At 56.6% G+C, this 69,990-nt stretch overlaps 1 protein-coding gene and 1 long non-coding RNA gene across 2 annotated transcripts; both read right to left on the bottom strand.

Annotated features, from left to right (window-relative positions):
* Positions 1-6,508: 6,508 nt before the first annotated feature.
* On the bottom strand, positions 6,509-51,224 carry LOC128823316 (mucin-2-like). The gene is made up of 12 exons (XM_054005557.1): positions 51,218-51,224; positions 48,945-49,154; positions 32,455-32,511; positions 15,250-17,034; positions 14,405-14,602; positions 11,580-11,695; positions 11,205-11,263; positions 10,456-10,604; positions 9,916-9,984; positions 9,656-9,818; positions 7,856-7,982; positions 6,509-7,329 (listed from the first exon to the last, which is right to left on the bottom strand). The coding sequence occupies exons 1-12, from the start codon at positions 51,222-51,224 to the stop codon at positions 7,279-7,281; spliced, it is 2,991 nt and encodes a 996-aa protein (XP_053861532.1). The 3' UTR covers positions 6,509-7,278.
* A 1,780-nt stretch (positions 51,225-53,004) lies between these two features.
* On the bottom strand, positions 53,005-54,861 carry LOC128823278 (uncharacterized). Its single transcript, XR_008441717.1, has 2 exons — positions 54,422-54,861; positions 53,005-53,646 (listed from the first exon to the last, which is right to left on the bottom strand). It is a non-coding gene; the product is annotated as an uncharacterized LOC128823278 (long non-coding RNA).
* Between the last annotated feature and the right edge of the window lie 15,129 nt (positions 54,862-69,990).

Consider the following 69,990-nt stretch of genomic DNA (forward strand, 5'->3'; position numbering starts at 1 on the left):
CTGCACCCCTCTTCCCGAGATTCACTGCGACTCTCAACCAGCCAGTAAAGCAGAAGGTTTATTTAAGGACAGGAACACAGTCTCAAGCAGAGCGTGTAGGTACGACCAGACCCCCTCAATTAGGTCCCTCTGGGAGGTTCAGGGAGCTTAGACCCCAGCTTGGGGTTCCCTGCGTTGCACCACCCAGCCCAAAACTGAAACCAAACCAAAACTCCTCCTGCTGCTCCTCTCCTTTGTTCAGTCTCCCGGGCAGAAGGTGTTAATTCTCCCCACCCCCGTTCCTGGCTCAGGTTACAGCTCAGGTAGCTTCCTTCAAGGGAAGTCCCCCCTCCTCACTGCAATCCCCCTGCAACATTCCCAGGTCAAATCTGCCCTGCTCCTTGCTCCGTCACATCTCTCCCCTCTTCAAGACTGAACTGAGCGGGGTCACTCTGACCAGTGACCTGGGGAAGTTCAGGGCTCCCTCTCCGGGACAATGCGTCCGCTATCAGGTTGTCACGTCCCTTCACATGGACCACGTCCATGTCATAATCCTGCAGGAGCAGGCTCCACCTCAGGAGCTTGGCGTTGGCTCCTTTCATCTGGTGCAGCCAGGTCAGGGGAGAGTGGTCGGTGTGCACGGTGAAGTGACGCCCAAAGAGATATGGCTCTAGTTTCTTGAGGGCCCACACCATGGCCAGGCATTCCTTCTCGATGGCCGCGTAGTTCTGCTCCCGGGGTAGCAACTTCTTGCTCAGGTACACGATGGGGTGTCTCTCCCCCTTTTCATCCTCCTGCATTAACACTGCCCCCAGTCCTGTGTCTGAGGCGTCGGTGAACACCATAAAGGGCTTGTCAAAGTCTGGGTTTGCCAGAACTGGGCCACTGACCAGAGCCTCCTTCAGCGCCCGGAGAGCCTCCTGGCACTCCTTGGTCCAGACCACTTTGTCTGGCTTCCCCTTCTTGCACAGCTCAGTGATGGGGGCGGCTATGGCGCTAAAGTGGGGCACGAACCTCCGATAGTACCCTGCCATCCCAATAAAGGCTTGGACCTGCTTTTTGGTTTGAGGAGCGGGCCAGTCTCTGATCACCTCCACTTTGGCTGGTTCCGGCTTTAGGCAGCCGCTTCCCACCCGGTGGCCTAGGTAGGATACCTCAGCCATCCCCACCTTGCACTTCTCCGGTTTTACGGTCAGCCCAGCCTTCTGGAGTTGGTCCAGCACTTGTCTAACCTGGGATACGTGGTCCTCCCAGGTCTGGCTAAAGACACAGATGTCATCGATATACGCCACGGCAAAACTCTCCATCCCCCTCAGTAGCTGATCCACCAGGCGTTGGAAGGTGGCCGGCGCTCCCTTGAGGCCGAAGGGCAGGGTCAGGAACTCATAGAGCCCCAGAGGGGTGACAAAGGCCGATTTCAGCCTGGCATCTGCATCCAGCGGCACTTGCCAATAGCCCTTTGTAAGATCCATGGTGGTAAGGTACCGAGCACCTCCCAGCTTGTCTAGGAGCTCGTCCGGCCTGGGCATGGGGTAGGCATCGGCTACAGTGATGGCATTGAGCTTCCGATAGTCCACACAGAACCGGATCGACCCGTCCTTTTTGGGGACCAGCACCACCGGCGAGGCCCAAGGGCTGGAAGACGGCTGGATCACCCCCAAAGCCAGCATGTCATTGACCTCTCTTTCCAGGTCCTGAGCAGTTTTCCCTGTGGCTCGGAAGGGGGAGCATTTTATAGGCGGGTGCGATCCTGTCTGCACCCGGTGGACAGTCAGATTAGTGCGTCCAGGCTGGTTGGAAAACAGCTGTTGGTACAGATGCAGCACCCCTCCGATCTCAGGTCGCTGGGCAGGGGTTAGCCGATCAGAGAGGGGAATTGCTTCCAGGGGGAAGCCAACTCTTGTCCCAGGGAATAGATCTACTAAAGGGTCATCTCCCTGCCCCTCCCAATGTCCGCACACGGCCAACACCATATTCCCCCTGTCATAATATGGCTTCATCATATTCACATGGTACACCCGGTGGTGGTGTGCCCGGTTCGACAGCTCCACCACATAGTTTACCTCGTTTAGTTGCTTGACAACCTTGAAGGGCCCTTCCCAGGCGGCCTGGAGTTTGTTTTTCCTCACGGGGATGAGGACCATCACCTGATCCCCAGTGGCGAAGGCGTGGGCCCGTGCTGTGCGGTCATACCAGACCTTCTGCTTCCTCTGGGCTCTGGCCAGATTCTCCCTGGCCAGGCCCATGAGCTCGGCAAGTCGTTCCCGGAAGGTCAGGACATACTCCACCACCAACTCTCCCTCGGGAGTGGCCTTCCCCTCCCATTCGTCTCTCATCAGGTCCAGGGGCCCCCTTACCCGCCTTCCATATAGCAGTTCGAAAGGCGAAAACCCGGTAGACTCCTGGGGTACCTCCCTGTACGCAAACAGCAGGTGAGGTAAGTACTTGTCCCAGTCCTGCGGGTGCTGATTCATAAATGTTTTCAGCAGCATTTTTAGCGTCCCATTGAACCTCTCCACCAGCCCGTTGGATTGGGGGTGATATGCTGAGGCCCAGTTGTGCCGGACCCCACATCTCTCCCACAAGCACCGGAGTAGGGCCGACATGAAGTTGGACCCTTGGTCCGTCAAGACTTCCTTGGGGAACCCCACTCGGCTGAAAATGGTCAGCAGCGCATCCGCCACAGTGTCTGCTTCGATGGACGATAAGGGCACTGCCTCGGGGTAGCGGGTGGCGAAATCTACCACCACCAGGATGTATTTCTTCCCAGACCGGGTCATCTTGCTGAGAGGTCCCACTATGTCCATGGCCACCTTCTGGAAAGGCTCCTCTATGATGGGCAAAGGTCTCAATGCTGCCTTCCCCTTGTCCCGGGCCTTCCCCACCCTCTGGCAGGGGTCACAGGATCGGCAGTACTGCCGGACGTTGGTGAAGACCCCGGGCCAGTAAAAGTTCTGTAGCAGCCTCTGCCTGGTGCGCCGGATCCCCTGGTGCCCTGCGAGAGGGATGTCATGGGCCAGGTACAGTAGCTTGTGGCGAAACTTCTGGGGAACCACCAGCTGCCTCCTGATCCCCCACGACTCCACTTCCCCTGGGGGAGCCCACTCTCGGTACAGGAACCCCTTCTCCCACAGGAACCTCTCCTTGCATCCTCTCCTCATGGTCTGTACCACACTGAGGTCAGCCAGGCCCCTTAGCTTCCGCAGGGAGGGGTCCTTCTGCAACTCGGCCTGGAACTCGGCGGCTGGGGAAGGAATGGGGACCTGCTCCCTCTCGTCGGCTGGGTCGGAAGCCCCAGCCACCCCGCGGCCTGTCCTTAGGTGTTCCCTCCCCACCCAGGAAGGGTTCGGTGCCTCCGGTGGGACATCCTTCCCAAGGTCAGGGCGTAGTGCCCCTCGCCGGCTCTGGCTACGGGTCACGACTAAGGCGGTCTGGGGGCTGCTTGGCCAGTCCTCTAGGTCCCCCCCCATCAACACCTCAGTGGGCAAATGGTGGTGCACTCCCACGTCCTTGGGGCCCTCCTTGGCCCCCCATTTCAGGTGTACCCTCGCTACGGGAACCTTGAATGGGGTCCCGCCCATCCCGGTCAGGGTCAGGAAGGTGTTGGGCACCACCCGATCTGGGGCCACCACCTCGGGCCGGGCCAGTGTCACCTCTGCGCCCGTGTCCCAGTATCCATAAACTTTCTTCCCATCCACCTCCAGGGGAACAAGGCACTCGCTCCGCAGGGACAGCCCCGCGCCAACCCTGTAAACGGAGAACTTTGAATCCGGAGCATCTGGCCCCCCAGAGAAGCTGGCCTGGGGCCCTTCTCTTTCTTGAGCAGTTGATAAGCTGCCAGCCCCTCTTGCGTGAGAAGCCTGCCCCTCGTCCGTCTGGGCCTCTACCAAGTTAACCCGGTGCGGGTTCGGTCTGCTCAGTCTGTCCTTGAGCTTGGGGCACTGGGCCCGAACGTGGCCTCTTCGGCCGCAGTAATAGCAGCTCATGTCCCGTGGGTCCCCTCGAGCCGGTCGGTTGTCCCTGATGCTGGGCATTCCCCGTGGGAGGGGATTCCCCATATTCCCCTTTTGGGAGGTCCCAGGGTGACTCTCTCTCTGCATCGCGGCGGGCCTGTTCCTTTGGGGCTCCTCCCTGCCACCCCCTGACCGGCTCTTTACAAACTCATCAGCCAGCTGCCCTGCGTGTCGCGGGTTCTCTGGCTTTCTGTCCACCAACCACAGCCTCAGGTCGGATGGGCACCGCTCATACAGTTGCTCCAGTACCAGCAGTTTAATCAGGTCCTCCTTCGTCTGGGCCCCACCAGCCCACTTGCTGGCGTATCTTTCCATGCGGACGGCTAGTTGCAGATATGAGATCTCAGGGGTTTTATCCTGACTCCGGAACCTTTCCCGGTACATCTCAGGAGTCAGCCCAAACTCACGTAGCAGGGCCTTTTTGAATAGTTCGTAGTCCCCTTTCTCTGCCTCTCCCACTTGGCGGTACAATGCCACGGCTTTGGGGTCCAGTAAGGGGGTAAGGACCTGGAGTTTGTCCGCGGGATCAACCCGGTGCAGCTCGCAGGCCGTCTCAAAGGCCTCCAGGAAGTCATCCATGTCCTCCCCCTCCTTGTATGGGGCCATGATGCACTTATGAAAGCTCCGTGCAGTCCTGGGTCCCCCCTCACTCACCGCAGCCGGGGGTTCGCTGCCCCTCAGTCTCGCCAGTTCCAGGTCATGCTGACGCTGTCTCTCATTCTCCTGTCTCTGTCTCTCATTCTCCTCCCGTTCATGCTGATGCTGTCTCTCTTTCTCCTCCCGTTCATGCTGACGCTGTCTCTCTTCATGCTGTCTCTGTTGTTCACGATCCTCCAGCTCTCTCAGTTTTAGCTCTTTCTCCCATTCCAGCCAATTCCGCTCCCCGGATGCCGAACGTCGCCGGGAGGATCCTCTGCTGGCCGGCGAGCTTCGCCGGGGGGATCCCCTGCTGGCCGGGGGGGTCACGGCGCCTTCGGTATTTGCTGGGCTCCTCCCCACCCTTCCCCTAGGCATAGGAAGAAGGGGTCTCGGGAAGCCCTCAGCAGCCGGCTGACCACTCCCAGCTGGGACAGACACTGGTGCCTGCGCTGCATTTGCCAGGCTGCTTCCCTGAGACACAGGGATCAGTTCATTCGCGCGATCTTCCTCCTCCAGCCGGGCAATGAGCTGTTCTTTAGTGAGCCTCCCAATGCGCAGCCGCCTCTGCTTGCACAGCTCCACCAGGTCGCTCTTAAGCCGCTTGGCATACATCTTCCTGCTCGCCACTCACCGGCCTGTGTGCTCACAGCTCCCCACAGTTCCCAGGGGGACCCCTAGTGTGCCAGCCCTTCTCGAGGTCACCGCCTCTCTGCCAGGGTCGAACTGCAGACTCCTCCGCCCTTGGGACCACTCGCTGCGATCCCCCCGGGGGACCCTGTTACTGCAAAAGTCCTTCTCGCTGGTCACACACTCCCAGGGGTAATAACCGTCTCTCTCCCACTCTTCAGCCGGCCTGGTCCCCGTCAATCCCCCTTCGTTTTACTGCTCCCCAGTTACTTACTGCAGGAAGCGCCGTCCACGGGGTGCAGTAGATCTCGCCGCTGCCACCAGTTGTTGCGGAGTGTGGGGGAGTTAGGGCCCTGCACCCCCGGCTTCCTGCGATTCACTGCGACTCTCAACCAGCCAGTAAAGCAGAAGGTTTATTTAAGGACAGGAACACAGTCTCAAGCAGAGCGTGTAGGTACGACCAGACCCCCTCAATTAGGTCCCTCTGGGAGGTTCAGGGAGCTTGGACCCCAGCTTGGGGTTCCCTGCGTTGCACCACCCAGCCCCAACCGAAACTAAACTCCCCACTCCTCCCGCTGCTCCTCTCCTTTGTTCAGTCTCCCGGGCAGAAGGTGTTAATTCTCCCCACCCCCATTCCTGGCTCAGGTTACAGCTCAGGTAGCTTCCTTCAAGGGAAGTCCCCCCTCCTCACTGCAATCCCCCTGCAACATTCCCAGGTCAAATCTGCCCTGCTCCCTGCTCCGTCACACCTGCATGGCTGTTTGTGTGCATGGGGGGGTCTGTGGTTTGTGCGTGTGTGTCACGGGCCCCATGGGGGTGCAGGTGTGTGGTGAATTTCTGTGTGCAGGGGGTGCGTGGCTGCGGGTGGCTGTTAGCCTGTTTGCACCTCTGTATGTCTCACCGGGTTATGTCGCCACGTCTGTTTGTGAGCACGTGGCTCTAGGACAGACAAAGGTGACGTTAGGATTCAGAGGGGCCAGGGTTCTGCTGGCAGGATGTGCTCGCTCGCCGCGCCGGTCTCTCTGCCCCCTTTTCCTCGGGGTCCCATATGAGCCCCCCTGTGGGTCTGACGGCCCATTTAACGTGGGTTCCCTCACCCGCCTCCTGCCTCTGGCCTCCTGCTCCTGTTCCATCGACCCCAAACCTACCTCAGCGCCTGCCATTAACCCCAAACCTACCCCCACCCCCTGCCGTTAGCCCCAAACCTACCTCAGCTCCCGCCGTAACCCCAAACCTACCCCAGTTCCTGTCGCAACCCCAAACCTACCCCCAGCCCGTCATAACCCCAAACCTGCCCCCAGCCCGTCATAACCCCAAACCTACCCCAGTTCCTGTCGCAACCCCAAACCTACCCCCAGCCCATCATAACCCCAAACCTACCCCTGCTCCTGTCACTAACCTGAGCCTGTCCCCTGGTCCCACCCCGTCCTCCCCATTGATGGATGGGGCCATGCCTGGCTATTCACCAAGAGGGTTGGTGGCACATCCCCCTGCTCGGGGTGCCCCGAAACCTCTGCCTGCCCGGAGCTGGGGCAGGACGACGGGGGCTGGATCCCTCGGCGAATCGCCTAGCTCTGTCTGCTCCCCCCCGAAGCTCCGGGGGCGGGGGGGGTCCCTGCACGGCCAGTGTTATGCTCAGTCTGCGTCCCGGGGCCGACAGTCCCAGAGGGCGGGATCCGGCTGAGACGCATCGAGCGCCCACGAAAACCCCCCTCCCCAGAAGTCCCCGCTGTCAGCCCATGTGGTCAGCGGTCGGCGTTCCAGCGGCTTCCTGTCCACTCGTGAAAGCAGTGCGGTGGGGATCTTGGCAGATCCTAGCGGCCCCAGCCAAGACCAGGGTTCCCCGTCGCGCCAGGTGCTGTACAGATCCCAGATAGGACATGTGCCCCCCTCACCATGGTGCTGGGTGACCCAGCCCAGGTTCCAGTCAGCGTCGGTCAGCTGCACGGGGCTCCCCTCCCCCCACGGGGCCGGGCCCGTTGGCTCCCCTGGGGGCCAGGCCAGGGGGGAGGCGGTGACGTCAACGCCCCCAATGGCAGCACAGGCACGCCCTGACCTTTGACCTGTAGGTCTGCAGCCAAAAGTGGGGAAGGGGTGACACAGAGAAGAGTTGTGAGATCTTGCAAGGAAGGAGCATAAACAGAAAAGTGCCCCCCCCACCTCCATGGGGGAGGGGTCAGCCGCAGGGTTCCCCCCCCTACAGCTCCCCAGGGGCCAGCTGCAGGGTCCCCCCCTACTCCTCACCGGGGAGACAGCCGCAGGGTCCCCCCCCACCACCCAGGGGCCAGCCTAAGGGTCCCCCCCCACTCCTCCCGGGGAGACAGCCGCAGGGTCCCCCCCCACAGCTCCCTAGGGGCCAGCTGCAGCGTCCTTCCCACTCCTCACCGGGGGGGGCAGCCACAGGGTCCCGCCCCACAGCGCTCCAGGGGAGCCATTCACAGGGTCCCACCCCTCACTGGGGGGGCAGTCACAGGGTCCCCCCTCCCACAATATCCCAGGGGAGCCAGTCGCAGGCCCCACACACACCTCCCCAGGGTGTCCCCCCCACCTCTCCAGGGGTCCAGCCCCCCCCCCCCGGGCCAGGCGGGGTCTCTCACCAGCAGGAGGGCGCCATTGAGCAGCACGAAGGCCGCGATGACGACGATGCTGACGGTGCCGCCGACCCGGTCAATTTGCACCTCGCAGCTCGCTCCCAAGTACCAGAACCGGCCGCTCACCGGGCAGCTGGGGGGGGGGGGGGGGGAGACGCAGCAAGTGAGAACGGGCCCTGAGCCCCTTCCCCGTCTGCTCCACCCCCTCAATGGGGCTAGAGTCAGGGGTTATGGCTGGGGGGGAGACAGAGACTTCCCTGCCCAAGGGAGAAGAGGGGTGAGGGTTACGGGTTTAAGATTTGGGTTGGGGTCAGGGTTAGGGTTAGGGTTGGGGTTAGGGGTCAGGGCTTAGCGTCAGTCAGTTTTTTTTGTCAGGGGTCAGGGGTTAGGGTCAGGGGTTAGGTAGGCTTGGAACAATTTGAGTTTTCAATCGGTAAAGGGTTAGGGTTAGGGTCAGGGGTCAAGGTTAGGGTCTAGGGTTAGGGTTAGAGGTCAGGGATTAGGATCAGGGTAGCAGGTCAGGGTTAGGGTTAGAGGTCGGTGGTCAGGGCATAGGCAGGCTTGGAACGATTTGAGTTTTAAATCGGCAAAGGATTAGGGTCAGGGATCAAGGTTAGGATCTAGGGTCAGAGGTCAGGGATTAGGATCAGAGTAAGGGTCAGGGGTCGGGGTTAGGGTTAGAGGTCGGGGGTCAGGGCATAGGCAGACTTGGAACGATTTGAGTTTTAAATCGGTAAAGGCCCGTTTCACGGGACGCCCGTGCCATTCCCCTGGCCCCGGTGCAGATGGGTGAAGCCGGCAGGACGCTGGCCGAGGGCTGACACGTTAAGGCTGGGGGCCTTGTGGCTTTTGACCTGCTGTGACGCTGACAGTGGCTGGTTTCTGGTGGTTATAAAAAGCTTCACGCTCTGCCCCTCGGCGCCTATTGTCATTAAAACAGCGGCTGTCTCACCCTGCCATGGTCCAATCCCCCAAAACGTCAGGGATTCGATTCCAAGGCCGGACGGGACCATTGTGATCCTCTCGTCTAAGGATGGCCGAAGGTCCCGATATTAGGGGCTTTGTCTTATATAGGCAACTATGCACCCCACCCCCCGAAAAAATCTGTCCTGAATTTTCACACATGCTGTCGGGTGACCCTAATCTTGTCTGCTCCCCTGTATCACACAGGCCAGAAACCTGCCTCCAGATAATCCCCGCGGCAGATGCGTTAGAAACAGCCAGTCTGGAGTTAAAACTTGCCCATGACAGAGACTCTAGCAGGACCCCGGGGAAAATTGTTCCCGTGGTTAATAAACCTCCCAGTTGGGAATTTGGTGCCTTATTTCTAGCCGGTGTTTGTCTTGCGTCAGCCTCCGGGCTTAGGGTGACCAGACATCCTGATTTTATAGGGACAGTCCTGATATTTGGGGCTTTTTCTTAGATAGGCGCCTAATACCCCCCCACCCCCAGCCCCGATTTTTCACACTTGCTGTCTGGTCACCCCAACCGGGCTGGACCTTTGTCTGCTAGCGACCGTGAGCATGTGAACGGATCCAAACCGAAAAAGAAAACGCTTCAAAATAGACATCGCCAGTTGCTGTCGACCTTGGCCAGGCCTAGGCACGGAGCAAGGGTGGGGGAGGATCCCCTCCGAGAGGGGAATGGGGGCTAGGGCACAGGGCCGGGGGGCGGGGGATACGGGTTGGGGTTATGGACAGGGCCGGGAAGGGGGAGCTCCCTGGCCAGGGTGGGACCCGGGCTGTGTGTCTCATTTCCCCGCTGTACGGGAGGGACCCTCGCCGCGGGGGCGCGGGTGACACTTACCGGCAGTGGGCGCCGGCGCGGGACACCCGGCACTGTCCTGCATTGCAGCCGAGGGCGCCCGGCACCCCCACACTGCACAGGGAGGCGCAGGTGAAGCCGTCGGGCGTCGGGCGGGGGAAGAAGTGGGCGTTGTATCCGGGGGGCAGCGTCTGCCTGCAGAACTCTGGGGAGGGGAGAGGAGGGGCCGGTGAGAGAGCGGTGGGGGAGGAGGCAGTTCTGGGGGTGCGACATCCCACAAGGGAGCAGGGTGAGGGGCTCACCTGCACCGTTGAACTCTGTCGTTGTCCGCCCAGTCACCTTGGTGGAGGAGGGATTGAAACACAGAGCCCCTGGGGACGGAGAGAGACCGAGAGGGACGCCCTGGGTGTCTGGCGGCTGGGGACGTCCCGGGCAGCGAGGGGGCAAACTGCCCCCCTCCCGGCTTTGCTAGAGTGTCCCTCTGCCTGTCCCGCCCCAGATATGTCCCGCTGTCCGTCCATCCACCCATCCGCCCCCGCCATCCTCCTTCCCCCTCTCCATCCCTCTGCCCGTCCCGCCCCAGATACGTCCTGCTGTCTGTCCATCCACCTCTCCCTCCCTCCTCCCCAGATACGTCCCTCTGTCCATCCAACCCCCCTATCCACCCCCCATCCCCTCTACCCCTACCCCCTCCATCCACCCTCCCTCCCCAATCACTGCCACGCTGGTGCAGTCTGAAACGTCCCCGCCCAGGACAGGAAGGGGGTCGAGGCCTGTGTGTGTGTGGGGGGTTCGCTGCCCTGTGTGTCTCCCCCCGCCCCCGCCGGGGGGCAGAGACTCACGCGAGCTGCTGGTGCAGACGACCTGGTCGCGGGCCGCCAGCCTGATCTCTTCTTCCAGCCGCTGGGGCAGGTTCTCCAGCGTGGCCTCGAGCTGGGCGGTGACAGGGACGGCCAGGGCCACCCTGTGGGCCACCACAACGCTGCCCAGCCTGGGGAAGCAAACGCCCGGGGCCCATCAGCCTGCGCCCGCCTCCCCTGCCCCACCCATGGGGACCTGCCAGGAGAGAGTCCTGGGGACCCGGGGGCTGCTCCACTGTGTGGGGTGCCCCCCGTCCCTGGCCCAGGTCAGCCTCCATCATCGCCCCATGTGTGGCTGGGGAGTGGTGCATCCGAGGTAGCAAGGTAGCAGCACACACATGTGCACACAAACGTGCTCACACACACATGTGCATGGACACACACACACACATACACACTTGCATAGACAGGCACACACACGTACACACACATGCACACACACGCACAAGGACACATGTTTGCACACACACACACACGCAAGGACACACCTGCTCACACACGTGCAAAGACACACACACACACACACACACGGATCCCTCCCTTTCTGTGCAAGCAGCCTGCTACGCCCCGCCCCCCCCCCCCGGCCGTTTTCGACATGTCGGTGCTGGCAGGGGGTCGGGTGGGGGATCTTAGCAGGAACATCTGCTACCCACCCGGGGGTGCCAGTGATTGGGGCCCCAGTGATTGGGGCCCATGGGTGGCGCCGGGGGTCCCAGGTTTCTGACACTCACGTGAGCTCCAGGATCTCCAGGTCCTGAAACCCCGGGATCTGGCTATAAACCGGCTTGATCTGGAAGGGAAAGGGGACACACATCACCAGCCGGGGCTGCCCTGGCCCACGTGCACCAAGCTGGGGAGGGGGGAACCCAGGGGCCGGTGGGGCTCCCAGCCACACCACGGATGCTGCCAGTGCCCCCAGCTCGGCCCTCGCCAGCAAACCAACGCTGGGAACCCCCCCCCCCCCCCCCGACTCAGGTCCATTCCTCCCCATTACACAGCTAAGGAAACTGAGGCAGCGCGTGGCTCTGGCCCCAGCCGGAGGCCTCTCACCCTGACACCCCCCTACCAGGTTTTCCTCTCATCCCGGTTTCTCCCCCGGGGCTCACCTGCTGTGTGAAAAAGGCCCCGAACCCTCGCCAGGCCGGGGAGGAGGCGTTGGCCAGGTCAGCAGTGAACTCGCGGTTGATCACCTGCAGCTTCACGTCCATCGTCACATTCACCTCTTGGCGGGGGAGAGACCAGAAACCCCAGTGAGAATCCCCAGGAGCCAGGCACCCACTTTGCGCCCTGCGGGACCAGGACCCCCCACTACAGACGGGATGTGGAGAAATTGGAAAGAGTCCAGCGGAGGGCAACAAAAATGATCAGGGGCTGGGGCACATGACTTATGAGGAGAGGCTGAGGGAACTGGGATTGTTTAGTCTCCAGAAGAGAAGAATGAGGGGGGATTTGATAGCTGCCTTCAACTACCTGAAGGGGGGTTCCAAAGAAGATGGAGCTCGGCTGTTCACAGTGGTGGCAGATGACAGAACAAGGAGCAATGGTCTCAAGTTGCAGTGGGGGAGGTCCAGGTTGGCTATTAGGCTATTAGGCGGTCTAGGTTGGACATTAGGAAAAAGTTCCTAACTGTCAGGGTGGTTAAACACTGGAACAAATTGCCGAGGGAGGTTGTGGAATCTCCATCTCTGGAGATATTTAAGAGTAGGTTAGATAAATGTCTATCAGGGATGGTCTAGACGGTATTTGGTCCTGCCATGCGGGCAGGGGACTGGACTCGATGACCTCTCGAGGTCCCTTCCAGTCCTAGAATCTATGAATCTATTAGGAAACACTGTGTCACTAGGAGGTGGTGAAGCACTGGAATGCGTTACCTAGGGAGGTGGTGGAATCTCCTTCCTTCGAGGTTTTTAAGAACCGGCTTGACAAAGCCCTGGCTGGGATGATTTAGTTGGGAATTGGTCCTGCTTTGAGCAGGGGGTTGGACTAGATACCTCCTGAGGTCCCTTCCAGCCCTGAGATTCTGTGAGTCTATGATGCTGGCTCTGGGCTGCCGGATCCCACAGCGGGACGTGGGTCCATGGAGGTGGGGGTCAGAGAAGAGCCTCAAAGATCTCGATCGAATTAGCTCAACACAGCGCAGGTGAACGGGTGACACGGTCCCGGTCCGGAAGTACCGACAGGGGGAACAAACATTTAACAGCCTCGCCAGTCCAGGTCCAACCCAAGCCAAGGGCTGGGAGTCGAAGCCAGACAAATTCAGACTGGAAATCCGGGGCCAATTCTTTTCCGGATCAGGGGAACGAACCCTCAGAACAGCTTCCCGTGGGTCGGGCTGGCGTCTCTGTCACGGGCGATGGTTAGGTCACAGTGGGAGGCTTTTCTGATCGCTCGGCTCTGGGAATTTCTCTGGGGCTGGGCACTATGGGGTGGAACTGGAGCCTCCAGGGTCCTGCCCACAGCAGTAAGTGGGTGACTGGGGGGCTCCAGCCTGGACTAGACGGAGCAGCAGGGCCCTGGAGTGACTTGAAATATCACTAACATTTCACAGCCACCTGAAGTCTTTCTTGTCTGACATTCTTGGGTGTTTTTTTTTTTCTGATTTGTTTAGGTTTTTGGTTCAAAAATTGGAATTTCTGGAGACAAAAGTGTTTTGATTTTGGAAAATCCAAACTGGCCCTATTGGAAAATGTTTTCCCGCCGTGTGATAAAAAAAATAATCAAACCAACCATCGACACTGGCACTGGGAGTGTGTGTGTAGGGTGACCAGATGTCCTGATTTTATAGGGACAGTCCCGATTTTTGGGTCTTTTTCTTATATAGGCTCCTATTACCCCCACCCCCGTCCCGATTTTTCACATTTGCTGTCTGGTCACCCTACGTGTGTGTATGTGGGGGGGGGGGGGGGGGCGCGGGGGAGACACCTGAATATGAAACACAAACACAACATCCGGCAACTTAGTGGAAAATGGGGAATTTTGGGAGGGGGAATCAAAATGTTCCTGTGAATTATTTTTGTTTCCATAAAAAAAGCCCTTTTCGGTGCCAAATAAAACTTTGGTTTTATGAAGGAGCCAGTGGGGGCCCTGAATGGGGGGTGTCCCAACTATTATAAGCAGTTACCCGTCTCCCTACCCACCCTCCATGCTGTCCTCATCCTTAGCAGACCAGGAATTAAACTGGTTTATCCAGCACAGACAGGCCTGGAGTGACCAGAGCGCAAGTGTGAAAAATCGGGAAAAAGGGGATAGTTGCGTGTATAAGACAAAGCTTCTAATAACGGGATGGTCCCGATAATATCAGGACGTCTGGGTGTGACGGAGCAGGGAGCGGAGCAGGGAGCGGGGCAGGGAGGGAGCAGGGAGCGGGGCAGGGAGTGGGGCAAATTTGACCTGGGAATGTTGCAGGGGGGTTGCATTGGGGACGGGGGACTTCCCTTGCAGGAAGCTACCTGAGCCAGGAGGGGGGTTGGGAGACTGGACAAAGGAGAGGAGGAGCAGGGGGGAGGGGGAAGAGAGGAGCTGCTGGAGGGATTTGGGAGTTTCAGTTTGGGGCTGGGAGTTGCAACACAGGGAACCCCAAGCTGGGGTCTAAGCTCCCTGCGCTCCCCAAAAGGACTTGATTGAGGGGTTCTGGTTGTACCTACACGCTCTGCTTGGGACTGTGCTCCTGTCATCTAATAAACCTTCTGTTCTCCTGGCTGGCTGAGGGTCCCGGGGAATCCCAAGAAGAGGGGTGCAGGGTCCTGACTCCCCCACACTCCATGACACTGGTCACCCTCGGATCCAGGCACCAAACCTTTATTCTCCCAGGTGAGGGAGGACGGGCCTGGCTCATGGCCTGGCCGGGATGCTCCAGTCCGGACTTCACAGGGCACTCAGAGGGCACGGAGCTGGGCTGGTCTAACCCGGACACCGAAGCAGAGCTTCCTACCGACTTGGAGTGTGATGGTGCCCACGGCGAATTCGCATTCTGGCCCCTGGAAGAAGGGGGGGCATTTGCATTCTGCCCCGGTCCAGACCCCCCCGTTCTGGCAGAACCTGGTGTCCAGTAACTCACAGCGGGGGCCGAAGTAGCCAGCCAGGCAGAGGCACTCGGTGCCATTTGGAGTGCCACCGTTCTGACAGGGCGCTGAAAGAGACAAACCGTCATCCAGCAGCTCAGCACCAGGTGGGACAGGACAACCCCCGGCCCCCTCCCAGGCAGCCCCAGCCCCAGCCAGCAAAGCACCGTACAGAGGTTGGTCACTGTCATTAGCGCTGGTACGTGGGGGAGAGAACAGAGAAATCAGTGACCTACCACCAAGAGACCATGGTAAAGCCAGGAAGAGAACCCAGGAGTCCTGGCTCCAGCCCCCCCTGCTCTGACCCACAAGCCCCCACTCCCCTCCCAGAGCCGGGGAGAGAACCCAGGAGTCCTGGCTCCCAGCCCCCCCGCTCTCACCCCCCCTCCCCTCCCAGAGCCAGGGAGAGAACCCAGGAGTCCTGGCTCCCAGCCCACCTGCTCTAACCCACCAGCCCCCACTCCTCTCCCCGAGCCAGGGAGAGAACCCAGGAGTCCTGGCTCCCAGCCCCCTCGCTCTCACCCACCAGCCCCCACTCCCCTCCCAGAGCCGGGAGAGAATCCAGGAGTTCTGACAGGAGTTAGGATTTACACTACTGGGGAATTTGTTCTTAATGCACAACATAAAAATACACGGTATAAATGTGTAAGAGCAAAATGTCCATTCATGGCTATATGGCTCATCACAACATTCACCCTATGAGACAGTCACCCACCTGCTGTCGTGGTGCTCCAGGATGGGCTGGGCGAGGACACAGCAGTGCTTGTGCTCATAGTCGTAGTGGGTGTAGCACTGGTGGTGGTAGTTGTGGAAGTGGGTGGGTTGGTGGCAGTGGTAGTAGGTGTTGTTGTAGTTGTGAGGTTAGCTGATGTAGTGGTGATGGGTGTAGTGTCAGGTGTAGCTGTGGTTGGTGTAGTTGGGGTGATGGGTATAGTTGTGGTGGAGGTGGCGAGTGTCGTGCTAGCTGTAGTGATGGTGGTGGTATTAGGAAGAGGTGGAGTGTCAGGTGTAGTTGCAGAGGTGGAGGGTGTAGTTGTAGATGGTATAGTTGTGGTGGAGGCAGCGAGTGTAGTGTTAGGTGTAGTTGTGGTGTTGATAGTGAGTGTAGTGTTAGGTGTAGTGGTGATGGTATCAGTAAGGGGTGGAGTGTCAGGTGTAGTTGCAGAGGTGGAGGGTGTAGTTGCAGATGGTGTAGTTGTGGTGGAGGTGGCAAGTGTAGTGTTAGGTGTACTTGTGGTGTTGGTAGCGAGTGTGGTGTTAGGTGTAGTGGTGATAGTAGCAGTAAGGGGTGAAGTCTCAGGTGTAGTTGTAGAGGTGTTGGGTTCAGTTATTGAAGGTGTAGTTGTGGTGTTGGTGGTGAATGTAGTGTTAGGGGTAGTTGTGGTGGTGATTATGTCAGTAAGGGCTGAAGTCTCAGGTGTAGTTGTGAAGGTGATAGGTGGAGTTGTAGATGGTGTAGTTGTGATGGAGGTGGCGAGTGTAGTGTTAGGTGTAGTTGTGGTGTTGGTAGTGAGTGTAGTGTTAGGTGTAGTGGTGATGGTATCAGTAAGGGGTGGAGTGTCAGGTGTAGTTGCAGAGGTGGAGGGTGTAGTTGTAGATGATGTAGTTGTGGTGGAGGTGGCAAGTGTAGTGTTAGGTGTAGTTGTGGTGTTGGTAGCGAGTGTGGTGTTAGGTGTAGTGGTGATAGTAGCAGTAAGGGGTGAAGTCTCAGGTGTAGTTGTGGAGGTGGTGGGTTTAGTTGTTGATGATGTAGTTGTGGTGTTGTTGGTGAATGTAGTGTTAGGTGTAGTTGTGGTGGTGGTGATTATGTCAGTAAGGGGTGGAATGTAAGGTGTAGTTGTTGGGATAGCTGAGGTGTTGGTGGTGGGTGTAGTGTCAGGTGTTGCTGTGGTTGAGGTGGAGAGTGTAGTGTTAGGTGTAGTTATGGTGGTGTCAGTATGGGGTGAAGCGTAAGGTGTAGTTGTGGGGGTAGTGGAGGTGGTGATAGGTGTAGTTGTGAGAATGAGGGTAGCGGCGGTTGTACTTGAGGCGGCGGTAGTGCTTGTGGCGGTGATGGGTGTCACTGTGGTTACAGCAGCGGCGGGTGTAGCCGTGATTACGGCAGAGACAGTGGCGGGTGTAGCAGGGGTGTGGGGGGTGATGGCGGCCGAGGCCCTGGGGCTGGCAGCCGGGACGGGTGTGGCCGAGGCGTTAGCTGGGGGAGCTGGCCTGGCCGTGGTGCCGGGGCCCTGGGGGACGGGCAGTGGCCTGGCCGCAGCGGGGCTGCCGGGAGAGCCTGTGAAGTCGCTGGTGTTGTGTCTCTCTCCTGGCACTGGAATCCTGCGCTCGGTCTCCTCATGCTTCGCCGGGTGCCGGGGGTTCCCGGCCTCTACCCTCACGCCAGGTGCGAGATCACCCCAAACGCCTGCTCCGGCACCCGTGGGCGCCCCAGCACCCCAGCCCCTGGCTGGTGCGTCGCCTCCTTCATGCAGCGTTTCCCTCTCCGGCCGCCATGGGGGTCCTGCGGGGAGAACATTGCACGGCTGGGTTCGGGTCTCTCCTACGCTGAGCCCTGGGAGAATAGATCAAAGGATTTCGGGGGGACAACTCGAGTGACGGGCGCAAACGACCCACCTCCGAGTCTGTCCTTTCCAAGCTGTGCTGCGGGAGCCCCGTTTCCCCTGCTCCCGGGAACTCCAGCTCAAAGACCTACAGAAGCTCTGTGGCAACTTGTAACTGTTGGCAAATTACGGGGCTCATGCAGGGGGAAGCGGGTGAAATCGGCTGACATGGGCTAGATGGTGAAAATGTCCCTAAGTCCTGGATCCTGGCAGCAGAGGATTCACCTTCCCCCTCACCCATAAACACCTGCCTTGGTGCCGGTCCCCTCCCCGTTCCTGGAATCTCCCAGCAGAACCATGCTGTCCCCTTCTCTTTCCCCCGTATGCCGGAGGAGTGCGCAGAACAGGGCCGTACAGAGAGATTCCCTCCCCCTTCCCCGCCCACCCATGACACATGTCTGGACAGATGACCGAAACTTTCAGAGATTTCACAACTTCAACCACCTCCATCAAGCTCGCCCGCGCCAACGTCAGCTTCCTCGACACAATTAGCTTTAATAGTGGAATCGGACAGATAACCGTCTCCAAGAGCCCCCCAGATCGCCCCGCCTCCCTTCCCAGACCCGCCACCACCCTGAACGCACTAAGACACCGGTGATCTGCAGCCAGGCCCGCCGAGGCCGCAGAATAAGCGCCGAGTCCAGGATACGCACCGTCACACGCTCAATCCCACCTTCACCAAACAGGGCTGCTCACCTGGAGAAGTAGATCGCAGCACGGAACTGGCCATCCACATACGCTGAGAGAAATAACCTCCCACTTCCAACCGCACACTCCTAGCGTCACCCACCACGCATAGGGGGTGTCATCAAACAATTACAACCCAGACCCCGCCCTGGAAGAAATCCTTCCCGAACCCCCTCTTCTGGCCTTTGAACAACCCCAAACCTCTCCAGACTCATCATCGGGCGCCAGCGCCCTGCAGACCAGGACCCACCAACTCCAAGGGGAGCCAGCCTCTGCCGGAACAAGGGGCACAACCCCCCCCCTTCATTTCCAGATCCAGGGGTCCCACGCCCGCCTGGGGTACCGCCTCCAGGGCGCTGAATACCTCACCAGCCATTACGTGGGGGGGAACCAGGCCAGCGCCCCCAGGGTTGAACTCACGCAGGAAAATGATCAAAGACAAAAACCGCCCGGTCACCAGTGGGCGAACCCTTCTCCCAAAGCGATCGCCTCCTGTCTGAGCTCTCGGCCTGGTCTGCAAAGCAAACCTGCCCCCCGCCGCCCAGAGACGAGCCGGGAGCTGAAACTCATCACTCCGCCAGACACCAAACATCAGGGAGCACTAACCCCCCTGTATTGTCCTAGGACTGCTGTGGTGTTAACGGGCCACTTCCCCTTGAATGGTCCCTTACAATACATGTTTCAGAGTAGCAGCCGTGTTAGTCTGTATCCGCAAAAAGAAGAACAGGAGTACTTGTGGCACCTTATATGCATCCGAAGAAGTGGGCTGTAGTCCACGAAAGCTTATGCTCTAATAAATTTGTTAGTCTCTAAGGTGCCACTAGTACTCCTGTTCTTCTTTTTACAATACATGCTACATAATCGGCCCCACCTTGCATTTTGCTGTGACGCTGGAAGTCCCTTTCCCAGGCCTGGAACCAAGCTCTGTGTAAACTCGTCTCTCTCCCCGACAGAAGCAATTACCTCCCCCATCTTGTCTCTCTTGTATCCTGGGCCCAACTCAGCTCCGACCACACCACAAACTCCCAGCCTCCAGTAGCCAGAGGTTTCGGGTCGCCCTGACCCTCTTGGCCATCAGCCATCGATGGTCCGATCCTCTGTGAACTTATCTAGTTTTCTTCAGACCCCAGTTATGCTTTTGGCCATCACAATATCCTGTGGCAGGGAGTTCCACAGGTGAGTTACGTGTTGGGTCAAAAATGACTCCCTCTTGTTTGTATGAAACCTTTTCACCCCTCCTGCCCCCCTGCCCCAGATCTCCTTGCCTCTGCCCTGGACCCCGTCTCACCGGGACCCTAGAGGGGGCAGAGGGGTATCTGGATCTGGGATGGTAAATGACGAGGGGACCCGGAGGTCCTGCGGAGACCTCACGGCTGCATCCCCGGCGTGGGAACTTCCGGAGAACTTAACGAACTCAGTAAACACCAGATGCGCTTGAGACAGGAGTCTCACCACTGGCTGCACTCACCTCCTGGCCGGTGCGAAGACGCCAAGCGCCTGAGGAAGAGGAGGAGGACAAGGGCCAGCAGCGTCTTCATCCTTTACCCTGAGCGTCAGGGGAGCAATGCCCCGTGGCGCTGCCCCTCTCCCGTCCCTGTGCCCATCCTCACCCCACTGCGCCGGGAACCTTTGCCTCACACCTTGGCAAGCGATTAACAGGAGATTGAGCTCCGCCTTTCACTTTCACGGGCCGAAGGGCGACGGAGGGGCAATAAACCAGCCTCTGGGGCGTGGGACAGCTTCCCACTGCATATCGGGCTAGAGATCACAGGGCCGGAGGCAGGCACGTGTCCCCCCAGCGCTGACCAGCCCGTCGGATTAGACGGATACGCTGTGGTCCCTGCTAAAACCCTCCTCATCTCGCTCTCTGGCCTTGATAGACACACCCTGGCTCTGCCCAGAGCCAGCCGAGCTTCCCACGGCAAAAGGGGGGATGTATCTGACCCCCGGTCTCATTCCTTCTCCGCCTTCTTCCCGCAAGGAGATACGCAGCTCATCACTTGTCCCCGGTGACACGAAAGGTCTGTCTGCTTATCTGCACAGCCTACAAGAGCTTCTTTGTTACCTGACTTCCCCGTCCAGCCGGCCCACGCAGATAGCGGCTTATTGCTCCAGGCACTGGCTGGCTGCGCCAATCGGCTGCACACCTGCTATCTGGAGAGGGCGGTGAATGTCACCGTCTGGCAAGCCCACAACGCTCCCCAAGGACAATAGAGGTGCTTTTATCTTATCTGGCACTGAACTTGGCAAAGTTTCAAGAGCCCTTCGAGGGTTCGGTCCCGGCAGGAACTGTTGGGAAACTGGGTTTGCGGCCACAGCAAATCCCCGGCCACGCACATCCTTCTCCGCCGAAACCGGCACCCGTCGGAGGCACCCCTGCAAACCAGAACACGTCTCTGCTGGTGCCCCCGGGGAGGTGCCGTTTGGGTCCCATTCTCCTCTGCTGGCTAGGTCCCCCCGGCCATGCTGCATCTCCCACAGACATCTCAGCCGGTGGGGCGACCCCGGTGTCACGAAGCTCTGGGACTGCTCGGTATGAAGCCAGGCAGGACTCTGGGCTGGCGTGACTACCCTTGGGACTGGCTGGCTAGGGCACCGGCTACAGCTGTCCCGGGTCTGACCACGGAGCATTCAGCCACCCAGACAGGACCCCTGGGGAAGCCAGAGGGGCCCTGCCCCCCAACTCTGCAGCCAGCCGGGTCTCCCAGCCAGCGTGTGACAGACGGGTCATTAGCCGTCAGGAACACAGCACAGAACAGAACTGCTTAGCACTGGGAGCAGGGACCTGCAGCAAAGTCCGTCTGCCCCACATCCACCCATCCTCCCCACATTGCCCCTAAGATCCCTGCCCCATATCTCCCCTGGCTGGGACCCACCTGAGCCCCTCCCCCAGAGTCCACCTCTGCAGCCCCTTCCCCTTTCAGCTGGCCTGGGTTCGGCCCCCAACCCCAGGACCATTCCAGACACCTCCACTCTCAGAGCCCTTCCCAGCTGTCCAGCCCCCCATCTGCCACGCGCGCCCCAACGCCGGTCTCACCCACGGCCGGTTACAGCGAGACCTGGGCCGGGATGCTCAGTTCAGGGATGATGGGTCAACCGAGGCCTCGTTCGCATGGCAATGGCTGCGGTTCTCCCGTCGCCCAGCTGCACCACCTCCCCGAGAGGCAGGAGAACTCTCCTGTCCCGTCCACTGAGCGCTGTCTGCACTAGGGTCAGATCGGTTTTAACGGCATCACTCGGGGTTTTCACCCCTCTGAGTGTATGTGTGGGGGTTTCTACTGACCTCGTGTCCTAGTGGAGACCGGGCCGGGGAAGAGTTAGATTATTGGCCAGCGTCGGTTTCACCAGGCTGGCCAAACATAAAATATTTCCATCAATATTCCATCGATTCGGCAAAGGCAGAAAAATGCCTCTTGGGAACCGACTGCCGCTCGATGGAAGAGAGTCTGCTCCATTCATTTTGACATGTGGTACAATTGAACACGCATAGCACTTTCCCTTTCTGAACTGCGTCTCCTGTCATCCGATAGTGTCTGAAACCCCCCACCCAATTTGTCCCCACTGTGAAAACTTTGATCCATAAATATTGGGAAAAGTGTGAACCCCATAATTCTGCACCACTGTAAAAACAGATTCACATATTGTTAAAATGCTTCACAATAAACATTGTTATTGTCAAAATTATAAACAAAATTGAGTTTGGCCGTGCCTAATTATGGGGAGGAGGAGGGGGAAAAGCATTTTCTCTCTCTCTCTCTGCCCATATTGGTTAACATTTTTGCCCAGGTCGGTTCAGAGACTCTGCCAGATTTTGTTCCAGGCTGCAAACACGTGTGGTTTGCCCTAGACGTGATTTGCTCCAGCGAATGTGTCCTGCATCAAACCCGGGTCCAAATCTGCAGGTAGAACAGTGTTAGCGGATTTACTCAGCGCCCCTGGGGTAAAGCTGGAGCACGCCGGGTTGACAGCGGTGAAGAGCGACTCTGGATTTAGACGGTCACTGTGAGGTGTATCTGGAGTAGTTTTGCAATTCCACCAAGGGGAACCCCTCCCTGTCTCAATCTGGCGTAAGCCCCTGAATAACTAAACCTACCAGCGAAATTCACCATCACGGTCTCCTGCGGCCCCGGGGCCTTTGTCTTCTCGAGCCCAAGAGACGCCCTGGCCAGACTGGGCCGGAGAGCGGGACCCTGATGGCACCGCCGCCTTCCCCGGCTCCAGCTGGCTCCCAGCCCCACCTGGGACGAGCCAGGGTCAGACGTTAACACTCAGAGCAACAAGGGGCTGCTCCCTCCCGCCCCAGCTCCTCTCTCTGCCCCTACTCGAGATTCCCCGGTTTATACAGCCCAGGGTCGCATCAGCCCTTTTGGTCACAGCCTCGCCCTGGGAGCTCATGTTCAGCCCCCAAATTGGTTTCAGAGTCGCTGCTCCCCAGAAGAGAGGCCCCGGTCCCGTAGGGCCGGCTGGCGCACTTTGTTCCTGAATCTATACAGTGACATGGAGCCGTACGAACACACCTATTGCTGGCTTGCGGCCGGTTTACCCAGCGATCCAGATCCGTGCCCTGCCCTGCCCTGCCCCCTTCCTTATTTCCCACTCCCCCACTTTCTGTGTCATCGGCAAACTTTACCAGGGGTGATTTTATGTTTCCTTCCGGCTCATTGATAAAAACGTGAAAGAGCGCAGGGCCCAGAGCCGACGCCCGCGGGACGCCACTTTACTCCCGCTGCTCAGTGACGATTCCCCACTCACAAGTCCGGTTTGAGATCGATCAGCGAGCCAGGTTTTAATCCAGGTCCTGGGGGCCAGGGTCATTTGATACTGTTCCAGTGGTTATTAAATCAAAATGTTTAAAGCAGCAGCCCCTGCAGCACAAACTTTTTGTAATTGTTTTGGTTTTTTAAATGTTTTTTCTCCTGGTTGTTTTTGCAATATTTGTGGTGTTCTGTGTGTTTTGATGGTTCTGTTGGTGTTGGTCTGTGTGTTTGCAATCTTTTTGCTACTGGTTATGTGTGTGTTTGCCATGTTTTTGCTGTTCTGTGCATTTGCAATTTTTTTATTACGGTTTGTGTGTGTTTGCAATGTTGCTGTTGTGTGTGTGTTATCAACAACAACATTGCAAACACACACAGACACACAACAGCAACATTGCAAAAACACACACACACACACAGAGCAGCAACAGCAAGAGGAGGTTACTCACCCTGTGCAGTAACTGACGTTCTTCGAGATGAGTGTCCCTGTGGGTGCTCCACTACAGGTGTTGGTGCGTCCCTGCGCCTTCGCCCGGAGATTTTTGCAGCAGTACTCATAGCGGCCACGCATGCTCAGAATCTGCCCCCCCGCTGTGACTCTAGGGTAATAGAAGGCATGCGTGGCCGGTCTCCTCAGTTCCTTCTCTACCACGGAGGCCCCCCAACTCCGAAGTAGAGGGGAGGAGGGTGGGTAGTGGAGCACCCACAGGGACACTCATCTCGAAGAACGTCAGTTACTGCACAGGGTGAGTAACCTCCTCTTCTTCTTCGAGAGATGTCCCTGTGGGTGCTCCACTACAGGTGACTTAAAAGCAGTGTATCTTAAGGAGGTAGGGACTTCGGATCTGGTAGGAACGCCGTCGAGAGTACCGCCCTGCCCAAGCATATGTCAGATAAAGGGCCTTGAATAAGGGCATAGTGTTTAACAAAAGTATGGTCAGATGACCAGGTGGCTGCTTTACAAATGTCAGCCAAGGGGACTTTGCGTAAGAACGCGATGGAGGCAGCCATAGATCTAGTGGAGTGTGTTCTAATGCCATCTGGAGGTGCAACCCCTTTCATCTGATAGCACAGTCGGATACACTGGGAGATCCAGTTCGAGAGTCTCTGGGTAGAAATAGGCATGCCCTTGGAGCGCTCTGCAACAGAGACAAAAAGTCTAGAGGAGGTTCTAAAGGGTTTGGTTCTATCCAAATAGAATGACAAGGCTCTGCGAACATCTAGTGTATGCATTGAGGCTTCAAAGGAGTTTGCATGTGGTTTCGGGAAAAAAGTCGGGAGGTGTATGGGTTCATTAATATGGAATGATGAGTGAACCTTTGGAAGAAATTTGGGATGCAATCTGAGGGTAACCTTGTCTTTAAAAAATATCGTATATGGTGGATGAGACATGAGAGCTGCTATTTCTCCTGCCCGTCTGGCAGAAGTAATTGCCACTAGAAACGCTGTTTTCATGGAGAGGTGTAAAAGGGAGCACGTGGCTAGGGGTTCGAAGGGGGGTGGTCGGTTGTTTAATGTCTGGATATAAGGTTTGTAGGCCCTTGAGGAAACGCTTCGTAGTAGCGTGAGCAAAGACAGACGTATCATCAATTTTGTCGTGGAAAGTCGTAATAGCAGCTAAATGGACCCTGATGGAGCTGAAAGAAAGGCCGGATCGCTTAAGGCCCAAGAGATAGTCCAATATAAACGGAAGAGGTACCGAGGTAGGAGAAAGATGTTTGGCAGAACACCAATGTGTGAATCGTTTCCACTTTTGAAGATAGGTCTTGCGAGTAGCTTGCGTTCTGCTATGTAGGAGCACCTCCTGAACTTGTTCGGAGCAATCTAATTCGCGTTGGGAGAACCATGTAGGAACCAGGCCTTGAGGTGAAGCATGGACAGGTTGGGGTGGAGAAAACGACCGTGCTGCTGAGATAGAAGGTTCGGAATAAGCGGCAGGGAGATTGGTGGTTGGATTGACATTCTGGTGAGGAAGGGAAACCATGGTTGTCTGGGCCACGATGGGGCAATGAGGATCACCTTGGCTCGATCCGTTCGTATTTTTATCAGAACCCTGTTGAGAACTGGTATCGGGGGAAACGCATAGAATAGGTTTCGGTGCCATGAGATCATGAATGCGTCCCCCAGGGAATGTTTGCCCAGTCCTGCTCTGGAGCAGAAATTGAGACATTTCTTGTTCTTTGCAGTTGCAAAGAGGTCTATTGTTGGGTAACCCCAGATGCTGAATATGTTGTGAATGGTTTTCTCGTCTATCTCCCACTCGTGGTCCCATGGGAAGCGTCTGCTCAGTTCGTCCGCTGTGGTGTTCATGATTCCGGGAAGATAAGCAGCTGATACCTGGATGTTGTTCACAATGCACCAGTTCCAGAGCTTCATAGCCTCTGTGCACAGCGAATGGGAACGAGCTCCGCCCTGCCTGTTTACGTAAAACATGCAAGCAATGTTGTCCGTCATTATGCGTACGTGATGATGTTTGATTAGTGGCAGGAAGTGACGGCACGCGTTGCGAATGGCTCAAAGTTCTAGTACATTTATGTGCAGGGAGGTCTCGGTTGGTGACCATAGTCCCTGTACTGTGTGATGAGACATATGTGCACCCCACCCTGTCATAGATGCATCGGTGGTCAGAATGCGTGATGGAGCCTGTTGAAGAAACGGGACTCCAGAACAAAGGTTGGAGTGGACGGTCCACCAACGTAGCGAGTCTTTGACTGGAGTAGGCAGGGAGAGAGTCTTGTTTAAAGAATGCATATTCGGTTTGTAAACCGTTGCCAGCCACGCTTGGAAGCACCTCATGTGTAGGCGTGCATTCTGGACGACAAAAGTGCACGAGGCCATGTGACCTAGTAGTTGCAGGCAGTCTTGGGCAGTTACCTGAGGGCTGTTGCGAATAGTTGTGGTCAGTTGTTTTATGGAATTGTAGCGATCGGGTGGGAGCGATGCTAGCCCGGTCCGAGAGTCGAGGTCTGCGCCTATGAACTGAAGGTGCTGGGTGGGGCGTAATGTGGATTTGTCTCTGTTTATTTGTAGGCCGAGAGAAAGAAAGCACTCGACTGTGAGTCGTGTGAACTGGAGCGCCTCGTCGAATGTTGAAGCTTTGAGGAGGCAATCGTCGAGGTACGGAAATATTATTACCCCTTGTCTCCTGAGGTGAGCAGTGACTACAGCTAGAAGTTTGGAAAAAGCACGGGGGGCTGTAGATAGTCCGAAGGGGAGTACCCTGTATTGGAAATGTGTGGAACCAAGGGTAAATCGGAGGAAACGTCTGTGGGCCGGATGTATAGTGACGTGGAAATAGGCATCTTGTAGGTCGAGGGCAGAAAACCAGTCGCCCTGCTCCAGCGCTGGGATTATGGTATTGAGGGTCACCATCTTGAACTTTTGCTTTTTGATGAATCTGTTGAGCCGCCTGAGATCGAGGATTGGTCGCCATCCCCCATTTTTCTTCTCCGTTAAGAAATAATGGGAGTAAAAACCCTTCCCTCTGTGTCGCTCTGGCACGATTTCTACTGCTCCCAGATGAAGGAGATGTTGCACCTCTTGGAGGAGTAGCTGCTCGTGAGAAGGGTCCCTGAAGAGGGACGGGGAGGGTGGGTGGGTGGGAGGTAAGGAGAGGAAGGGGATGACGTATCCAATTGTAACTACCTCTAAGACCCACTTGTCGGAGGTAATCTTCCTCCATTGTTGGAAAAAAGGTCGTAGGCGGTGTCCAAAGATTGGTGTGCCGGCTGAAGTGAGGGCATTGCTTTCTAAACCCTCGACCAAGTTTTCAAATCTGCCTATTAGCTGGTGGGGGTTGAGGCGCCCCTGTAGAGTTTGGGCGACGTCGCTGGAATCTTGGTCGTGGACGTTGCGGCTGTTGCTGTTCCTGCGGTCTATGGGAAGGTTGTGTTGTGACGAACTGGGCCTGTTCTCACGGTGGTCTGTGAATGCTGACAGGGGAGTGTTCTGGGATAGTCTGCATTGCAGGATGGGATCTGCCCGAGGGCGCATACCTGAGTGTGTAACATGAGAACCCAGGAAGGGGTTGAAGGCGAGGCGACTCCTTAGCCCGGGAAACTGAACAAAGGCTGTGGGAGGGGTCGCTGAAAGCAGAGTGCTGGAAGCAGGCAGGGAGAGAGGGCTGGGGGGCATAGATGGCTCTGACCTCCCAAGGGGGGCTGGGCTTGGATGCCCGGGGACCCCAAGATGGACCTAACTGAGGGGGTCCCTGTTGTCTGTGCCTGCAAGACCTGTCTTGGACTGTATTCCTGTCATCCAAATAAACCTTCTGCTTTACTGGCTGGCTGAGAGTCATGGTGAATCGCAGGAAGCCGGGGGTGCAGGGCCCTGAGTCCCCCAATACTCCGTGACATGTGTAAATGCGGGATAACGTGGCCGGTGGTATGGTTGGTATCGATATTGTCGTCTTCTTGCCGTAGGTGTCTGGAGACCTAAAGACCGGAGGGTTGTTCTGGAGTCTTTCATTGAATGAAGCACTTCATTCGTGTTAGCAGCAAAGAGTTTGTCACCGTCGAAGGGAAGATCTTCAATTGTGTTCTGAACTTCGCGAGGAAAAAAGGAAGAGGAGAGCCATGAGCCCCGTCGCATGACTATCGCTGTAGCGGTAGATCTTGCCGCTGTGTTGGCTACATCGAGGGCTGCTTGGAGAGCGGTGCGTGAAATGGCTTGACCCTCAGAAACTATAGCTCTGAACTGTTGTTTTCTTTGTTCTGGAATGTCATCAATAAAGTCCATTAACTTATTATAGTTTTTATGGTCGTATTTTGCCAGGACTGCAGTATAATTAGCTATGCGAAATTGGAGGGTGGAGGATGCATAGACCTTGCGACCAAACAAGTCCAGTCGTTTGCTATCCTTGTTAGGTGGGGCAGAACGAGAATACTGTTGTCTGGCCCTCTGGTTCGCAGCGTCCACTACCAATGAGTTTGGTGCTGGGTGGGTAAAAAGGAATTCAGAGTCCTTTGGAGAAATAAAATACTTCTTGTCCGCTTGCTTGCAGGTAGGTAGGCTTGTCGCTGGAGTCTGCCAGATGGACTTAGCGGGTTCTAAAAGGGCTGCGTTAATTGGAAGTGCCACTCTGGAGGAAGAAGGGGGCTGTAGGATGTTCGTTAGCTCATGCTGTTGTTCGGGAACCACTTCCAAGTTAATGTTCAGGTCACTAGCAACTCTCTTAAAGAGGTCCTGGAATTTTGTATATTCATCAGAGGGAGTGGGAGGAAGGGGAAGTAATGCTTCCTCCGGTGCTAACTCCGGATCTGTTGGACCAGGAGAAGGGCTAGGTTTATCCTGGGAACGTGGCTGTGTTGCCAGGCGTCTCGTGTCACTAGCATATGCATTAGGAGACGGCACTGGATCAGTGTTGCGCCTGGTCGAACGGCCACGGGGCATGTGTTCCCGAGGGTATGATGTCCATGGTGTCCAGTATTGCCATGGTGGCGGGTAGGGCATAGGTGGTGCCATCCAGGGGTTCATCCCCCAAGGGGCAGGGTCCTGAGAGTGGGATGAGGTAGTATTTCCATAGCCCTTATTGCTCTGGGTCCGGGGCTGGGAGTCATGATATGGGGAAAAAACTCCCTGTGGATCTGGTTCAGGGGGTGATTGACCCCTGGGAGTGTGTGACCAGAGAGAAGGACTGTTGCAGTAACTGGGTCCCCCGGGGGATCGCAGCAAGCGGTCCCGGGGCGGAGGAGTCTGCAGCTCGACCCTGGCAGAGAGGTGGTGACCTGAAGAAGGGCTGGCACACTCAGGGTCCCCCTGGAAATGGTGGAAAGCGGAGAGCACAGGCCGGCGAGTGGCCAGCAGGAGGATGGATGCTAAACGCCTTAAGAGCGACCTGGTGGAGCTGTGCAAGCAGAGGGGGCTGCGCATGGGGAGGTCCACCAAAGAACAGCTCATTGCCCAGCTAGAGGAGAGGGATCGCTTGGATGAACCGAGCCCTGTCCCTGAGGGAAGCCGCCCGGCGGATGCAGCGTGGGCCCCGGGGCCTGACATGGCTGGGAGGGGTCAGACTGCTGCTGAGGACATCCCGAGACCCTGCCTAGCTATGCCTAGGGGAGGGGTGGGGGAAGCCCAGCGAATACCGGGGTCACCCTGACCCCGGTGGCCAGCAGGGGATCGTCCCGGCGGAGCTCCCCGTCCCGGGAGCAGATGCGGCTGGAATGTGACAGGGAGCTGAGACTGAAAGAGCTCGAGTTAAGGCAGCAAGAACTGAAGCAGGAGCAGGAAGAGAAGGAGAAACAACGTCAGCAGGAGCTGGAACTGGCCAGGCTGAGGAGCAGTGGGGCCCCGGCTGTGGTGAGCGAGGGGGGACCCAAGACTGCAAAGAGCTTTGATCAGTGCTTCCTGGCCCAGCGTAAGGAGGGGGAGGACATGGATACCTTCCTGACGGCCTTTGAGAATACCTGCGAGCTGCTCCAGGTTGACCCTGCAGACAGGCTCCAGTTTCTCATCCCTCACTGGACCCCACAGCCAGGGAGGTGTACAGCCGACTGAAAGGGGCGGAGACAGGGGACTACGAACTGTTCAAAAAGGCCCTGCTCCGCGAGTTTGGGCTGACTCCTGAGATGTACCGGAAAAGGCTCCGGAGTCAGCGTAAAACCCGTGAGGTCACATACCTACAACTAGCCAACCGGGCGCAGGAGTATGCCCGCAAGTGGACAGCTGGGGCCCAAACTATAGAGACCTGCTTGACCTATTCATACTGGAGCACGTGTATGAGCAGTGCCCATCCGACCTGAGGTGATGGTTGATGGACCAAAAGCCAGAGAACCCGCAGCATGCAGGCCAGCTGGCCAACGAGTTTGTGAACAGTCGGGCAGGGGATAACAGGGAGGAGTCGCAAAGGAACAGTCCCACCACAACGCAGAGCGAGAGTCCCCATGGGACCTCCCAGCGGGGAAATATGGAGAACCCCCACCAAAGGGGAACATCCAGCGTCAGGTCCATCCGACCCGCTCGAGGGGACCCACGGGACATGGGCTGCTATTACTGTGGCCAGAGAGGCCACATACGGGCCCAGTGCCCCAGGCTCAGGGACAGACTGAGCAGACCGAACCCACAGAGGGTTGACTGGGTAGAGACCCAGCCGGGCGAGAGGCAGCATTCCCAGGGAAGGGGGGCTGGCAGAGTACCACCTGCTAAGGAGGGAGGAGAGCTCCAGGCCAGCTCCTCTAGGGGGCTGGATGCTCCAGACTCAGGGTTTTGGTTTATACGGTGGGCGCGGGGCTGTCCCTCCGGAGAGAGTACCTTGTTCCCCTGGAGGTGGATGGGAGGAAGGTCAATGGATACTGGGATACAGGCGCAGAGGTGACACGCTGGCCCGGCCCGAGGTGGTGGCCCCAGATCAGGTGGTGCCCAACACCTACCTGACCCTGAGGGGGGTGGGCGGGACCCCAGTCAAAGTGCCCATGGCAAGGGTACACCTGAAGTGGGGGGCCAAGGAGGGCCCCAAGGACGTGGGGGTACACCCGCATTTGCCCACTGAGGTGTTGATGGGGGGGGACCTGGAGGACTGGCCAAGCAACCCCCAGGGTGCCCTGGTCGTGACCCGTAGTCAGAGCCGGCGAGGGGCACGGCGCCCTGGCCTTGGGGAGGGTGCCTTGCCCGAGGCGCAGGACCCTAACCCGGTGGGGAGGGAACGCCCAGGGACACGGTTCAGGGAGGCTGCGGCTTCAGACCCAGCGGGCGAGAAAGAGCAGGTGGCCATCCCTGTCCCAGCTGCTGAGTTCCAGGCCGAGGTGCAGAAAGATCCCTCCTTGCGGAAGATAAGGGACCTGGCCGACCTCAATGCGGTACAGACCATGGGGAGAGGTGGCTGGAAAAGGTTCCTGTGGGAGAAGGGGTTCCTGTACCGAGAATGGGCTCCCCCAGGGAAAATGGAGTCAGGGGGGATCAGGAGGCAGCTGGTGGTACCCCAGAAGTATCGCCGCCAGCTGCTGTGCCGGGCCCATGACATTCCCCTCTCAGGGCACCAGGGAACCTGGCGTACCCAGCAGAGGCTGCTACGGAGCTTTTACTGGCCTGGGGTCTTTGTTACTGTCCGACAGTACTGCGGATCCTGTGACCCCTGTCAGAGGGGGAGGAAGGCCTGGGACAAGGGGAAAATGGCTTTAGGACCCTTGCCCAGCATAGAGGAGCCTTTACAGAGGTGGCCAGGGTAAAAAGGGGGGCTCTAAACCAAGAGAGCCCAAAGCACAGACCTCCAGACTGGAGCGCTGGGAGAAGACCACAGCCCAGTTGGAGCCCCAGAGGTATGGGGGTGGGAAAAAGGCACCAGCCGCATAAACCTTCCCACATGCGAACTACGAGTGCCATGGAGCACCCCCGACCTAAGGGGGGGCGTGAAACTGGAGGGGCCTGGTGTAATTCTCACCAAGGAATGGGCGGGATGCGGGGGCATCCATGGGAACGGGGGTAGGTTCGAACTTCCCCAGGTCACTGGCTAAAGTGACCCCGCTCAGTTCGGTCTCGAAAGGGGGAAAGATGTGACGAACTGGGACTGTTCTTACTGTGGTCTGTGAATGCTGACAGGGGAGTTTGGCTGGGATAGTCTGCATTGGGGGATGGGAGACTGACCGAGGGAGAATACCTGAGCATGTAACATGAGAACCCAGGAAGGGGTTAGAGGCCAGGTGACACCTTTGCCCCAGAAACTGAACAAAAGCTAGAGAGTTGAGAGCTGGCTCGGAGGCAGATGGGGCTCTGACCTCCCAAGGGGGGCTGGGCTGGGATGCCCTTGGACCCCAAGCTGGACCTAACTGAGGGGGTCCTGTTGTCTGTACGTGCAAGACCTGTCTTGGACTGTATTCCTTTCGTCTAAATAAACCTTCTGCTTTACTGGCTGGCTGAGAGTCATGGTGAATCGCAGGAAGCCGGGGGTGCAGGGTCCTGAGTCCCCCACACTCCGTGACACCCCGCATAGGGCATATTTTTCTAGACTTTTCATCATTTTTGTTGCTCTTCTCTGGACTTTCTCCAATTTGTCCACAGCTTTCCTGAATGTGGTGCCCAGAACTGGACACAATACTCCACTTGAGGCCTAATCAGCGTGGAGTAGAGCGGAAGAATGACTTCTCGAGTCTTGCTTACAACACTCCTGCTGATACAGCCCAGAAGGATGTTCCCTTTTTTTGCAACAGCGTTACACTGTTGACTCATATTTAGCTTGTGGTCCACTGTGACCCCAGATCCCTTTTTGCAGCACTCCTTCCTAGGCAGTCATTTCCCATTTTGTGCGTGTGCATCACTGGGCTTCCCCAGCCACCGCAAGTCCCCAGCCCCATGCCGGCTGCCCTAGCTCCAGCCCCACCCAGCAGGATTCCTGGAAAAGCCCTGTTCCCTACAGCATCTGCACCCCCTACGCCCTGTCCGGGAGAGTTTGGGGCCGAGTGATGAGGAATCTCCCTGCCAAACCCAATCACCTTCCCCAGGACCTCCCGAGCCTCCCGACTGCTGAGAGTATCACGGCTGCTGCCTTGGCAATCCGGCTGGAACGAGGCCATGCTCCTGGAGCAGATCATCCAACGTTGCCTGGAGTTTGGTGCTGATGGGCAGAGCCAGGAGGACCCGGTGATCCACCACCATGCTGCCCGGGCTGAGGAGACAAGCACCCCCCACATTCCTCCCCGGCACCCCTGCCTGCTCCCTCCCCTCCAGCAGAGCATGACTGACTCCCATACGGGGCGTCAATCCCTGCTGCACCCGACACACATCCAAGGTCAGCTGCATCCAGCAGCGCCCTGCACGCCAGCTGGGAGATTTTGGACCCAGGGGTGTCAGGAACTGAAACTCACACACCTGGACCCCTCTCCCTGCCTGTGCTGCGGCTTGGCCAGCCCTCCAGCCTGCGTCCCATGAGGGGGCATTTCTGGTACTCACCCCAGAGCCAGAATCTCTGTCTCGAATCCCCGGCACTGGGCTGTAAATCATATTCATCTGAAAGGGAGAAGGGTGCACATTCAAGAGTGCCGGAGCATCAGCGACCCTTCCATCGCCCCCTCAACTGAGATAGGGCCCTGGGGAGTGGAGGGTTGGAGGAATGCAGGGAATTCCCCCAGGCGGGCAGCTGGATCGCCCCCTCATCTAGTCATAAAGGCTTTCTCGAATCCTAGTTCTTAACACTTCCACTAATATCCAGCAGAATACCCCCTCCTGCCCCAATCCATCACAGCTAATTGTCATCCCCTCGGGCCCCTCCGAAGCCCACTCACCACCAAACACATCTCTTGCTAATGTTTCAGCCAGGGTTTGCCCCTGTCCCGGTGGCCTCTCTGGGTCTTGCCTGCTGCGTGCAATTGCAGACAAACTCTTTATAGTCCTCAGAGGAGGGAGCTGCCAGGTTGGCAGTGAAATTGTGGTTGGTGACCTGCACCGTCACCCTTGCTGTCACGTTCACCTCTGATTCGGGGACCAAAGAAACCCGCTGAGACTCAGCAGTGAGCAGTGTGTGTGTGTGTGTGTGTGTGTAAATAAAATTGGTCTCAGAAACTCTGACATGGGATTAAGTCGACCAGGCAAAGTGATGCCACAGAAAACCCCAAACCCCCAAAAGCCAAGTAAGGAAAAGATCACCAAATCAGAAAAACCAGAGCCGGGGAGAGAACCCAGGAGTCCTGGCTCCCAGCCCCCCTGCTCTAACCCACCAGCCCCCACTCCCCTCCCAGAGCCGGGGAGAGAACCCAGGAGTCCTGGCTCCCAGCCCCCCCCCGCTCTAACACACCAGCCCCCACTCCCCTCCCAGAGCCAGGGAGAGAACCCAGGAGTCCTGGCTCCCAGCGCCCCCTGCTCTAACCCACCAGCCCCCACTCCCCTCCCAGAGCCGGAGAGAGAACCCAGGAATCCTGGCTTCCGCCCCTCCCCTGCTCTAACCCCCCAGCCCCCACTCCCCTCCCAGAGCCGGGGAGAGAACCCAGGAATCCTGGCTCCCAGCCCCCCTGCTCTAACCCACCAGCCCCCACTCCCCTCCCAGAGCCGGGGAGAGAACCCAGGAGTCCTGTCTCCCAGCCCCCCCCGTTCTAAGCCACCAGCCCCCACCCCTCTCCCAGCGCCGGGGAGAGAACCCAGGAGTCCTGGTTTCCACCCCCTTCTGCTCTAACCACCAGCCTCCACTGCCCTCCCAGAGCCAGGGAGAGAACAATAGAGAGACATCAAAAAACCCAACTTATATTTGGCCAATATGTTGTGTTCATAGAATCTAAGGGCAGAGGGGAGCCTTGTGACTGTTGAGAAATTGCAGAGTCAGTTGCTGACCCCACTTTGGCTAAGTGTGAAACACACTCAAGAGACCAAATAACTGACTCCAGGCAGGTTTATCACTACGAACCAATCACACGGTGCAGGACAACCGTTCTCTGCAGTATCAGTCTCCGGGAAGCCGGCCCGTGCGGCATCAAAGGTGCGTCCCCCCATGACACATTTCAGCCGGAGGTATTTATATCACAAGTGACCCGTTGCTAATGCCCTACCCAGCCGCTTGGCCCAGTTCCCTCACTGGTTCAGTTCCTTCCTTAGCTGGGTTTTGGATCCCGGCGCTCCAGGGGCCGGGCGACGGAGGGACTTCCCCGGCCGTCACGAAGACGCTGGATGAATCTAGCTTGATTTCAAACCGCTAACGACCGACTCAGGCCAGATGCTTCCGTGAACGCCGGGCCTGATGGGTCACGTAGCAATAAAACCCACAGGCCAATTTAGCATACGTACCTGCCATTAGAGCTCTGTTGTGTCCTCAGTGCATCCCGGTACATGCCTGACACGTCCCATACATCACTCGACATAATCGCCTAGTCCGACCCCCTAAAACACAGAGACCTCCCCCCGCCCTCCTGGAGTCCCCGTGGGAACCCGAGCAGATCTGTCAGAACAGCCCGTCTCATTATAAGAGTTACCAGGGATGGAGAAATAGTTCCACTGGCTAATTACATACGTAGTGACAAATTGATGCCTCATTTCAGCTTCAACTCCCAGCCCTTGGGTGGCGTTATTACTTTGTCTGCTACGTCAGAGAGTGTGTATCAAAGGTGTGCTCCGGGAATCTCTCAGTCCGAGGCAGGGTTTCAAATCCTTCTCTGGCCCCTCTCTGATTTAACCACCGCCCTGCTGGAACTGCAGGGGCCAGAATGGGGCACGGGATTCCCCCGGGCCAAAGAACAGAAATTCATTGCCGTGGGCTGGAGCTGTTCAAATCTCATCCCGCTTCATCCCACCTAGTCGCCCGGTCTCAGCCGGAGCCACTGGAGGTGGCACCTGGGTCCTGTCTCTGGCCCGGGCTGGTCGGAACATCTCTTGGCTCAGAGGTGTCATCAGACGCTACCGGTGTGGTGCTCTGCTCTTGTTTGATGATGATACCAGTCAGCTGCGTGCGTGTTCCCTCTGTGTGCTGCCCCGGCTCTGCACAGGTAGCTGACACAGCAAACCCCGAGAGACCCCCCGCAAAGACCACAGACTCTAGTAAGGTACGAAGGAACCCGGCCAGGTTTATTGTCAAACGAAGCACAGTAAGAGTTCCCCGTAGATTCTATGAGACATACTACGAATTGGTGCCCCCGGCAATGGATCGGCTCAGTCAGTGGCGGGACTTTCCACTGCCCCCCTAGGCCAGACAAAGATGCGCACTCCGGGACCAACTTTTATACAGTTACAGGACAGATTACTCATCCCTGCTGACGCATTGAAGTACAGCCCCTCTATTAGGGGGTTGCCTTCTCCTGGCACAGGTTGGTTCGAACAAACTATCCATGAAACTATCCATCGTATGGTCCTTTCATATCATATTGTCTATCCATCATATTGTTCTTTTCTACTGTCTTTAGGCTGGGTCTGCCTGTGCCTTGTTATCTGCGGGGGATATGTTCCTACCCAGCTGTTCCGGTGCCGTCTTGGCACACGTTCCTTTTATTAGTGACTTCTAGCAACCCTCTTCTTGCCGACTTCTGTGAGTGGGACTTGCCTCTGGCTCACAGCCCAGCTTTGCTTAACAATGTCTTGACTATTACTCTAGTTCAGGCCTCATACCGGGCCCTCATACCAAGGGTTTATGTCTCATGGACTCATCTTACTACAAGGGGGACCAAAGCCCAAGGTCCCCGAACACAGCAGCAGCAACGAAGCTCACAGCAAAGAATTGATTTGTCTCCCAAAGTCTTTTCCGAGGACCCAAAAAGGGAGGGGTGGGGAGGAGGGTCCATCCTCTCATCCGTTTGTCCCCTGCCTGTTGGCACAAAGATGTTCCCGGCTCACAGCTGGGGCTGGCTGCTTCTCTTGCCCTGCAGTTGTTGCCTCTTCTTGATGCGGCATCGGGGGAGCTCGTACCCGCAGTAACCCACTTTCAGGCACCGGAAGCAGAAGGAGCACGGGCACTCGGCACACCACACCGTGGGGCAGCCCTTCTGGGTGTGGGTCACCAGAGCCCCACAGCCGGGGCAGGCCCGCAGCGCCGGGCACCCGTGCACCGTTGAGTTGCGGTCATTGATTTTGGGTGCCCCGTCCAGGGCGGTCTGCAGCAGGCACCTGAGGTCAGCGTCAGGGGAGGAGGCCATCCAGGTGGTTGGGTGGGGTCCAAACAGGCCAGGCAGGGCCCTTAGGACACCTGAGTCTGGATCAGATGCTGGGGGAATGGGGGAGACAGAGCATTAGCCATCGGCAACACCTCTGAGGTTCCCAACTCGGCCCTCTTTCTTCGTAGGTCCCCGGTGGGGCATCCCCCGGTCCCGGAGATGAATTGAGCTCCCTGGCCAGAGGCCCCAGATAACGCCCGGCTCGAGGACATGCCGCGAGGGCTCGCCAAGTGACTGAGCTGCCCAGCGCGCCTGCCCGTCCCTGTCCTGCTCCGGTTCCCCTTGCCACAGCATCTCCCGGCACATGCCACGTCCCCACGGTGCCCTGCAGAGCCAAACACCAGCTGTGCCCGTCACTGCTGTGGTGGAGCCAAAGAACCAGCTCTCGGGGGAAAGAGAAACGGGGCCCCGGGGAGGCCATGAGACCTGCAGAAGCTGTTGGAGTCACCTAAGAGCCAATGAATGAACCCGGGTGTCTCAGCACCTCCTCCCCACCCCCCACTTGACCCCATTAAATGCCCCTCCTCCCCCAAAGCTGGGGAGAGAACCCAGGAGTCCTGGCTCCCAGCCCCCCTGGACCAGCGGTACCTGTTTAGCTGCAGGAAGTCGCCCCCCAGACAAGTTTCTGGCTGCTGGAGGCGCCGTCAGGGGAATTTCCCAGTGACTCGGCTCAGTGTTTCGCTTTCGCTTGCCAAGGATGCAGCGGGAGAGGCGCTCGAGGGCCAGGCACTGAGCAGCTGGGTGGGAGGGCTGAGCCGTGTCTCCCCACCCGAGCATACATCAAGAGACCTGAGAGGCACGGTCAGATGGGGCAGTGGAGCGTTCACACCAGTAGAACCAGTTTGGTTTGGAGTGTGGTCCCAATGGCTATACCAGCACCAGCCATGCCAGGCACAGGGGAAGAACCCAGGAGTCCTAGCTCCCAGCTCCCCTACTCTAACCCACCAGCCCCCACTCCCCTCCCAGAGCCGGGGAGAGAATCCAGGAGTCCTGGCTCCCAGCCCCCGCCCTCACCCACCAGCCCCCATTCCCCTCCCTGAGCCGGGGAGGGAACCCAGGAGTCCTGGCTCCCAGAGCCAGGGATAGGACCCAGGTATCCTGATTCCCCTCCCAGAGCCAGGGAGAGCAGGGTGCCGCAGTGAAGGGCTGAGTCCTGGTTGCCTGGAAGCTGCTCCCACGTGCCACCAAGTCCCCAGGCCAGCTCTGGGGGAGTTTAGCAGTCACCACTTCTGCCCCAGCCACCGCCATGGATCCTGGGAGCTGTCCTGCACAGAGATCCGTCCCTGGCATCATCCCAGTCACTGTCACTGAAGCACGCGCCCATTTCCCAGAGCTGTATCACTGAGAGAGATAGAGGGGGGCTGTGAAATCTCTGCTTGGCTCTCTGTGCCCCAGGAGGCCCATGTCTGCACCGCGCCCCTCCACCTCGTGGCATGGCCCCCTGAAGCCAGGGACACTGGGTGGCTAGGAGACCACATGTAGGGCCCCCAGCCTGCAGGGCCCCCCTTGGGCAGATCTCCCCCTTACCACGATGGCAATGAGGGTCCCAGCCAGCCCGTGGCTGCAGAACCTCAGCTCTGTCACCCACGCCGCCCTCCCCGACACGGGCCCCATGGCCCTCCCCACTGCGCTGGCCACAGCCCATGCCCAGGACAGTTGCGGAGAGTCAGAACTAGTGCAAAGGGTCCCCCCATCCCTGCCCCACTGTGCCCCTTTCAAGGCCTCCCCCCAGCCTCCCCCGACCCCTTCACCAGCTTGTCCCGGCCCCTGCCTCCAAACCACCTACAACCCTCCCAGCTGGGTGGTCTCTGCACAAGTTTTACGTGCATCCTCCGCTGTGTTATCCAGCTGTCTCGCGATAGCCATTGTGATGTTGTACTCCAGAATGTTTTATGGAAATATGCTAATGAGGGTGAATATCATCTAACTGGAATCTGCTTTAGGCAAAAGGTCTCTTGTAAGGTATCATTAGAAAGCTTATAACGTACGGAGTGTGTTCATCCTATTTGTATGAATGTATCGTTCTTGCATCTGAAACTAGAAATATGAAGTATAACTCTGAGGTCCTATTGTAACTACGCCAAGTGGGGGCCATTAATGGTGGTTTGGAAGCTTGATGGTTCCCATTGAGTAGGACAACTGGCTGTAAATGGCTGTTTACTTACAGACCTTCCGGGGTACGTGTGGGCCAGCCCTGGAAGAATGGAGCCTTGGGTCTCAAAAGACATATGATCCTGTCACCTGAACTGGAATCCATCATAAACCTGGTACTTTTCCATTTAGAAGGACGAGTGGGGACCCAGAGAGACAAAAGATTCACGCCTTGTACCGAAGCTATAAAAGGGGGTGGAGCAGGACAAAGGGGGCTGCCAGTCATGAGAAATCCCCTAGCTACCACCTGAGCTGGAACAAGGGCTGTACCAGGGGACAGGATTGGGCCCGGACTAGGAAGGAGTCTAGTCTGTGAAAGAAGCTTATTGGAACATCTCTGAGGATGAGATTTTACCTGTAACCAGTTTCTTAATGTATTAGGCTTAGACTTGCGTGTTTTTGCTTTATTTTGCTGGGTCACTTACTTTGTTCTGTCTGTTATTATTTGAAACCACTTAAATCCTACTTTTTATACTTAATACAATCACTTTTGTTTATTAATAAACCGAGAGTAAGTGATTAATACCTGGGGGAGCAAACAGCTGTACAGATCTCTCTATCAGTGTTATAGAGGGTGGATAATTTATGAGTTTACCCTCTATGAGCTTTATATAGAGTAAAACGGATTTATTTGGGGTTTGGATCCCATTGGGAACTGGGTGTCTGGGTGCTAGAGATAGGTGACCTGCTGAGCAGTTTTTGGTTAAAGCCTGCAGCTTTGCGGGTGTGGTCCAGACCTTGGGTCTGTGTTGCAGCAGGCTGGCATGTCTGGCTCAACAAGGCAGGGTTCTGGAAGTCCCAAGCTGGCAGGGAAAATGGGCTCAGAGGTAATTTCAGCACGTCAGGTGACAGTCCCAAGGAGGTCTCTGTGACCAAACCTGTCACAGTGGCGTAGTCGGCAGGATCTGTGGACAGCTGATTGCGCTGAGACACTGGTAGTGATTTTAAATGAGTTTTAAGCGAGGTGGCTGGAGGATAGACAAAGTGGTTCCTGGTTTGTTATTTTCTGTTTGCTTATTTTGGGAAAGAGAAGTCGGAAGAGAAAAACAGGACAATGCGTGAAAGCAGTAAAGCAATTGTGAAGTTGGAGCTTTTTAGGCTGCAGGTTACAGAAAAGAGCGGGAGCACCAGAGATGATTGCAACTGAAACAGCTGGAGAGAAAAGAAAAAGAGAGTTAGCCAGAGAGGAGGCGGCCCACCGAGACGGCTATGGAAGCCCAGCGGTTAGCACGGCAAGCTGCTCAGGAAAAGGAAAGAGAGGCGGCGAGCCCTGGAGTTAAAAGGCAAAGAAACTGAGGCCCACACTGCGACCCCGAAGCATGAACTGGCCGTAATGGAGTGGAAGAGACAAAGCCCTTCAGCAGCTGGCTCCATTTCCCCAAAAATCCACAAATGGGAATGATTATGCCCGCAACATGCTGAATCCAGTGATATTGCCGAATATTTCATCACCTTTGAGAGACTGTGCACTCTCCATGCGATTCCTGAAGATCAAAAAATGACCACATCGGTTGCAAAATTGACTGGGAGAGCTCTGGACATATTCAATAAGATGCCTATTGCTGATGCTTCAAACGACGGTAAATGTAAAGAACTAATTTTAAAACAGTTCCAGATTACACCTGAAAGCTACAGGGTAAAATTCAGGAGTCTTAAGAGGAGTCTGCATTAAGTAATGTGGCCTATGTAAATGAAATGAGAGGTTTGGTAGATGAGTGGGTGAGGGGAAAAGGCATTACAAGCTTGGAAGGAATGTGTGATTTGGTTACTCAGGAACAATTCCTGAATATGTGCAGTGATGATGTAAAACAGTAATTTTGGGACAAAAAGGTAAATGCAGTGGGTGAATTAGCTGGGTATGCAGACTCTAACTGCAGTTTGGGATTGCTCAAACAAACAAACCACTGGCAGAGGGGTACAGGGTTGGTGGAAAGCGGAATCACGATTTTACCCCTGGGAAGAAGGAGGCTGGGCGTTCACTTCCCCACTCCCGTTACTCGTCCCAAGTCTCCTGTACAAGCAGAGGAGCGCAGAAGGTGCTATCATTGTAAGTCCACCGAGCACCTGAGGAATAAATGTCCTTGGATGAGTGGGAACAGGCACCAGGTAACACATGAAGCTGCTGCTTCTCAGAGCACAGGGGTATCCCAGGCTACTGCCTCTCACCACACAGGATTTGTAAAGGTTGCTTCTACACAACCCAGCAGGGAGCATATGCATGCTGTTAAACTTAATGACAAAGTGCTCTAAGGTTGGAGAGATACTGGTGCAGAAATTTCTGTGGTCAGGAGCAACAGAGAGTCCTGTGGCACCTTTAAGACTAACAGATGTATTGGAGCATAAGTTTTCACATGCATCTGATGAAGTGGGCATTCACCCACGAAAGCTTATGCTCCCAATACATCTGTTAGTCTTAAAGGTGCCACAGGACTCAGTTGCTTTTTACAGATCCAGACTAACACGGCTACCCCTCTGATATGTGGTCAGGAGGGAGCTGATCCAGGAGAAGGATTTGTTGCTAGGGAAAATGGCAGAATTAGAATTAGTGGAGGTTATAAGGTCCTTGCACCGTTAGCTAAGGTACACATGGAGACTGGTGATTTTCGGGCTGAACTGACTGTCGCAGCGGTGGCACGTAATTTTGCACTGTTTCTACTGGGGAATGATTTGTTTTGTTGTGGCAGAATCTGTCCCAGGGTTTGTTAGCAGCAAGAAGGAATCTTGTGCTGAAAGCCCCAGAGGGGAGGGTAAAGTCACAGGTGCTGCTGGGGAAATAGGAGAGAGTGTCTCTTTAATGCCTCGGTAGCAGTGTGTAGCATGCCGCTGACTTACTGGGGCGGCACCTCCTGCTGGACAGTCCTGGAATTAACTCAGTCCAGTCTCAGAGCGCCTCCTGCTGGCTGGTGTCTCTCTACCGGTACCTGCTTCCTGGTCTCCGCCACTGGACTTCAGGTCCCACATCCCTCCCGGCCCACGGTGCCCCTTATCTTGGGTGCTGCACCACAGCAGTGCCCCCACACTCTGGGTCTCCCAGGGAAACCCCCCTCCCACTAGGCCCACCTTTCCTCAGTGGCTACTAGCCCCAGCTCACTGGGGCAGACGCAGCCTGTCATGGCCACTCATCATGGGCAAGGGGGCTGGACCTGCTGCCTTTCTAACTCAGCTGTCTCCCTGCAGCCCCAGTCCCTCCTTAGGCCTTCCTGCCAGGCCTGAGCTCCCCAGCTCAGCCTGCCCCTTCCCCAGCACTGCTCTCCCGAAGGTCCCCTGTCTCTCCCAGGCAGCCCGGCTCCTTACTCACAGCCCTCTTATCCAGGCCAGCTGGCCACACAGCCTCCCTCCGCTGCTCTCACTCCTCTTATCCAAGGAGCGGGGTAACTGCCTCACTACACACCCCATTTCCAAGGTGAATTAGTCTCCAGTGCCAAACACACAGATCAAATCACCTCTCCCCATTCCTCTCTGCACATGGGAGCTGACACAGATCCAGCCATCGCAATCCCAGTGTCCAGAGCGGCAAAGTAAGACAAACGCGGCCCAGGGATGTGTTGAAGTCAGACCTCAGGGACTGAGGCTTGTCAAGCAGACTTGTCCCACGTGGACCAGCCAGAAATGAACAATAAAACCACGGGCGATTTGGCCATTCGCGGCTGTTTGCTTTGTGTGTTTCGACAGGGGATGGTGGCAGGTTGTGTGCGCACAATTCCACAGATTTAACTCAATCTAGATGGATATTAAACGGCAACCCCCCTCCCGCCCCCGCATTTCCCATACCCGTGAACATTCCAATCAATAACAAAAATCTTTAAAATGCTTCAAAGAATCAATATTCGCCGCCAAAATGCTACACGTACAGATTAAAAAAATCGGTCCAAGTCTGTCTTGCCTCATTAGCCAGCAAAGTGCCCCAGTTCAGCAGCACCCCAGCCCAGCGAGACTGGATTGCCTCTCCCTCTGCAGCCCACCTCTGGGGGGGTTCCTAAGACAGCTGGATTCCTCCCCCAGCCAGCTCCCCTCCCAGAGCCAGGGAGAGAACCCAGGAGTCCTGGCTCCCAGCCCCGCCCTGCTCTAACCACCAGCCCCCACTCCCCTCCCAGAGCCAGGGAGAGAACCCAAGAGTCCCGGCTCTCAGCCCCCCCTGCTCTAACCCACCAGCCCCCACTCCCCTCCCAGAGCCGGGGAGAACCCAGGAGTCCTGGCTCTCAGCCCCCCCTGCTCTGACCCACCAGCCCCCACTCCCCTCCCAGAGCCAGGGAGAGAACCCAGGAGTCCTGGCTCCCAGCCCCCCCTGCTCTAACCCACCAGCCCCCACTCCTTTCGAAGAGCTGGGGAGAGCAGGGGATCTGTGAGGAGCCAGCCCCGTTCTGCTAGTGCTACGGTGAAGGGCCGAGTGCTGGCTGCCTGGAAGCTGCTCCCACGTGCCACCAACTCCCAGGGACGGCTCTGGGGGATTTTAGCAGTCGCCCCCTGTCACGGAGTATTGGGGGACTCAGGGCCCTGCACCCCCGGCTTCCTGCGATTCACCATGACTCTCAGCCAGCCAGTAAAGCAGAAGATTTATTTGGATGACAGGAATACAGTCCAAGACAGGTCTTGCAGGCACAGACAACAGGGCCCCCCTCAGTTAGGTCCAGCTTGGGGTCCCAGGGCATGCCAGCCCACCCCCCTTTGGGGGGTCAGAGCCATCTCTGCCTCCCAGCCATCTCTCCAGCCTCCTTCCAGCCTGCTTCCAGCACTCCGCTCTCCGCGACCCCTCCCACAGCCTTTGTTCAGTTTCCCGGGCCCCGGAGTCACCTGACCTCCAACCCCCTCCTGGGTTCTCATGTTACAAGCTCAGGTATGTTCCCTTGGGCAGATTCCCATCCCCCGATGCAGACCATCCTAGTCACACTCCCCTGTCAGCATTCCCACACCCCAGCAAGAACAGTCCCAGTTCGTCACATCTCTCCCCCCTTCGAGACCGAACTGAGCAGGGTCACTTTAGCCAGTGACCTGGGGAAGTTCGAACCTACCCCCGTTCCCATGGATGCCCCCGCATCCCTCCCATTCCTTGGTGAGAATTACACCAGGCCCCTTCAGTTCCACGCCCCCCTTCGGTCGGGGGTGCTTGATGGCACTCGCAGTTCGCATGTGGGAAGGTTTATGCGGCCTGTGCCCTTTTCCCACCCCCATACCTCTGGGGTTCCAACTGGGCTGTGGTCTTCTCCCAGCGCTCCAGTCTGGAGGTCTGTGCTTTGGGCTCTCTTGGTTTAGAGCCGCCCTTTTAACCTTGGCCACCCTCTGGAAAGGCTCCTTTATGCTGGGCAAGGGTCCTAAAGCTGTTTTCCCCTTGTCCCAGGCCTTCCTCCCCCTCTGACAGGGGTCACAGGATCCGCAGTACTGTCGGACAGTAACAAAGACCCCAGGCCAGTAAAAGCTCCGTAGCAGCCTCTGCTGGGTACGCCAGGTTCCCTGGTGCCCTGAGAGGGGAATGTCATGGGCCCGGCACAGCAGCTGGCGGCGATACTTCTGGGGTACCACCAGCTGCCTCCTGATCCCCCCTGACTCCATTTTCCCTGGGGGAGCCCATTCTCGGTACAGGAACCCCTTCTCCCACAGGAACCTTTTCCGGCCACCTCGTCCCATGGTCTGTACCGCATTGAGGTCGGCCAGGTCCCTTATCTTCCGCAAGGAGGGATCTCTCTGCAACTCGGCCTGGAACTCAGCAGCTGGGACAGGGATGGCCACCTGCTCTTTCTCGCCCGCTGGGTCTGAAGCTGCAGCCTCCCTGAGCCGTGTCCCTGGGCGTTCCCTCCCCACCAGGCTAGGGTCCTGCGCCTCAGGCAAGGCACCCCCCCCAAGGCCAGGGCGCAGGGCCCCTCGCCGGCTCTGACTGCGGGTCACAACCAGTGCCTTTTGGGGGTTGCTTGGCCAGTTCTCCAGGTCCCCCCCCATCAATACCTCAGTGGGCAAATACAGGTGTACCCCCACATCCTTGGGGCCCTCCTTGGCCCCCCACTTCAGGTGTACCCTTGCCACGGGCACGTTGACTGGTGTTCCGCCCACCCCCGTCAGGGTCAGGTAGGTGTCGGGCACCACCTGATCTGGGGCCACCACCTCGGGCCGGGCCAGCGTCATCTCTGCGCCCGTATCCCAGTATCCATTGACCTTCCTCCCATCCACCTCCAGGGGAACAAGGTACTCTCTCCGGAGGGACAGCCCCGCGCCCACCGTATAAACCAAAAACCCTGAGTCGGGGGCATCCAGCCCCCTAGAGGAGCTGGCCTGGGGCCCTTCTCTCTCTTGAGCAGTTGATAAGCTGCCAGCACCTCTTGCGTGAGAAGCCTGCCCCTCGTCCGTCTGGGCCTCTACCAAGTTAACCCTATGCGGGTTCGGTCTGCTCAGTCTGTCCTTGAGCTTGGGGCACTGGGCCCGAACGTGGCCTCTTCGGCCGCAGTAATAGCAGCTCATGTCCCGTGGGTCCCCTCGAGCCGGTCGGTTGTCCCTGATGCTGGGCATTCCCCGTGGGAGGGGATTCCCCATATTCCCCCTTTGGGAGGTCCCAGGGTGACTCTCTCTCTGCATCGCGGCGGGCCTGTTCCTTTGGGGCTCCTCCCTGCCACCCCCTGACCGGCTCTTTACAAACTCATCGGCCAGCTGCCCTGCGTGTCGCGGGTTCTCTGGCTTTCGGTCCACCAACCACAGCCTCAGGTCGGATGGGCACCGCTCATACAGTTGCTCCAGTACCAGCAGTTTAATCAGGTCCTCCTTCGTCTGGGCCCCACCAGCCCACTTGCTGGCGTATCTTTCCATGCGGACGGCTAGTTGCAGATATGAGATCACAGGGGTTTTATCCTGACTCCGGAACCTTTCCCGGTACATCTCAGGAGTCAGCCCAAACTCACGTAGCAGGGCCTTTTTGAATAGTTCGTAGTCCCCTTTCTCTGCCTCTCCCAGTTGGCGGTACAATGCCACGGATTTGGGGTCCAGTAAGGGGGTAAGGACCCGGAGTCTGTCCGCGGGATCAACCCGGTGCAGCTCGCAGGCCGTCTCAAAGGCCTCCAGGAAGTCGTCCATGTCCTCCCCCTCCTTGTGTGGGGCCAGGATGCACTTATCAAAGCTCCGTGCAGTCCTGGGTCCCCCCTCACTCACCGCAGCCGGGGGTTCACTGCCCCTCAGTCTCGCCAGTTCCAGTTCACGCTGATGCTGTCTCTCATTCTCCTCCCGTTCATGCTGTCTCTGTTGTTCACGATCCTCCAGCTCTCTCAGTTTTAGCTCTTTCTCCCATTCCAGCCAATTCCGCTCCACGGATGCCGAACGTCGCCGGGAGGATCCTCTGCTGGCCGGCGAGCTTCGCCGGGGGGATCCCCTGCTGGCCGGGGGGGCCACGGCGCCTTCGGTATTTGCTGGGCTCCTCCCCACCCTTCCCCTAGGCATAGGAAGGAGGGGTCTCGGGAAGCCCTCAGCAGCCGGCTGACCACTCCCAGCTGGGACAGACACTGGTGCCTGCGCTGCATTTGCCAGGCTGCTTCCCTGAGACACAGGGATCAGTTCATTCGCGCGATCTTCCTCCTCCAGCCGGGCAATGAGCTGTGCTTTGGTGAGCCTCCCAATGCACAGCCCCCTCTGCTTGCACAGCTCCACCAGGTCGCTCTTAAGCCGCTTGGCATACATCTTCCTGCTGGCCACTCACCGGCCTGTGTGCTCACAGCTCCCCACAGTTCCCAGGGGGACCCCTAGTGTGCCAGCCCTTCTCGAGGTCACCGCCTCTCTGCCAGGGTCGAGCTGCAGACTCCTCCGCCCCTGGGACCACTCGCTGCGATCCCCCCGGGGGACCCTGTTACTGCAAAAGTCCTTCTCGCTGGTCACACACTCCCAGGGGTAATAACCGTCTCTCTCTCACTCTTCAGCACGCCTGGTCCCCGTCAATCCCACTTCGTTTTACTGCTCCCCAGTCACTTACTGCAGGAAGCGCCGTCCACGGGGTGCAGTAGATCCCACCGCTGCCACCAGTTGTCACGGAGTATTGGGGGACTCAGGGCCCTGCACCCCCGGCTTCCTGCGATTCACCATGACTCTCAGCCAGCCAGTAAAGCAGAAGGTTTATTTGGATGACAGGAATACAGTCCAAGACAGGTCTTGCAGGCACAGACAACAGGGCCCCCCTCAGTTAGGTCCAGCTTGGGGTCCCAGGGCATGCCAGCCCACCCCCCTTTGGGGGGTCAGAGCCATCTCTGCCTCCCAGCCATCTCTCCAGCCTCCTTCCAGCCTGCTTCCAGCACTCTCCTTTTGCGACCCCTCCCACAGCCTTTGTTCAGTTTCCCGGGCCCCGGAGTGGAGTCACCTGACCTCCAACCCCCTCCTGGGTTCTCATGTTACAAGCTCAGGTATGTTCCCTTGGGCAGATTCCCATCCCCCGATGCAGACCATCCTAGTCACACTCCCCTGTCAGCATTCCCACACCCCAGCAAGAACAGTCCCAGTTCGTCACACCCCCTCCACAGTCACCGCCATGGGGACTATCCCAGCCATAGTCACCACTGCTGGGAGCTGTCCTGCACTGAGAACTGTCCCTGACATCATCCCAGTCACCGCTGCTGCTGCAGGCACCCATTTCCTGGAGCTGTATCACTGAGGGGGGGGGGGCTGTGAGATCTCTCCTTGGCTCTCTGTGCCCCAGGGGGCCCCTGTCTGCACTGTGCCCCCTCCCAGCTGGGTGGTCTCTGCACACGTTTTATGTGCACCCTCCCTTCCATTATCCAGATCGCTAGCGAGAGCAGTGAGTAGCCCCAGAGCCAGGACTGAGCTCCCAACCCCCGCGGGACCCCACTGCACCCACCCGCCTGCTAAGAGCCACTCTGGGATGATGGCCGGTCAACCCCGGTCATGCTCCTGCCTTACTGGGGGCGTTCAACTCAAGCCCATCTCCCTCGCTGCCTTCTGAGACCCTCCTGCAGCGCGGCGTTGAATGCCGGACTCAATTCAAGGTCTAGCAAGTCTACGCTTCCCCCCCACACCCACCAGGCCAGTCACCAGGAGGGGCGAAGAGCAGCACTGGGGCAGAACCATGTAATAACTAGCCCATCCCTGACAAGCGTCTGTCTAACCTCCAGTGCCGAGATCCCACAGCCTCCCTGGACAATTTGTTCCCAGGCTTGACCACCCGGACAGTTGGGAAGTTTTTCCTGATGTCCAACCCAAACGGATCTGTCGCGTTCACGTCTTCCGCGCCCCCCCCCCCCCGAGAGCGGCTGGGGCAGCCTGGCCTGAGAGGGGGGTAAGAAACGGTGCAGAGGGCGGATGGGTGGGGGGAGGCAGCCGCCTGTGGCAGGGGGGCATGGTAGATTGACATAACACGGGCACTAGCAAACACCCCGGGAGGATCTCAAGAGACCTGGGCACTCCGGGGAGCAGGATACCCCGAAATAGGAAAGGAGCCTGGGTGTTAACTAACCAGCTCCCGGGGGCGGCCCCCACTCCCCCATTGACACCCAGTGTAAGAAGTGGAGGAGAAGGGACAGGAGCTTCTTCCTCCGTCCCCAGGCAGGTCTCCGATTCAGCCCAGCCAAGGGGCGTCCCAGGAGAGCCTGCACCCAGCCGCCGGCTCACCAAAACTGCGTGGGGCAGCGCCGATCCGGGACCTTTGCCCCTCAGAGGGCAGGTTCTCGGCATGCATGGGGAGGGGCTGGGGAGGTGGAAAAACGAGTCAGGAATTAACGAGAGATCGTTCTGTGTGCAGGGCCAAGCCGTGAAGAGAGAACGGGTTATAAGTGGCACAATCTCCAGCATGAGCGGCCGGCCAAGGAGCCGTTTGTGGCTTTTAGAAGTGTGTGTGTGTGTGGGGGGGGAATAAAACCTGGCTTCTGGCAGGCTGGATAGACGGAACTTCTCATCTCCCGTCGCTGCAGCTTGGCCCAGGCCTTTGTCACGCCGGGGCAGGAGGTGGTTTAGGGTTGGCTATTAGTAGGTTACTCTAAATGCATATGGAATGTGTAAAATAAACCCTGGGGAATATGAGTCACCTTGAACTAATGATACAATGGTCCCTGCTGGTCTTGGCATCTCTGACTTGCCTCAGGAGATCGTGGGTTACCGATTTTCTACTCATTGCCGTGCTGCCAACTCTTATGGCATTTGGTATTTTTCCTTAAAGCCCCAGCTCCTGGAGTCACTGGACTATGCAAGGATTTTAGCTTTCATTTTTGTTAAGTGTCATGCAATGAAAGGTGCAGAGACCCCACTCCCCTTCCAGAGCCAGGGAGAGAACCCAGGAGTCCTGGCTCCCAGCCCCCCCTGCTCTGACCCACCAGCCCCCACTCCTCTCCCAGAGCCAGGGAGAGAACCCAGGAGTCCTGACTCCCAGCCCCCCCTGCTCTGACCCACCAGCCCCCACTCCTCTCCCAGAGCCAGGGAGAGAACCCAGGAGTCCTGACTCCCAGCCCCCCCTGCTCTGACCCACCAGCCCCCACTCCTCTCCCAGAGCCAGGGAGAGAACCCAGGTGTCCTGGCTCCCAGCCCCCCACTGCTCTAACCCACCAGCCCCCACTCCTCTCCCAGAGCTGGGGAGAGAACCCAGGTGTCCTGGCTCCCAGCCCCCCACTGCTCTAACCCACCAGCCCCCACTCCTCTCCCAGAGCTGGGGAGAGAACCCAGGAGTCCTGGCTCCCAGCCCCCACCACGCAGCAGTACCTGTTGAGTCTCCAGCTGCTGGATGGGGGAAGCCTCCGGCAGGGGAATTTCCCAGCGACTCGGCTCCGCGTTTTGGTTTCGGTTTCACTTGCCAAGGGCTCAGCTGGGGAAGTGCCCCGGGGCCAGATGGCAGGATTGAGCCGGGGGCTCCCGGTTCTGCAGGACGGCCCAGGGCCTCGCTGGGCGGGTCAGTGTGTGACCCCGCCCGAGCTTAGCCACGAGAGCAGAGGGGCGTGGTCAGATGGGGCTGTGCAGCGTTCACACCGCCACAAACAATTCGATTCGGAGCGCGGTCGCGACGGTTATGCCAGCAGCAGCCCTGGCTCAGGCATAAAGAGCCCAGGAGTCCTGGCTCCCAGCCCCCCTGCTCTGACCTACCAGCCCCCACTCCCCTCCCAGAGCCGGGGAGAGAACCCAGGAGTCCTGGCTCCCAGCCCCCCTGCTCTAACCACCAGCCCCAACTCCCCTCCCAGAGCCAGGGAGAGAACCCAGGAGTCCTGGCTCCCAGCCCCCCCTGCTCTAACCCACCAGCCCCCACTCCCCTCCCAGAGCCGGGGAGAGAACCCAGGAGTCCTGGCTACCAGCCCCCCTGCTCTAACCCACCAGCCCCCACTCCCCTCCCAGAGCCGGGGAGAGAACCCAGGAGTCCTGGCTCCCAGCCCCCCTGCTCTAACCACCAGCCCCCACTCCCCTCCCGGAGCCGGGGAGAGAACCCAGGAGTCCTGGCTCCCAGCCCCCCCGCTCTAACCCACCAACCCCCACTCCCCTCCCAGAGCCGGGGAGAGAACCCAGGAGTCCTGACTCCCAGCCCCCCCCTGCTCTAACCACCAGCCCCCACTCCCCTCCCAGAGCCAGGGAGAGAACCCAGGAGTCCTGACTCCCAGCCCCCCCTGCTCTAACCCACCAGCCCCCACTCCCCTCCCAGAGCCGGGGAGAGAACCCAGGAGTCCTGGCTCCCAGCCCCCCTGCTCTAACCCACCAGCCCCCACTCCCCTCCCAGAGCCGGGGAGAGAACCCAGGAGTCCTGGCTCCCAGCCCCCCTGCTCTAACCACCAGCCCCCACTCCCCTCCCAGAGCCGGGGAGAGAACCCAGGAGTCCTGGTTCCTAACCCACCTGCTCTAACCCACCAGACCCCACTCCCCTCCCAGAGCCAGGGAGAGAACCCAGGAGTCCTGGCTCCCAGCCCCCCCTGCTCTAACCCACCTGCCTCCACTTCCCTCCCAGAGCCGGGGAGAGAACCCAGGAGTCCTGGCTCCCAGACCCCCTGCTCTGACCCACCAGCCCCCACTCCCCTCCCAGAGCCGGGGAGAGAACCCAGGAGTCCTGGCTCCCAGCCCCCCTGCTCTAACCACCAGCCCCCACTCCCCTCCCAGAGCCAGGGAGAGAACCCAGGAGTCCTGGCTCCCAGCCCCCCTGCTCTAACCCACCAGCCCCCACTCCCCTCCCAGAGCCAGGGAGAGAACCCAAGAGTCCTGGCTCCCAGCCCCCCTTGCTCTAATCCACCAGCCCCCACTCCCCTCCCAGAGCCAGGGAGAGAACCCAGGAGTCCTGTCTCCCAGCCCCCCCCGTTCTAAGCCACCAGCCCCCACCCCTCTCCCAGCGCCGGGGAGAGAACCCAGGAGTCCTGGTTTCCACCCCCTTCTGCTCTAACCACCAGCCTCCACTGCCCTCCCAGAGCCAGGGAGAGAACAATAGAGAGACATCAAAAAACCCAACTTATATTTGGCCAATATGTTGTGTTCATAGAATCTAAGGGCAGAGGGGAGCCTTGTGACTGTTGAGAAATTGCAGAGTCAGTTGCTGACCCCACTTTGGCTAAGTGTGAAACACACTCAAGAGACCAAATAACTGACTCCAGGCAGGTTTATCACTACGAACCAATCACACGGTGCAGGACAACCGTTCTCTGCAGTATCAGTCTCCGGGAAGCCGGCCCGTGCGGCATCAAAGGTGCGTCCCCCCATGACACATTTCAGCCGGAGGTATTTATATCACAAGTGACCCATTGCTAATGCCCTACCCAGCCGCTTGGCCCAGTTCCCTCACTGGTTCAGTTCCTTCCTTAGCTGGGTTTTGGATCCTGGCGCTCCAGGGGCCGGGCGACGGAGGGACTTCCCCGGTCGTCACGAAGACGCTGGATGAATCTAGCTTGATTTCAAACCGCTAACGACCGACTCAGGCCAGATGCTTCCGTGAACGCCGGGCCTGATGGGTCGCTTAGCACAGATGAGCAGAGTTGTATAGAACACACCAGCCAATTTACCATACGTACCTGCCATTAGATCTGTTGTGTGCTCAGTGCATCCCGAAACATGCCTGACACGTCCCATACATCACTCGACGTAATCGCCTAGTCCAGAGGTGGGCAAACTACGCCTCGTGGGCCACATCCAGCCTGCAGGACCATCCTGCCCGGCCCCCGAGCTCCTGGCCCGGAAGGCTAGTCCCGGCCCCTCCCTAGCTGTCCCCCCTCCCGCGCAGCCTCAGCTCGCTCGCTCCGCTGCTGGCACAATGCTCCGGGCGGCGGGGTTGTGAGCTCCTGGGGCAGCGCCCCTGCAGAGCCCGGCCTGACCCGGTCACTGTGCTGCGTGCCAGCAGTGGTGGCGGCCGTGTGGCCCAACTCCAGCCACTGATGCTCCAGGCCGCACGGTAAGGGGGCACAGAGCAGGGGGGTTGGATAGAGGGCAGTGCAGTTTGGGGTGGTGGTCAGGGGGTGGGGGTGTGGATAGGGGTCGGGGGGAACAGGGGGTTGAATGGGGGTAGGGGTCCCGGGGGGCAGTCAGGAAGGAGGGGGGGTTGGATGGGGTGGCAGGGGGCAGTTGGGGGCAGGGGTTCCAGGGGCAGTTAGGGGACAGGAAGGTGTGGTTGGATGGAGCAGGGGTCCTTGGGGAGCCGTCAGGGAACAGAGGTGGTTGGATGGGGCAGGAATCCTGGGGCGGGGCAGCAGGAGGGGGGACTGGGCCACGACTCCCTCCCCTAACTGGCCCTCGACCCGCTCCCCTAACTGGCCCTCCATACAATTTATGAAACCCGATGCGGCCCTCAGGCCAAAAAGTTTGCCCGCCCTGGCCTAGTCCGACCCCCTAAAAGTCAGAGAGTTCCCCCCGCCCTCAAGTAGTCCCTGTGGGAACCCAAGCAGATCTGTCAGAACAGCCCGTCTCGTTATAAGAGTTACCGGGGACGGAGAACCTCCTAGGGAAATTGTTCCACTGGCTAATTACACACATGGTGACAAATTGATGCCTCATTTCAGCTTCAACTCCCAGCCCTTGGGTGGCGTAATTACTTTGTCTGCTACGTCAGAGAGTGTGTATCAAAGGTGTGCTCCAGGAATCTCTCAGTCCGAGGCAGGGTTTCAAATCCGTCTCTGGCCCCTCTCCGATTTAACCACCGCCCTGCTGGAACTGCGGGGGCCAGAATGGGGCACGGGATTCCCCCGGGACAAAGAACAGAAATTCATTGCCGTGGGCTGGAGCTCTTCAAATCTCATCCCGCTTCATCCCAGCTGGTGCCGCTGGAGGTGGCGCCTGGCTCCCTGTCTCTGGCCCGGACTATTGGAAGATCTCTTGGCTCAGGGGGACCAAAGCCCGGGGTCCCTGAACACAGCAGCAGCCACCATGGTGAAGCTCACGGCAAACAGCTGATTTGTCGGGGCTCCTTCCCCACTCTGAACTCTTGGTACAGATGTGGGGACCCACATGAAAGACCCCCTAAGCTTATATTCCACCAGCTTAGGTTAAAAACTTCCCCAAGGCACAAATTCCTTGCCCTGGAATGGTATCGCTGCCACCATCAAGTGAGTTAGACAAAGATTCAGGAAAGGACCACTTGGAGTTCCTGTTTCCCCAAAATATCCCCCCAAAGCCCTTCACCCCCTTTCCTGGGGAGGCTTGAGGATTTCCCTCTAGGCAAAACTTTAAAGTTACAAAAAACCACCAAAAAAACAAACCAGGAATAAACCTCCCTCTTAGCACAGGGAAAATTCACAAACTAAAACAAAAGATAATCTAAGGCATTTCCTTGCTATTATTTACTATTTCTGTAATATTAGATGTATCATTTCAGTAGGTCTCTCTCTTTGTCTCAGAGAGAACAACAGACAGAGCACAAAGCAAAAACCGTCCCCCACAGATTTGAAAGTATCTTCTCCCCTTATTGGTCCTGTTGGTCAGGTGCCAACCAGTTTATTTGAGCTTCTTAACCCTTTACAGGTAAAGGAGGGATTTTATGCTACCCTTAGCTGAATGTTCATGACACCCCAAAAGGGAGGGGTGGGCAGGAGGGTCCATCCCCTCGTCTGTTTGTCCCCTGCCTGTTGGCACAAAGATGTTCCTGGCTCACAGCTGGGGCTGGCTGCTTCCCTTGCCCTGCAGTTGTTGCCTCTTCTTGATGCGGCATCGGGGGAGCTTGTACCCGCAGTAACCCACTTTCAGGCACCGGAAGCAGAAGGAGCACGGGCACTCAGCACACCACACCGTGGGGCAGCCCTTCTGGGTGTGGGTCACCAGAGCACTGCAGCCGGGGCAGGCCCGCAGCGCCGGGCACCCGTGCACCGTTGAGTTGCGGTCATTGATTTTGGGTGCCCCGTCCAGGGCGGTCTGCAGCAGGCACCTGAGGTCGGTGTCGGGGGAGGAGGCCATCCAGGCGGTCGGGGGGGGGGGGCAGGCAGGGCCCCTAGGACACCTGGGTCCAGAACAGGTGCTGGGGGAACGGGGAAGACGGAGCATTAGCCATTGGCAACACCTCTGAGGTTCCCAACCCAGCCCTCTTTCTTCGTAGGTCCCCAGTAGGGCATCCCCCAGGCCCGGAGATGAATTGAGCTCTGTGGCCAGAGGCCCCAGATAACGCCTGGCTCCAGGACAAGACCAGCCCCTGAGGGCTCGCCAAGTGACTGAGTTGCCTGGTGTGTCTGCCCATCCCTGTCCCGCTCCGGTTCCTCTTGCCACAGCATCTCCCGGCACATGCCACGTCCCCACGGTGCCCTGCAGAGCCAAACACCAGCTGTGCCCGTCACTGCTGGGGTGGAGCCAAAGAACCAGCTCTCGGGGGAAAGAGAAACGGGGCCCCGGGGAGGCCATGAGACCTGCAGAAGCTGTTGGAGTCACCTAAGAGCCAATGAATGAACCCGGGTGTCTCAGCACCTCCTCCCCACCCCCCACTTGACCCCATTAAACTCCCCTGCTCTCCCAGAGCCGGGGAGAGAACCCAGGAGTCCTGGCTCCCAGCCCCCCTCTGCTCTAACCACCAGCCCCCACTCCCCTCTCAGAGCCAGGGAGAGAACCCAGGAGTCCTGGCTCCCAGCCCCCCCTGCTCTAACCCCCCAACCCCCACTGCCCTCCCAGAGCCGTGGAGAGAACCCAGGTGTCCTGGCTCCCAGCCCCCACTGCTCTAACCCACCAGCCCCCGCTCCCCTCCCAGAGCCAGGGAGAGAACCCAGGAGTCCTGGCTCCCACCCCCCAAGAGGACGCAGCAGTACCTGTTTAGTTGTGGGAAGCTGCCCCCCAGACGAGTCTCTGGCTGCTGGAGGCTCCATCAGGGGAATTTCCCAGCGACTCGGCTCCGTGTTTCATTTTCGCTTGCCAAGGGTGCAGCAGGGGAGGTGCCCCAGGGCCAGGCACCGAGCGGCCCAGGTGGGAGGGCTGAGCCACTGGGCGGATCAGCGTGTGGCCCCGCCTGAGCATATGGCAGGGGAGGAGTCAGATGCGACTGTGCACCATTCACACTGCTTTGGAGTGTGGTCCCGACGGTTATACTAGTGTAAGCGGGGAATGGTCCCGCTATTGTGGGGAACTTTCCTGGCTTCTGCACTACCCCGGTGAAGTGGGCTAGCGAAAGGATCCGAGTCCTCGCTCCCACTTCCTTTACCCAGAGGCCTCCCTGCCCTTGAGGGCTCCCCTTCCACTCTCCTGTCTGGCAGAGTCCTCGTAACCCCGACAAGGCTGGACCCAGGATTCCTGGGGGGCTCGACCCCCAACCCTGCTGTGGTCACCTAGGACAGGGGCTAGGGTGTCCCCACTCCGGGGTACTCTCTCTGCACTGGGCACCTCCCTGACCCACTGATCATTTCATACAATTTAAAGCAAATACAAGTTGTTTAATTAACAATTAATTTTAAAAAAGAATAAGGAAAAATGGGAAAGGTTAAAGGAAAACACATCACCCCGCTCTGTGGCCGGGAACATCACAAACAGTGTCTCTGGAACGTCAGGGCAGTTCAGTCCGTTTCTTGTAGGTCCCAGGCTCCTTCTCAGGCCCTGTCTGTGCTGCAGGGACGCTGTGGGTTGGACACTTGCTCCGGTGGTGGCCACACGCTCTCAGGCTCTAGGTGGCAGGACCCTTCTTCCCAGCGTCGCCCCCGCCCAGTCGGGGTTATGATCCCCCTGTAAGTTTGGCCTGCAAGGCCTCTTGGCTGAGGCGTCTCCCTGCGCTGGGCCCACTGCCCAGGGTCCCCCTCACTCTCCCCAGCTGCTCACCACACTCGGACTGCACACGGCTCCGGACTGCCCCAGCCCCAGCTCCGGACTGCTCCAGCTCCGGCTCCAGCTCCACTCTGCCTCAGCACGGCTGCTGCTGCTGCTCTGCCTTCAGCTCCCTGGGCTGCGCCTCTGGCCCCTCTGGCTCTGGTTGCTGCAGCTCTGCCCCCAGCACAGCTCTGCTCTGCAGGCTGCTTCTGTGACTCTGCTCCCAGCTCTGACCTGCTTCCTGGCTGCTTGTCTGGCCCCTCTGCCTCTGGTTGCTACAGCTCTGCTCCCAGGGCAGGGCTGCTCTCTCTGGCTGTGCTCTGGCTTTGGGGCTGCAGCTCTGCTCCCCAGCTCAGCTCGGGCCCCTGCTCTCTCCTTAGCTCAGCCCCACTCTGTCTGACTCAGGCCATTCCAGTTCACACGGAGGACGGGACCCCCCCGGCCTCCTGACTCTCTGATTAGCTGCCCGCCCTGTCAATCAGGCTGATCTGGAGCATTGGCCTCTCCCCATTGCCCCTGGGGACTGTCAGTCTCAGGTCCTGATTTGCCATCGACCCCTCCCCTTTTAGTGCTGGGAGCTAGCAACCAAAACACCCCACTGAGTGTTAGTAAGGGGGCAACAGTCCCCTTACATTCCCCCTTGCTAAAATACTGCCACATCCACAATATTCACACCGGTACATCCAGGCCCCATGGTAACAACATATCCCCATGTCATTGTATATCAACAACCCATTAACAATTATCAAAAGAACATTTAGCATATTTAACATTCCACATCTACTTCTTAATACCATACATAACAATATTCATTAAAACACTACATAGAACCAATAACATAATTATCTTTAAGTCTAACAGGAAGTATGCCCTTATTAGCCCTCTGGGACCTTCGTAAGACTGGCGGTTCATTACCCATATTTTCTATTTTCCTATCCTCAGGTAATACTAGGTCAGTTTGAAGGATCTGGCCATTCTTGTTAGGGTTTGGGTTTGCCCCACTCTGTATTCGGTTTGTGGGACTAGAACCATTTCCCAATTGGTTTCAGCCTCCTCAGGGCGTACTGATCTACGCCTCCTATGGTCCCTGTCTGGACTAAGGGTGCAATGTTTCAACTGGTCCCTATGTACTACTATCTCAGGACCTCCTTGTTCAGGCTGGTTAGCGTACACTGGCAGTTTGGGATTGTTGTGGGTGACCACAGTGGGGGGATTTGGCTTCCATTTGTCCTGTATTTTATCACATCTCCGGCGTCTACGGCTACGAAGTGGTACACAGTCACCAGATCTGATGAGAGCCCCACTGGACTTGCTATCATAAGTCCTTTTCCTACTTTGGGCTCTGTCTTTAGTTGTTCTGAGAGCAACTTTCCAGGCTGTCTTTAGCCTGTCATGGTGACCTTTGACCTGGGCATCATAATTGGTCATCTCATTCTTAGAAAAGACTTCTTGATGCTTCTCTGGCAACGCCCTTATGATAGCCACATGTGCAGGAATCAGCCCTTGACGTGCCGCTTGAACGGGAACTGGCAGTCTCCCATCACATCTTTCTTGAAGAAAGGTAACTCGTCCTCCCTTCTCCCTCGTCACCTGCAGCTCATTTCCTGGTACACAGCTGTGTTCATCAAGGATCTTCCCTCTCCAAGGAGGAATAATGGTCTTCCGTTCTCTGCCCACTTTACCATTTCCCATATGCCTTGTGGGGCCCAGGGAAAGACTCTGCCTCTCCTCTCGAGCCAGTACTGTACTCAGCACAGCATTCTTCGTAGCGTGCTCGTGACAGTTCATCCTCCTGGTCCCTTTTCCTGGTAAGAGTAGCTCCTTCAGCTCACTAATGATGTTCATCCCTAGAATCCCTGGGACTCCTTCTCCTATATGGCTCCCTTTTGAGGCTTTGTCTTTCAGGATGAAGATGCATTTTCCTGGCAGTGTCTGGCCCATATACTCTATGTCTGCTTCAAGGCACCCCACCACTGGGATTGCCAATCCATTAACAGCTGTTAGACGTACAAACCGTGTGCTGTGCATGGTCAGGTCCTTGTCCTTCAGATATTTTTGAAAATGCGACTCAGTAATGGTGGTGACTTCTGAGCCAGTATCTAACAAACATCTGGTCTTCACCCCTGCTACACATACTTCAGCAGTTAGACAGTCTCCAAATGCTCGCTTACAGAAGTCGCTAGATATGCTGGCACTGCCCACGTTCCTCTCAACACTGTATGCAGAGGGATTTTCCACAAAGGACAGGCCTAGGAATCCTTCTGCCACTGCTTGGCCTTCTACTGTAGAGGGACCACTTGCTCCTGGTGCCCCATTGGTTTCGAGTGCCTGGGACTCTGTTCTCCTTCTCAGTGGACATTCTCGGCTAGTATGTCCTGGCCTTTCACAAGTGTAACAAATGTATCTTCCCAGCTCGTCCTTCAGTGGGGCTCTTCGGGATCCTGGTGCCCTTGGATACTTTGGCACACTAATGGGATTCTTTTCTTTCATCAACTCAGTCATCACTTTCAGCATCTCCCCCTGTTGGACTGCCAGTTTTTGGACAGCTTCACTTAAGCTTTCCAATGTTAGCGCTGTTTGGGGCAGGACCTTTTCCCCAGCAGCTGCATTCACTAGGCCCCCACTTCGTGTATGGGGATTAGGCTTGGCCGCCTCTACCACAGGAACTTCCTCTTCTTCTGACCACATAATAGCAGCCTGCATGAGTTCATGGAACTTCTTACTGGGCTCTTCTTTAAACCTCCTTTTCATTTCACGTCGGAGGGAGTCGTCACGGAGCCCCAGCACCAACTGCTCTTTCAGAACCGTATCTGGGTCTGGAACTCGCTGAGGGTCTCGCTGCTCCACTTTGCTCATTCTCTCCTGGAGGTCATATGCGTATGCCCGGACAGTTTCACCAGGCTCCTGCTTTCTCTCAAAAAACTCCTTTAGTCGGGTTCCAATAGGTACCTTTTCTCCATACACTTCTAGGAGGAGTTCAAATACCTTTTCCACATCTTTCTTGTCTGCCACTGCCATGAACTTTACTGTGGCCTTGGCCTGGCCCTTGAGGTGCTCCTCTATGAAGTCCACATGATCTTCTTCAGGTACTCTTAGCACACGCAGAGCCGCCTTCACAGACTTGACCCACTCCTCTACTGTAATGTCTCCTTGTCTAGTCGGGAAGCCACCAAACTCCGTGACCTTCCGCTCCCGTGGGACATAAATAGTAGGGGGTTTCTTAGCTTCTGCTGTCTGTTGGTCTATTACTGCCTTGGCCGGCGATAAGGCTTCTCTCTGTTCAGTTCTAGCTTGCTGTAATGCCTCTGCTTGGTCTGATAATCTGCGCTGAAGTTCAGCAAACTGGGTTCGTAGTTCTTCAATTCCAGCCATGGTAGGGTGCTCAACTAGGCCCGGACCATGCTACTAGAACTTAACCAGAAAACCAATGGGATGGACCCTGTGGATAGGATCCTGTTCGTGACGCCAATTATGTAAGCGGGGGAATGGTCCCGCTATTGTGGGGAACTTTCCTGGCTTCTGCGATACCCCGGTGAAGTGGGCTAGCGAAAGGATCCGAGTCCTCGCTCCCACTCCCTTTACCCAGAGGCCTCCCTGCCCTTGAGGTCTCCCCTTCCACTCTCCTGTCTGGCAGAGTCCTCGTAACCCCGACAAGGCTGGACCCAGGATTCCTGGGGGGCTCGACCCCCAACCCTGCTGTGGTCACCCAGGACAGGGGCTAGGGTGTCCCCACTCCGGGGTACTCTCTCTGCACTGGACACCTCCCTAACCCACTGATCATTTCATACAATTTAAAGCAAATACAAGTTGTTTAATTAACAATTAATTTTAAAAAAGAATAAGGAAAAATGGGAAAGGTTAAAGGAAACACATCACCCTGCTCTGTGGCCAGGAACATCACAAACAGTGTCTCTGGAACGTCAGGGCAGTTCAGTCTGTTCCTTGTAGGTCCCAGGCTCCTTCTCAGGCCCTGGCTGTGCTGCAGAGACGCTGTGGGTTGGACACTTGCTCGGGCGGTGGCCACACGCTCTCAGGCTCTAGGTGGCAGGACCCTTCTTCCCAGCGTCGCCCCCGCCCGGTTGGGGTTATGATCCCCCTGCAAGTCTGGCCTGCAGAGCCTCTGGGCTGAGGTGTCTCCCTGTGCTGGGCCCACTGCCCAGGGTCCCCCTCGCTCTCCCCAGCTGCTCACCACACTCGGACTGCACACGGCTCCGGACTGCCCCAGCCCCGGCTCCAGCTCCGGCTCCAGCTCCAGCTCCACTCTGCCTCAGCCCGGCTGCTGCTGCTCTGCCTCCAGCTCCCTGGGCTGCGCCTCTGGCCCCTCTGGCTCTGGTTGCTGCAGCTCTGCCCCCAGCACAGCTCTGCTCTGCAGGCTGCTTCTGTGACTCTGCTCCCAGCTCTGACCTGCTTCCTGGCTGCTTGTCTGGCCCCTCTGCCTCTGGTTGCTGCAGCTCTGCCCCCAGGGCAGCGCTGCTCTCTCTGGCTGTGCTCTGGCTTTGGGGCTGCAGCTCTGCTCTCTCTGGCTGTGCTCTGGCTTTGGGGCTGCAGCTCTGCTCCCAGCAGCTTAGCTCGGGCCCCTGCTCTCTCCTTAGCTCGGCCCCACTCTGTCTGACTCAGGCCATTCCAGTTCACACGGAGGACGGGACCCCCCCGGCCTCCTGACTCCCTGATTAGCTGCCCGCCCTGTCAATCAGGCTGATCTGGAGCATTGGCCTCTCCCCATTGCCCCTGGGGACTGTCAGTCTCAGGTCCTGATTTGCCATCGACCCTTCCCCTTTTAGTGCTGGGAGCTAGCAACCAAAACACCCCCACTGAGTGTTAGTACGGGGGCAACAGTCCCCTTACACTAGCACCAGCCATGCCAGGCACAGGGAGAGAACCCAGGAGTCCTGGCTCCCAGCCCCCCTGCTCTAACCCACCAGCCCCCACTCCCCTCCCAGAGCCGGGGAGAGAACCCAGGAGTCCTGGCTCCCAGCCCCCCCTGCTCTAACCCACCAGCCCCCACTCCCCTCCCAGAGCCGGGGAGAGAACCCAGGAGTCCTGGCTCCCAGCCCCCCCTGCTCTAACCCACCAGTCCCCACTCCCCTCCCAGAGCCGGGGAGAGAACCCAGGAGTCCTGGCTCCCAACCCCCCTCTGCTCTGACCCACCAGTCCCCACTCCCCTCCCAGAGCCGGGGAGAGAACCCAGGAGTCCTGGCTCCCAACCCCCCTCTGCTCTGACCCACCAGCCCCCACTCCCCTCCCAGAGCCGGGGAGAGAACCCAGGAGTCCTGGCTCCCAACCCCCCTCTGTTCTGACCCACCAGCCCCCACTCCCCTCCCAGAGCCGGGGAGAGAACCCAGGAGTCCTGGCTCCCAACCCCCCTCTGCTCTGACCCACCAGCCCCCACTCCCCTCCCAGAGCCGGAGAGAGAACCCAAGAGTCCTGGCTCCCAGCCCCCCCTGCTCTGACCCACCAGCTCCCACTCCCCTCCCAGCGCCGGGGAGAGAACCCAGGAGTCCTGGCTCCCAGCCCCCCCTGCTCTAACCCACCAGTCCCCACTCCCCTCCCAGAGCCGGGGAGAGAACCCAGGAGTCCTGGCTCCCAACCCCCCTCTGCTCTGACCCACCAGTCCCCACTCCCCTCCCAGAGCCGGGGAGAGAACCCAGGAGTCCTGGCTCCCAACCCCCCTCTGCTCTGACCCACCAGCCCCCACTCCCCTCCCAGAGCTGGGGAGAGAACCCAGGAGTCCTGGCTCCCAACCCCCCTCTGCTCTGACCCACCAGCCCCCACTCCCCTCCCAGAGCCGGAGAGAGAACCCAGGAGTCCTGGCTCCCAGCCCCCTGCTCTAACCACCATCCCCCACTCCCCTCCCAGAGCCGGAGAGAGAACCCAGGAGTCCTGGCTCCCAGCCCCCCCTGCTCTAACCACCAGCCCCCCTTTGCAGAGCTGGGGACACAGACTGTATGTTCTCTCCCTGTGCTTGTGACGGCGTGAGAGCTCCTGCTGTATCAGAGGCATGTCTAGGGTTACCATACGTCCGGATTTTCCCGGACATGTCCGGCTTTTTGGGCTCCAAATCCCCGTCCGGGGGGAAAGCCCAAAAAGCCGGACATGTCTGGGAAAATCGGGGGGGGGGGCCGGGCCGGGCCGGCGGACCGGGGCCGGACTGGGCCGGGGGCTCCGGGGCCGGGCCGGCGGTGCGGTGCTGGGCCGGGGGCTCGGGGGCCGGGCCGGCGGTGCCGGGGGCCGGACTGGGGACCGGCGGTGCGGTGCCAGGGGCCTGGGGGCCGGGCCGGGGACTGCAGTGCTGGGCGGGCCAGGGGTGGTCGGCCGGGGCCGGCTGGGGCTGGCACCCCAGGCCTGGGGCCGGCCGGGGCCAGCCTGGGCCGCGCCACCTCCCCCCACACTCCCCCTTACCTGCTTCAGGCTTCCCGCGACTCAAATGTTCGCGGGAAGCAGGGGAGGGGGCGGAGACTTTGGGGAGGGGGCGGAGTTTGGCGGGGCTGGGGGCGGGGCCAGGGGCCCTTGGAGTGTCCTCCTTTGGGAGGCACAAAATATGGTAACCCTATGATTGCAGTGGGTGTGAACTTTCAGAGTTCAAGATTATAATTGCATTTGGACATTTCTTTCCTCAGATGTATATCATTTCTTATGTGTATTCCATTTAGCCCTAAATAAATGAGCTGACTTATTTTGACAAATTTGTGAATCCAACCTAAATGTAATCAAACAGAAAGGTCTGCAGAAATCTATAGCTTTGGCCTGGTCTATTCAGAGTGATTTGAAGGCCAGAGTTATTCTATACAGGAGCAACTCAGCACTTTGTGGATGATCTGCATGTAAATAATCTACCACCATGGTCTGAAAGAGTGACAGAATGCTGCTCTTTTTGCAACCCTGGAGAGCCATTTGTTCTAAGACTATTGCCACAACACTCTCCCTTCTGCCTGCTTTTCAAGGATTGCTTCTTAATTTTGTACTTTTTCAGCTGATTGTTCTAAAACAAACCTCAAAAGTTCTACCATGCACTGCATACCAAAGCAGGAGAGCAAACACATTCCAGTTTACTTTATACATAGAATTACCTCTTTATGTGACTGCTGTTAGTTTATGCATGAGCTGATTCTCTGGGGAACACATTATGTCTCTGGCAAACATTGGCTATTCCATGGAGCATTAACCATCTTTTATATAAATCGAAAAGAACTTAAATATTTCCATTGTTGTCGGCATCATATCTCATGTGCAGCAATAAGTGGAAATTTTTCATTTAAAATGGATATTGTTTTACATTGAGGCATTGCCAAAATTTGAAACAAATGCTACCAACTTGTGCTACTAATGACTATTTGGTAGAAAGTAATTAAATCTATATGAAAATGAATATATTATGTTTTGTTATTATCACAAAGGGACATAAGACAACACTAGCCAGTTAATTTGGTTCTTTTTTAAAATTTCTTCCTTTAATAACAGATCTAAAGTGTAGCCATGGTTCATAACAAGGGCATCAACAAATTTTAATCCAGAGGGAATTCTGTGCCAATGCATATGCACAGAATTGATGTCCCCTATAGATTTCTTTACTTCCCCGCAGAAAAATGACTTTCTGATAGGGAAGCAAAGGGAAGGCACAAGAGTGGTCATGTGACCCTCCCCAGCCATATGTTTCGGGTGCCCAGAGCAGTCAGCACAGAGGTAAATCACTGTGGGACAGAGGGAGGGACTGGGGAAGACCCGGATGGTGGCTTCTACCCTGTGCCAGGCTCAACTGTTAGTCCTGGCTGGGCTAGGCAGGATGGGACTTCCTCTTCCCTGCATGACATCAGGGCCTGTGTCAGACCCACCCTCAGATTTCTCTCCCAGCTGTAGGAAGCTCTGCAATCATCGCTCCTCAGCTGTAGGGGGAGGGGTCACTGTACAGGAAGCTGATCCCCCATCCACCCAAACCTGTGTATCCAGACCCCCTCATCCTCAGACCCTCCTGCCGAGCCTCCCCACACACATCAGAACCCCCCTCGATGAGCCCCACTCTCCCTGCACCTGGATCACCTCAACGAGCCACCTGCACCCAGATCCTCACCCTACCAAGCCCTAACATGCTGCACCTAGATCCCCACGCCACTGATCCCCACTCCCCCAGCATCTGGACTCTCCACTGAGCCCCCTACACCCAGACATCCCTGCCGAGCTCTATCCCCCCACACCAAGACCTCCCCTGCTGAGCCCCAACTACCTTCACCTGGACCCCCCCTGCAGAGTCCCATTACCATTGCACACAGAACCCCCCAAAAAGCCCATGTGCATCCAGATCCCCCCCGCACCTGGATCCCCCACTGAGCCACCCACACCTAGATCCCTCTCACACTAAGCCCCTTCACACTTGGATCCTGCCTTTCTGAGCCTGCCTGCCCACACCTGTTGCACCTGGCATGGAGGGGCAGGGCCCTGGGATGTTTCTGGGGCAGGCCCGGTCCTTGCGCTGTCAGAGCTGGGTGCAACCTCACCGTTGAGTCTGTGTCCCAGGGGGGAGCTGCACAGTGATCTCCCATCGCTGGGCATGCCATGCTGGAGCCTCCATATTTATATGACAAATAAAATTTGCAGAATTTGCCAATTTTTAAAATATCGTGCACATAATTTTTATTTCTTTGGCTCAGAATTTTTAATGTTTTGATGCAGAATGCCCCCAGGAGTAAAATTTGAAAAGGCCTGATTCCAATATCACTTAAGATGGTGTAAATTAGGTGGAACACCACTGAAGTAATCAGAATTTATTGTTGCAGGTGGGATCACAATCAGGTCTTAGGTATTTCCATGGAGACTATTAACATGGCATCTCCAATGCAGCAACGAAAGGCAGGGACGATAGGAAAGCTAGCGAGTGTTACTCTTAGGACAAGGAAAATAAGATTGCAACCTACATTGGTTGTAGAAAGTGGCCACCAACACAGAGTTTAGTGATGCCAAATTAAGCAACATTCTTCAGTAATTCAGTAGAAAGAAATCCAAAGAGATAAGGTTCCTCCTGACTGGTTTATGTCAGCTTAATATGCCTGCATTTAATTGCCCATTGCCAATTAAGTCCAAATGCAATGCAGGCCTCTGATAAAGATAAAGGGACACAAGTTATAACTTTTGGCAAAAGAGAGTATGGAAACTGAAGTAGTCAAGCATCACTGAACTGAGCAAATGACTGGACACATATCCCTAGTTAAGATATGTCTCCGTATGGCTACATTTTGCTTTCCGTGGATACATAAGGCAATTTATTTTTAGGGGAGAAAACAAAGTTTGTACAGAACAAAATAAATCTGTACAACAATATGGTGTAGGATGTTAAAAAGAGAGCACCGTTTTGATGGCTATTTGATAAATAGCAGGCTAGATTCTCGATTGCATCCAGTATCTGTTATGTACAGCAGTGCAGGGAGCTGAAAGAGAGACATTTGCAGCTCCTTGATTCTGGGTCCAGTTCTGTGCAGACCCCAGCATGGTTTCAAGCAGACTCAGAACTATGCTGCAGACTGTGGCTCCAATCAGCTGGGGATCATTATGCTACAACCCTGTCCCTGCCTCTCTCTGACATGCCCCTGATGTCCCCACTCCATAGAAACATAAGAATTGCCTATTTGATCAGACCCAGGTTCCATCTAGACCAGTATCCTGTCTCTGAAAGTGATCAATAATGTAATGGAACAAGAGGAGGTACTATAGATGCTGGCTTTGCCTGCTCTACACCCAATGGGGACTACTCATGCTTGGGGAATCCTCAATTGCAGAGATCCAGCTGGCTTCCACAGGGGTCACAACAAGGGAGAGTATGTGGCCCTATAGTAATTAACCCAAGAAAATAGTATTAATTCTCTATCTATATTAATATAGACAAATGTATAGTCCAGGTGTGGCCAAAAAAAAACCCTGCACCGCGGCCGGAGCCAGGGTGCAGGGGGACTCCCTGCCCTGTAGATGTGCCCCGGCTAGCGGGGAGAGGGAGCGGGGAGGGCTCCGCGCCCCTCCGGTCGGCGGGGAGGGAAGGACGCGGACTGCCCTGCCGGGCTTGCTGCAGGGCGCTCCCGTCCTCCACGCTGCTGCCCCCTACAGGGCGACTGGAGCGGAACAACAACACAACAACAACAACAACAACAAAGCGGCCGTGCCGCCCTAGGATTGGGCGGAATGCCGCCTCCTACAAGCTACTGCCCCAAGCACCAGCTTGCTCGGCTGGTGCCTGGAGCCGGCCCTGCCTGTGGCAGGGTGGTGGGGCTAGAGGCTTCTGCCGTGCGGGGAGAGGGTCTTGGGGCTTTAGCCCTGCAGGGAGGCATTGGGGCAGAAGCATAACACCCCAGCAGGTGCCGCCCTGTGGGGCAGGTTGTGTGTGCTTGCGCTCTCGAACTTCTGAAGTTTATCATATGCGGCTCGGAGGATCAGTAAGCTTGGCCACCCCTGGTATAGTCTCTGGCTGCACATAATATATCTAGATCATTTTGTCTGCTCTATAGTCCATTCACAGAAAAGACCCCTGAATGAAATGTTATATCTCACTGAGTTTTCATCCTGTATATACATATTTTTAAAGATAAAATATACATCAGCTGTTACTCTAGTTCAACTTAGATTTTACATTGTTGCCAAAAGTACATTCAGTGTCTATGTCTACAATGAATGTCTAAAATACTATTTTTAACATTCCATTTTGAACCTGTGGAATCCTAGGAACCCATTTAATGAAAAACCTCTCATGGCACAAGTGCTGCATTGTATTGATCCTATAAATCAGTCATGAGCTAGAAGCCCAGCAAGAAAAAAAAACAGGCTGGGATCAAAATAAAAATCTTACTTCTTTGATATGCAAGTCAGTATTCCAATCTCATTCTTGAAACTGAGTACAAATGGCACATAAACAGTAACAGACAATATTTGGAAAAGGAATTTCAAGCACAAAGGGATCAAGCCAGGGGAAAAAAAGTGTGGCCTTCTATCCACATACACTTTTTTTTCTCGGTGATGCTAAAATAAGAATGCACAACCAAATGAGTTTGAGGGGCAGATAGGTCTGATACAAAGGGTCAAAACATTTCTATGCCTGAAAGGAGGAGTTTCTCTCTGATTCTTAGAACTGTGAGGAAAAACGTATTTTTCAGTTAGCTGGCAGTTCGAAAATAATAATAATAATAATAATTGGTTCAGGTCAAACAAAACATTTGTTTGGGGCTTTTTTTCCCCCCAAGCAAAGCCAATGAAGGGCTAGATTCACAAAACTGGTGGCGGTGCTGCTCTTATAACCTTTAGCTCAGAGATTGGATGGAGGAGACCTAGATTTGAATCCCGGCTCTTGAGGAGGGACTTGAACCTAGTTCTTCCTCCATACAGATGAGTGCCCTAGCCATGAGGCTATAAAGTCATTGTTTTGCTCTGTGGCCCAATGACTACTCAAGTATTTTACACAAAGTGGAACAGCTTCAACAGAATAACCAATGGCCCAGTGACTAGGGCATTCACCTGGGAGGGGGAAACCTGGTTTCAAGTCTCTGATAGGGTACTTGAAGGACGGGTGGCATAATAGTTAGCACATCTGACTTGCAGCCCCTTGCTTTTTCTGACTGGACAGCTGAGGTACCTGGTTTCTCATCTTTGGCTGTGAACCTTCTGACCTCCACTCACTTCTGGGCCTCGGTCTTCAAGAGGGTGTGATGGGGGATCTGAACTCTCCCCTCCCCTGGGTTCCAGTCCAGGGCCCTGTTTGAAGCAACACTGACAGAGTCCTTCCAGCAGAGACAGGGCTGGTTCTGGCTTTTTTGCCGCCCCAGGCAAAAAAGCCTCCCGCCGCCCCCCGCTCTCCCCGACCGGCCGCAGCGCCGGGAAGAGGGCGGAGAGCCTGGCCGCAGCCCCGCTCTCCCCGGCCGGCTAGAGCACCCGGGGAGGGCGGCCCCGCTCTCCCTGATTGGCCGGAGCACCAGGAGGAGGGCGGCGAGCCCGGCAGGGGCCCCGCTCTCCCCAACTGGCCGGAGCGCCGGGGTGAGGGCGGTGAGCCCGGCCGCGGCCCTGCTCTCCCCGGATAAGCACCGCCCCCCTCCAGGTGCCGCCCCAAGCACATGCCGCCCCAAGCACATGCTTGGAGGGCTGGTGCCTGGAGCCGGCCCTGAGCAGAGAGTCTAAGGCCACTGTCCATGGCTACTTCCTACCTATGGCTCTTAAGTTTGGGGTATGGCACCCATAGTCCAGTCTGTATTCTCTCTCTCTTAGAACAACACCCCCTTGTGTACCTTTTGCAGCATCCTGCCATGGCCGCAGGTCCCTCTAGGCGAGGGCAGATGTACGGTTGTAGGGGCTCTAGCCCCACAATGTTCTGACAGTCAAACAGTAAAGTTGAGTCACAGCTGGGTGCTCCTCAATCTCCTCAACAGTCTCTCTCTCAGCCAGGGATGCAGGGCTTTTCTCCCAGTGGCTGTCCCAGCTGCCAGACTTGTAGTGAAGCTCCCCTCACATACAGAGGCAGAGCTACCCGCATTCAGCCATGAACTGAGCCAGGTTCTCTCCTTTTCTTCCCCGTCCAGGCCCAGCATTGGCTGCAGGTTTAGCAGAACACAGCTAGCTGGGCCCATAGGCTCTCAGTCTCCCTGGAACCCTTTTTCTGACGGTGTGAGGTTTCTCCGCTCCACCACATTTCGCTATTCCAGAAAAAAGATTCAAATAGGGGTCTTCCGCATCCCCCATAAGTGTTCCAACCACGGGGCTAAATGGCATACGATGGGCAGTACCACCACCAGCACAATGTCTTGTGCCGAAATCCCCTTGTAACTCCAGACTGAAAATTTGAAATGTTTTGTTTCAACATTACAGAGTGTTTTTCTTCTTTTTGTTTGGAGAGAAACAATTTATTGAAATTGACATGAATTCAGAAAATGTTTCTGTTGACCTGAATTTGCATTTTTTAGCAAAACAACAACAACAACAACAACCACCACCAGTTTTATCCAAAAATTTTTAGCCAGCTCTAGGTACTTATATGGCCTAATTACTGTAGGGTCTGAATGTGTCACAATCTTTAATGCATTTACCCTCAAAACACCCCTGTGAGCTATGAAAGTGCTCTTATCCGTATTTTATAGATGGGAAACTGAGGCACAGAGTGTCTAAGGGACTTGAAACTGGGTCTTCCAAAATCTAGGCGAGAGTCCTAAATGGCTAACTTCCTCTCACAATACAGCTACTTGGAGGGACTGGGGGAAAGAAGAAATTTGATTGTCACAGGGAATTAAAAAGGAGAGAGTCCCCGCTTTTCTATGTGACATACAATGCTTGCTTCAAGCCCTAGGCGGTCCCAAGATAGTTGATATATTTAGGTATTGAAAAACTACTTAAGGTCAATTTTAGATATATTTAAAATATATTAGTTACCATTTTTTCTCTCTCTAAACTCTATACAATTGGACACATGGTAACTCACTTTGCAATTAAAACAATACAAAAAATAATCCCAATAAATTGTTTTAAAACTCACTAAAACATTCCCAAAATACTTTTTTATAACATATATAGAAAATATGAAAGTGTGATGTGCTGTGATAGTTTTGTCCCCAGCACTCAAAGGCACGCCAATAAAACCCTTAATAACTATAAAGTGTTCAATATGGCTCCTATCCAGCAAAGCCTTTAAGCATTGACCTTAACAGGAGTCCTCGCATGTTTAAAATTAAAAATGTGTTGAATGCTTTGCTGGATTGGGATATATATATATATATAAACATAGAAATAGAAGATCTATATAAATATATGAAATAAAGGCACACACACACCGTGTGTAGAAAGTGGTGTCTGACAATAGCTGTTAAAGAGAATAACAGTGATCAACAGGGATTAGAGCACCAGTCAAATTTCATTGAGGATGTGTTGATAGTGTCTTCATATACTGTATAGTAGGTACCTAACTTAATCCTATGCGGACAAGCTGCAATGTAAAGCATTTGTTCGGTTTACTTATGAATGACAATGGAGGGAACACAAAACTATCCAGCATATATAGAACTGGCAGGTTTTCTGCTATATTCGCTAAATGAAAAGTGAGTGGTTTGATATATATTTAAAATTCATATATTCAAATAAAAAGATAAGAATCTCTTAATGCAAAACACTACTTTAAACAGTCGACCATTTTCTACTTTACAGATCGTGCTTTCTTTTTCAGGTCATCGGGGTAATGTAAAAAATGGCAGGCAGACAAACTGCCTCAGGCAAAATTCAAGAGTACACCAAAGAGTACATTCAAACAGTGGTCACACTAGAATAATTCTCCGAGTCTGGTATGATGGCAAAAAGCTGGGGTGTTAGAATACAAATTGTCAGAGACTGATAAGAAAATAATCTATCTGCAGCAAAAATGCATTACATTTTCCAGGCTCCAGAAATTCATGTTGCATTGAAATAAGAAGAGTAGGTGACAATGAAACCATATAATTTACCCCAAAGTGCAAAACAATAGTTTTGGTGGCCATTAGGTCCATTTAGATATTGGTTTAATTTTTTTTAATTACAGCTTATTAAGAGTAACTTTATTGTGATCCAATTGCTACAAATTGTATGTGGGAAAATTCCACCTAAT

The sequence above is a fragment of the Malaclemys terrapin genome, chromosome 15, assembly GCF_027887155.1.
Source record: "Malaclemys terrapin pileata isolate rMalTer1 chromosome 15, rMalTer1.hap1, whole genome shotgun sequence".
Taxonomy (NCBI): domain Eukaryota; kingdom Metazoa; phylum Chordata; order Testudines; family Emydidae; genus Malaclemys; species Malaclemys terrapin.

Coding starts and splice junctions, on each gene's coding strand:
- LOC128823316 (XM_054005557.1), bottom strand. Junction 14,603..15,249: donor CTGGAGCACCACGACAGCAG/GTGGGTGACTGT, acceptor TGTCTCTTTCAG/CGCCCTGTCAGAACGGTGGC. Junction 11,264..11,579: donor GGGCCTTTTTCACACAGCAG/GTGAGCCCCGGG, acceptor TTTCCCTTCCAG/ATCAAGCCGGTTTATAGCCA.